General features: G+C 36.5%; 3 pseudogenes; 1 reads left to right on the top strand and 2 right to left on the bottom strand.

The window, feature by feature from the left end:
• Positions 1-7,363: 7,363 nt before the first annotated feature.
• LOC113609104 (DNA excision repair protein ERCC-6-like 2) lies at positions 7,364-8,438 on the bottom strand (annotated as a pseudogene).
• A 34,431-nt stretch (positions 8,439-42,869) lies between these two features.
• Positions 42,870-45,431, top strand: LOC113609088 (uncharacterized; annotated as a pseudogene).
• Positions 45,432-47,516: 2,085 nt separating this feature from the next.
• LOC113609087 (bromodomain testis-specific protein-like) lies at positions 47,517-48,299 on the bottom strand (annotated as a pseudogene).
• Positions 48,300-72,089: the final 23,790 nt, after the last annotated feature.

Genomic DNA, 72,089 nt, shown 5'->3' with positions numbered 1-72,089 from the left:
GCTTCTTGCTCCTGGGAATTCAACCTCTATAATATGAAGAAGTCTAGGATAGTTTATTGAAAGATGAAAACATGTGGACTCATTCCAAATGAGGTCCTCCTAGACCAATTGTGGCAAAATAATACCCTTCCACCTGACCAAAGATGTCCACATCCTAATCTATGAAATATGTGAATATGTCACCATACAAAGTAAAAGGGACTTTGCATTCAGATGTGACTAAGTTAAAGACCTTGAGATGGAGATATCCTGGATTATCTGGGTGAGCCTAATGTCATCACAAGGAACCTTAAAAGAGTCAGAGAAACAGGTAAGACAACAAAAGTGGAGATGAGAGAGAGAGAAAGAAAAAGAGAGAGAGAGAGATTTGAAGATCCTACACTGCTACATTTCTGGCTTTGAAGACAGAGGAAATGGCCACAAGCCAAGGAATGCAGGCAGCCTCTAGAAGCTGGAAAAGGTAAGGAAATAGATTCTTCCCTAGAGCCTCCTGAAGGACTGCATCTCTACCAACACATTGATTTTAACCCAGTAAGATCCATTTTGCATTTATTATGAGATAATAAATTGGGGTGATTTTAAATTACTGTTTGTATTAATTTTTACAACAACAGTGTGAAATTGATACATAAGTGTTTCTCAACCAGAGACAATTTTGCTTCCAAGGGAACATTTGTCTGGAGACATTTTTGGTTGTCACGACTCTGGAAGTTCCATCATCATCTCAAAGATAGAGGCAATGGATACTGCTAAATATCTCATAATATATAGGAAAACCCCATGAAACACAGAGTTATCCCATTCAAAACGTCAATACTGTTGAGGTTTGTTAACCTTACCCTAGACCAACAAGCTCATGCTGATCCACAAGCTGAATATAGTCACATGAATGAGCCCCAGACAGGACCAGTAGAAGAACCATCCAGTTGAACACAGACTAAATTGGAGACTCAAAGTCAACACCAAATAAAATAAATGGTGGGACTTCCCTGGCTGTCCAATGATTAAGACTTCACCTTCCAATGCAGGGGGTGCAGGTCCAATCCCTGGTCTGGGAGCTAAAATCCCACATGCCTCATGACCAAGAAATCAAAACATAAAACAGAATCAATATTGTAACAAATTCAATAAAGACTTTAAAAATGGTCCACATCAAAAACAAAATCTTAAAAAAAATGTTGTTTTTCTATATAGTAGTAGATAACTGATACACACCAGGAAATCAATATATGAAAAATTAGAGTAGAAAAAGACACTTTCAGATGAATAAAAAGTGAGACTACCAACAAGAGACCTGTACTAAATTAACTCCTCAAGAATGAACAAAAGATGTTAGAAGAATAGTCTGATATGCATAATAGTGAGCAAATAACTAAAATGTTAAACAGGTAAGTAAATCCAAAGTTTTCTTTACAAATTAATAAAAATAATTTATAATGTATGCTGTTAGAAAACAACAGAAAATTTCACTATTAGGATGAGTTTGGACTTGTTCCCTCCTCTTCCTTTTTTTTTTTTTTTGGAAGAGTTTAAGTAGGAATGGTGTTAATTCTTCTTTAAAAGTGTGTTAGAATTCACCAGTGAAACCATCTGATCCTGGCATTTTCTTTTTAGAGATGTTTTTGATTACTGATTCAGTAGCCCTGCTAGTTATAGGTTTGTTCAGATTTTCTGTGTTTTCATGATTCAGCCTTGGTAAGTTGTGTGTTCTTAGGAATTTTTCCATTTCATCAGTGCCCTTAAAAGAAGAGACCAGAGAGAGCTTGCTTCCTCTCTCTCTCTCTCTCTCTCTCTCTCTCTCTCTCTGCCATGTGAAGATACAAGAAGATGTTCCTTAGCAAACCAGGAAGAGGGCCCCTCCAGAAATCTCTGGAACCTTAATTTTGGACTTCCCAGCCTTCAGAAATGTGAGCAATAAATATTATTGTTTTAGCCACTCAGTCATTGGAATTTTTGTAGAGCAGCCCAAAATAACTAAGACATGGTTGTTCCTCAAAAAATTAAAGATAAAATTATCGTATGACCCAGCAATTCCACTTATGGGTATATACTCAGAAAAGCTTGAAAGCAAGATCTAGAAGAGATATTTGTACACCCATGACATTGGCAGCATTATTCACAGTAATCAAATGTGGAAGCAACCCAAGTGTCCATCTATGGATGAATGGATGAACAAGATATGACATATACATTCAGTTACAAATTGGATATATGTCCAAAAGAAAAATAAAGATCTAAATAAATGAAGATATAGTCATTGTTCATGGACAGGGAGATGCAGTTTTATTAAGATATCAATTGTTACTACTTCATCTATAGACTCAACGCAATCCCAAACAAAATCCCAGCTACTTATTTTGTTGATATCCACAAACTGATTCCAAAGTTTATATGGAGAGGCAAAAGACCCAAAATAGTCAATAAAATATTGAGGAATAACAAAGTCAGAGGCATGAAACTACTCAACTTCAGGATTTACTATAAAGCTATAGTAATCAAGACAGTGCAGTACTGGTGAAATAATAGACAAATAGATCAATGGAACAGAACAGACAGCCCAGGAATAGAGCAACCAAATATAGTCAACTGACTTTTGACAAAGTTGCAAAGGCAATAAAATGAAGAAAATTGTGTCTTTTCAACAAGTGGTATTGGAACAACTGGACACCCACATGCCAGAAATAATAATAATTATTATAAAAATTTATTCAAAATGGATCATAGGCCTAAATGTAAAATGTAAAATTATAAAACTCCTAAAAGGTAACATACAAATAAATTTAGATTACCTTGAGTTTGCCAGTGACTTTTTAGACACAAAAGCAACAGTACAATCCATTGAAAGAAATAACTGATAAGCTGGACTTCATTAAAATTAAAAACTTCTGCTCTGTGAAAGACAGTGTCAAGAGAATGAGAAGACAAGCCACAGTCTTGTCTTCACAAATCCGATAAGACAGATATTTTAATCCTTTAATAATTTATTGCTTGGTCCCATTCTATGTTTCTGACTTTCACAGATTTCTCGTCAGAATTAGTTTGGAGTATGGAAAACAAAAATTAATAATAAATTATAATAATTACTATTTAGTGAATCTTAAGTATTTTACTTTATTCTAAGAATAAGATATGTCAGTACTAATATAAATTTCTTTTGAAAATAAATTCATCAGATCTTTCTAAGCCTGGAAGATATACCATCTATACTAGTGACTCTACCAGTTAACCAGACACTGAGGGGCAGATTAGCTAGTCATATGACACTGAGAACCCATCTGTCACTCAAATATGACAATGTCTTTGGAGCCTATAGTAGATCTCACAGAGATTAGAGAGAAAGATTGAGTTAAACCTGAGAAAATTTTAGAAAAGCCACACTATCCCCAGAGATTCTGTAATGGTGGTTCCGGTGCTGATACAAAGGCCCCAATATGTCAGATGTGCCTGAAGTATTTGAATTTCCTTTGATAATTTTTATAGTGTGGACAGAATTCTTGATTTTATGATGACTTTATGAAGTCTAGAGCATTCTATACTTATGGAAGAGAGGATCAGTGTCTTTACAGGTATTGCATGTAACCCAGCACCAATTTACACCATGCAATAATGAATAATCATTTGAGGCAGTAATTCCAAGTAACACATTTTAATGCCTTTCAATACTTTATTATTATAATGTTCCTCTTGTGTCTTAAAGAAATAGTACTGTCCATGGATATTTCTATTTAAAATATCAATAAAAACAACAACTTTTGTTTTCTCATTTACCCACCTGAATTTGTTCTAAATGAGAATAACTGATTTTAGGTACATGTGAAAAATACTTAGATTGAAGCTGGATTTTATTAAAATTAAAAATTTCTGCTCTGTAAAATATAATGTCAAAAGGATTAGAAGACAAGCCACACATGGGGATAAAATAAAATAAAATAAAACATATAAAGGTATATGTTTGTATCCAAAGTATACAAACTCTTAAAAATTAACTAGAAAATGAACAACTCAATTAAAAATTGGGCAAAATATTAGAACAGACAAGTTACTACAGGAGATATACAGATGAAAAATATTAATGTGAAAAGATGTGCCACATCATCTCATCAAAGATTTGAAAATAAAATGAGATACCACTACACACCTATTAAAATGGCCAAAATCTAGAAAAATGACTCCACCAAATGCTGGTGAGGATGTGGAGTTACAGGAACTCTCATACCTTGCTGGTGGGAATGCAAAATGATACAAATACTTTGGAAGACAGTTTAGCAGATTCTTACAAAATTTAACATTCTCTTATCATATGATTCAGCAATCATGATCCTTGGTGTTTACCCAAATGATTGAAAACTTATGCCAATTTTAAAAACCTGTAAATGAATATTTGTAGCATCTTTATTCATAATTGCTAAAACGTGGAACCCATCAAGATGTGCTTCAGTGGGTAAATGGATAAATTGTGGTATATCTAAACAATGGAGTATTATTCAGCACTATAGAGAAATGAGCCATCAAGATATACAAAGACATGGAGGAAAATTAAATGCACAATACTAAGTTAAGAAAGTCAAATATAAAGGGCTAAATACTGTATGATTCCAACTATAAGACATCCTGGAAAAGAAAAATCTATGGGAAAATAAAAAATCAGTGGTTGCTAGGGGTGGGGAGAGGGATGAATGAATAAGCAAAGCAGAGAAATTTTTAAGGCAGTGAAACTTGTTTTGTATGATATTATAATGGTGGGTAATTATCGTTGTTCTTTTGTCCAAACTCATAGAAGGTACATCAAGTGTGAACACTAATGAAACTATGGACTTTGACTAATAATGGCATGTCAATGTAGACTCATTAATTGTAAGAAATATACCACTCTGGTATGGTATGTTGATAATAGGAGAGGCTATGTTTGTTGGGGGGGGGGGGAAGTGGTATATGCGAACTCTGTGTACTTTCTCTTTCTTAGTTTTGCTATTACCCTGAAGCTTATTCAAATCAAAGTATATTTAGGTGGAGCAAACACAAAATAACTCATGTGCCATTAATAAATATGTTGTTTAATGTCCAAATTTTTGAGGGTTTTCCAGCTCTGTTTACATTATTAGTTTTTAGTTTCATTCCTTTGTGGTATGAGAATGTACATGGTATGATTTTTATTTTTTTAAACTCATTAAAGTGTTTTTGGGCCAATAATGTCATCTATCTTGGTGAATTTTCTATATGACCTTCAGAAGAATATATATTCTGCCATTGTTGAATGGAATGTTCTAAGTGTCAACTTGATCAAGTTGATTGATAGTACTATACAAGTCAGCTATATCCTTACTGATATTCTGTCTGCTTGATATATCAATTACAAAAGGAGGTGTTGAAGTCTCCAACCATAATAGTGGATTTGTCTATATATCCTTTTATTTCTATCAGATTTGGGCTTATGTATTTGGACAGTTTTTCAGTGCATGCACATTTAAGATTTGTATGTTTTCTTGCATATGTGACCTACTTATTATTATGTAATATATCTCTTTATCTTTGGTAATTTTCATTGTACTGAAGTCTACTTTGTTTTAAATTACCATATCTATTCCAGCTTTCTTTTGCTTAGAATTAACATGGTTTACCTTTTCCCAATTCTTCCTTTTAATTTAAGTCTTTAAATTTAATGTATCTTTATGGTACATAACAGATAGCTGTGTTTTTTTATTTCACACTATCTGTGTATTTTAATAAGTGCATTTAGATCATTCACATTTAAAGTGATTATTAACATTAAATTAATATTTATCATGTTTATGGCTGTTTTCAATTAATGTATTTGCTTTTGTTTATTTTGTACCCTCTTTTTCTGCCTTTCCTAATTAATTTTTTTTAATTGAAGTAGAGTCAATTTACAATGTTTTATTAGTTTCAGGTATACAAACATAATGATTAAATATTTTATAGATTATACTTAATTTAAAGTTATTACAAAACAAGACCTACACTTCCCTGTGTTGTACAATATATTCTTGTTGCTTATCTATTTTATACATTGTAGTTTGTACCTCTCAATCCCATACTCTACCTTGCCCCTCTCTCCTTCCTTCTCCCCATTGGTAACGATTAGTTTGTTCTCTATATATGTGAGTCTGTTTATGTTTTGTTACATACATTTGTTTTATTTTTTAGATTCCACATATAAGTAATAACATAGAGTATTTACCTTTCTCTGTCTGATTTATTTCACTAATCGTAATACTCTAGGTCAATCCACATTGTTGCAAATGGCAGAATTTCATTCCTTTTTATGGCTGAATGTATATACATATATACATATGTATATATATACAAATATGTATATATGTATATCACATCTTCTTTATACATTCATATGTTGATAGACACTTAAGTTGCTTACATGTCTTGGCTATTGTAAATAATGCTGCTATGAACATTGGGGTGCATGTATCTTTTTGAATTACTGTTTTCATTTTCTTTGGGTATATACCCAGGAGTGGAATTGCCAGATAATTTGGTAGCTCTATTTTTAGTTTTTTAAGGAACTTCCATATTATTTTCCACAGTGGCTGCCCCACTTTACATTCCCACCAAAAGTGTACAAAGGTTCCCTTTTCTTCACATCCTCACCAATATGTGTTATTTGTAGACTTTTGATTAAAGTCATTCTGAGAGGTGAATTGATATCTCATTGTGGTTTTGATTTGCATTTCTCTAATGGTTAGAGATGCTAAGCATTTTTTCATGTGCCTGTTATCCATCTGTATGTCTTCTTTGGAAAAATGTTTATCAGGTCTTCTGCCCACTTTTTAATTGGGTTGTTTGTTTTTTGGATGTTGAGTTGGATGAGCTGTTTATATATTTTGGATATTAACCCCTTATCGGTCATGTCATTTGCAAATATTTTCTTCCATTCAGTAGGTTTTTCCTTTCATATTGTGGATGGTTTCCGTTGCTGTGAAAAAAAATTGTAAGTTTGAGTCCTATTTGTTTATTTCTGCTTTGATTTCTTTTGCTTTAGGACACATGTGCAAAATACTGCTATGATTTATGTCAAAGGGTGCTCTGTCTATGCTCTTTTCTAGTTTTATGGTTCAGAGCTTACATTTAGGTCTTTAATCCATTTTGAGTTTATTTTTGTATTTGGTGTGAGGAAGTATTCTAATCTCATATTTTACACATAACTATCTGGTTTTCACACCACCAATTATTGAAGAGACTGTCTTTTCCCCATTGTATATTCTTTCCTCTTTTGTCATAGATTAATTGACCATAAGTGGTTAGATTTATCTCTGTGTTCTCTATCCTGTTACATTGATTTCTGTTTTTGTGCCATCTTCTGTTTCTAATACTGTTTGATAGACAACTTTCAGCCAGTATCTAGTGCTCTTTTTGTTGCTGTGTGTCTCTGACCATGTTCTACTGGGTCAGAAAACTGCTTCTTGAAATGGATCCTGCTACCTAAAAGTCCTGGCACAACCCAGTCCAGGTTCCAGTGAGGCCAATGTGAACATTACATTTTAAAGCTTTTATAACCTTTGTTACTCTAGCCTTTGGATTCTTGATTCTATGAGCTTCATCTACAATAACAGCTGACCATTCCAAACTGCTAAGTTCATCCAGACACAAGTACAGTATTTCATAAGCCGTTACAGCAATTTCACATTTCCTCTGCTTTACACAAGTCGGTTCATTGTCTTTTTTGTTACCATGTAAAATAGTGATTCTGAAATATCCCCAGGTGTCCAATTCATCCTTCCAGTTGTAGAGGACAGAAAGAGGAGCAACTATTAAGAACATATTTTTTGCTATAAGAGAAGAGGTGCTCCTTTTTCATACTTTGTAGTAAAACCTCTGTCATTTTATTTTCAATATCTTCATGAGTAATCTATTTATGCAAAACTGCCACCAAAAATGAAATACCCTGTACTATTTTTCCAAGTTCCATATCATCACCAAGAATACTCCCTCTTCCTTGGATGAATTGTCCATAGATAAACCGGACTCCTTCCCTTTGGTAGTCTGTCAAATACCCATTAATTGTATAAGGAATAGAGTTTCAATCTTCAGATAAGAGAAAGCAATAGCAGAAGATGGAAATTTTCTGTCTAGGAAGTAAGGTTTTTCCAAATCTTCATCATCAAATATAAAATTCCTGAAGCAATCTTTAACAGTTCTTACTTCTTGAAATCTTTTGAGAAGTATTTTCCTTTCTTGAAAATCTGAATATAAGATGATGCAAATGACTTCCTATTTTCATCCACAGTGATAGATTTTATGAAGTTTTATGAAGTGATAGATTTTTATAAAGTTTTTCATTATCTGGAGAAGAGGAAAGACATCTTTCTCCTGGATGCCATGTATTTGCCAGTCGTTTCCACACCTGGTTTCTAGGCAGAAGGATCCGTCTGGCCAGGGGGAGGGGCCTGACAGTTTGGCTGCATTTAGCCCCAGGCCAGGCAGGAGGATGACAAGGAGGAGGCCAGTGGGAGGATGGTGGCCAATACCACTTCCTGCTGCCCTCTATACAGTGCCTCCCCCATGTGTCCCGTTAACATGTGACAGAGGGAACAAAGGAGGGGCCCAAGGCGATGAAGGGAGAAAGGACAGTGGCCAAAGTATGCTGTGGAAGCTGACAAGGCAGCACTCACTTAGTCCTCTAGAGCTCTGCCATGGTGGAGGACAACAGGTGGGCAAGTCAACCCCCTACCCTCCCTTCCAGTGTTGGGCCTCCCTTTACAGCACACTGCAACTTCCCAATTCTGAAATGTTTGTGAGAATTCATCAGTGAAGCCATTGAGCCATGAGCTTTTTGTTGGAAGGTTGTTAATTACTGATTCAATTTTTTACTGGTAATTTGTCTGTTCATATTTTTTATTTCTTCATGATTCAGTTTTTGATAGGTTTTATGTTTCTAGGTATTTATTCATTTCTTCCAGACTGTACAATTTGTTGGCATATAATTATTCATAGTAGTCTCCTACAGTCCTTTGTATTTATGTGGTATCAGTTGTAATGTCTCCTCTTTCATATATAATTTTATTTATTTGTCTTCCTTTTTTCTTGGTAATCCAGCTAATAGTTTGTCTATTTTGTTTATGCTTTCAAAAACTAATTCCTAGTGTCATTGATCTTTTCTATTCTCTTTTTGTCTCTAATTTATTTCCACTCTGATGTTTATTTCCTGCCTTCTGTTAATTTTGGACTTAGTTTGTTCCTTTTCTAGTTCCCTGATATGTAAAATTAGGTTTATTTTAGCTCTTTCTTGTTTTTTTTTTGTTTGTTTGTTTTTGGCTTTACAAGCTTTATTTCTCCTTCAATTCAGAGTTTATGATTTGTCTATCACTGATATCTTAAAATTAAGAAGGCACATTCTGTTTTATAATGTTACCAACAATTTAAAAAGAAGATTATTTTTTTTAAAGATTTTTAGAAGTTTCATGTAATGTCTGAAACATTTATATTAACATGTTTCCATTAAAATAACCCAAAGAGAGACTTCTGGGAAGATGGCGGAAGAATAAGTCATGGAGATCACCTTCCTTCCCACAGATACACCAGAAATACATCTACACGTGGAACAACTCCTACAGAACACCTACTGAATGCTGGCAGAAGACCTAAGACCTCCCAAAAGGCAAGAAACACCCCACATACATGGGTAGGGCAAAAGAAAAAAGAATAAACAGAGACAAAAGGATAGGGACGGGTCCTGCACCAGCGGGAGGGAGCTGTGAAGGAGGAAAAGTGTCCACACACTAGGAAGCCCCTTTGTGGGTGGAGACTGCAGGTGGCGGGGGGGGGGTGAGCTTCGGAGCCACGGAGGAGAGCACAGCAACAGGGGTGTGGAGGGCAAAGCGGAGAGATTCCAGCACAGAGGATCAGGGCCGACCGGCACTCACCAGCCCGAGAGACTTGTCTGCTACCCCGCCGGAGTGGGCGGGGCTTCGGTCAGAGCCCAGGGAGAGGACTGTGGTTGGCGGCCTGAACACAGCCTGCAGGGGTTTAGTGCGCCATGGATGGCTGGGAGGGAGTCCGGGGAAAAGTCTGGACCTGCCAAAGAGGCAAGAGACTTTTTCTTCCCTCTTTGTTTCCTGGTGCACAAGGAGAGGGGATTAAGAACGATGCTTAAAGGAGCTCCAGAGATGGACTGCGAGATGCGGCTAAAAGCACGGACCACAGAGACACACATGAGATGCTAAGGCTGCTGCTGCTGCCACCAAGAAGCCTGTGTGTGAGCACAGGTCACTATCCACACCCCCCTTCTGGGGAGCCTGTGCAGCCCGCCACTGCCAGGGTTCCGGGATCCAGGGACAACTCCCCCGGGAGAACACACGGCGCGCCTCAGGCTGGTGCAATGTCATGCTGGCCTCTGCCGCCGCAGGCTCACCCTGCGCTCCGTGACGCTCCCTACCCCTTGGCCTGAGTAAGCCAGAGCCTCCGAATCAGCGGCTCCTTTAACCCTGTCCTGTCTGAGCAAAGAACAGACGCCCTCCAGCAACCTACACGCACAGGTGGGGCCAAATCCAAAGCTGAGACCCTGGGAGCAGTGAGAACAAAGAAGAGAAAGGGAAATCTCTCCCAGCAGCCTCAGAAGCAGCAGATTAAAGCTCCACAATCAAGTTGATGTACCCTGCATCTGTGGAATACATGAATAGACAACGAATCATCCCAACTTAAGGAGGTGGACTTTGAGAGCAAGATTTATTATTCTTTCCCCTTTTCCTTTTTTTGTGTGTATGAGTATGCTTCTGTGTGAGATTTTGTCTGTATAGCTTTGCTTCGACCATTTGTCCGAGGGTCCTATCCATCTATCTTTTTTTTTCCCTTAATAATTACTTTTTTATTTTAATAACTTTATTTTATTGTAATTTATCTTCATTCTTTCTTTCCTTCTTTCCCTCCTCTGGACAACAAATCATCCCAAATTGAAGAGGTGGACTTTGAGAACAAGATTTATGATTTTATCCTCTTTTTCTGAGTGGGTATGTGTATGCTTCTGTGTGAGATTTTGTCTGTATAGCTTTGCTTCCACCATTTTTTCCAGGGTTCTATCCATCCATTTTTTCATTTTTTTTCCTCTTAATAATTATTTTTTATTTTAATAAATTTATTATATTTTATCTTACTTTATATTATTTTACTTTAGCTTTTTTCTTTCTATTTTCCTTCCTTCCCTCCTTCCCTCCTTGCACCCTCCCTCCCTCCCTCCTTTCTGTCCTTCTTTATACTTCTACTAATTCTTTCTTTCTACGTTTTCTCCCTTTTCTTCTGAGCCATGTGGATGCAAGGCTCTTGGTGCTAAAGCCAGGAGTGAGTACTGTGCCTCTGAGGTGGGAGAGCCAACTTCAGGACACTGGTCCACAAGAGGCCTCACAGCTGCACATAATATCAAAAGGTGAAAATCTCCCAGAGATCTCCATCTCAATGCCAGCACCCAGCTTCACTCAACGACCAGCAAGCTACAGTGCTGGACATCCTATGCCAAACAACTAGCAAGAGAGGAACACAACCACACCCATTAGCAGAGAGGCTGCCCAAAATCATAATAAGTCTACAGACACCCCAAAACACACCACCAGACATGGACATGTCCACCAGAAAGACAAGATCCAGACTCATCCACCAGAACACAAGCACTAGTCCCCTCCATAAGGAAGCCTACACAACCCACTGAACCAACCTTAGCCACTGGGGACAGACAGCAAAAACAACAGGAACTATGAACCTTCAGCCTGCAAAAAGGAGACCCCAAACACAGTAAGGTAAGCAAAATGAAAAGACAGAAAACACACAGCAGATGAAGGAGAAAGATAAAAACCCACGAGAACTAACAAATGAAGAGGAAATAGGCAGTCTACCTGAAAAAGAATTCAGAATAATGATTGTAAAGATGATACAAAATCTTGGAACTAGAACAGCAAAATGCAAGAAACATTTAACAAGGACCTAGAAGAACTAAAGATGAAACAAACAATGATGAACAACACAATAAATGAAATGAAAAATACTCTAGATGGGATCAATAGCAGAATAACCGAGGCAGAAGAATGGACAAGTGACCTGGAAGATAAAATAGTGGAAATAACTACTGCAGAGCAGAATAAAGAAAAAAGAATGAAAAGAACTGAGGACAGTCTTAGAGACCTCTGGGACAACATTAAATGCACCAACGTTCAAATTATAGTGGTTCCAGAAGAAGAAGAGAAAAAGAAAGGGACTGAGAAAATATTTGAAGAGATTATAGTTGAAAACTTCCTTAATATGGGAAAGGAAATAGTTAATCAAGTCCAGGAAGCACAGAGAGTCCCATACAGGATAAATCCAAGGAGAAATATGCCAAGACACATATTAATCAAACTGTCAAAAATTAAATACAAAGAAAACATATTAAAAGCAGCAAGGGAAAAACAAATAACACACAAGGGAATCCCCATAAGGTTAACAGCTGATCTTTCAGCAGAAACTCTGCAAGCCAGAAGGGAGTGGCAGGACATATTGAAAGTGATGAAGGAAAAAAACCTGCAACCAAGACGACTGTAACCAGCAAGGATCTCATTCAGATTTGATGGAGAAATTAAAACCTTTACATACAAGAAAAAGCTGACAGAGTTCAGCACCACCAAACCAGCTCTACAACAACTGCTAAAGGAACTTCTCTAGGCAAGAAACACAAGAGAAGGAAAAGACCTACAATAACGAACCCAAAACAATTAAGAAAATGGGAATAGGAACATATGTATCGATAATTACCTTAAATGTAAATGGACTAAATGCTCCGACCAAAAGACACAGACTGGCTGAATGGATACAAAAACAATATGCATATCTTTGCTGTCTACAAGAGACCAAATTCAGACCTAGAGACACATACAGACTGAAAGTGAGGGGATGTAAAAAGGTATTTCATGCAAAATGAAACCAAAAGAAAGCTGGACTAGCAATTCTCATATCAGACAAAATAGACTTTAAAATAAAGACTATTAGAAGAGACAAAGAAGGACACTACATAATGATCAAGGGATCAATCCAAGAAGAAGATATAACAATTGTAAATATTTATGCACCCAACATAGGAGCACCTCAATACATAAGGGAAATACTAACAGCCATAAAGGGGAAATCGACAGTAACACATTCATAGTAGGAGACTTTAACACCCCACTTTCACCAATGGACAGTTCATCCAAAATGAAAATAAATAAGGAAACCCAAGCTTTAAATAATACATTAAACAAGATGGACTTAATTGATATTTATAGGACATTCCATCCAAAAACAACAGAATACACATTTTTCTCAAGTGCTCATGGAACATTCTCCAGGATAGATGATATCTTGGGTCACAAATCAAGCCTTGGTAAATTTAAGAAAATTGAAATTGTATCAAGTATCTTTTCCGACCACAATGCTATGAGACTAGATATCAATTACAGGAAATGATTTGTAAAAAATACAAACACATGGAGGCTAAACAATACAGTACTTAATAAGAAGTGATTACTGAAGAAATCAAAGAGGAAATAAAAAAATACCTAGAAACAAATGACAATGGAGACATGACGACTCAAAATCTATGGGATGCAGCAAAAGCAGTTCTAAGAGGGAAGTTTATAGCAATAAAATCCTACCTTAAGAAACCGGAAACACCTCGAATAAACAACCTAATCTTGCACCTAAAGCAAATAGAGAAAGAAGAACAACAACAAAAAAAAAAAAGATAGCAGAAGGAAAGAAATCATAAAAATCAGATCAGAAATAAATGAAAAAGAAATGAAGGAAACAATAGTAAAGATCAATGAAACTAAAAGCTGGTTCTTTGAGAAGATAAACAAAATCGATAAACCATTAGCCAGACTCATCAAGAAAAAAAAGGAGAAGACTGAAATCAATAGAATTAGAAATGAAAAAGGAGAAGTAATAGCTGACACTGCAGAAATACGAAAGATCATGAGAGTTTACTACAGCACTCTATGCCAATAAAATGGACAACCTGGAAGAAATAGACAAATTCTTAGAAAGGCACAACCTGCCAAGACTGAATCAGGAAGAAATAGAAAATATGAACAGACCAATCACAAGCACTGAAATTGAAACTGTGATTAAAAATCTTCCAACAAACAAAAGCCCAGGACCAAATGGCTTCACAGGCGAATTCTATCAAACATTTAGAGAAGAGCTAACACCTATCCTTCTCAAACTCTTCCAAAATATAGCAGAGGGAGTAACCCTCCCCTACTCATTCTACGAGGCCACCATCACCCTAATAGCAAAACCAGACAAGGATGTCACCAAGAAACAAAACTACAGGCCAATATCACTGATGAACATAGATGCAAAAATCCTCAACAAAATACTAGCTAACAGAATCCAACAGCACATTAAACAGATCATACACCATGATCAAGTGGGGTTTATTCCAAGAATGCAACGATTCTTCAATATATGCAGATTAATCAGAGTGATACACCATATTAACAAATTGAAGGAGAAAAACCATATTATCATCTCAACAGATGCAGAGAAAACTTTTGACAAAATTCAACACCCATTTATGATAAAAACCCTGCAGAAAGTAGGCATAGAGGGAACTTTCCTCAACATAATAAAGGCCATATATGACAAACCCGCAGCCAACATTGTCCTCAATGGTGAAAAACTGACATCATTTCCACTAACATCAGGAAGAAGACAAGGTTGCCCACTCTCAACACTCTTATTCAACATAGTTTTGGAAGTTTTAGCCACAGCAATCAGAGAAGAAAAGGAAATAAAAGGAATACAAATCAGAAAAGAAGAAGTAAAGCTGTCACTATTTGCAGATGACATGATACTATATATAGGGAATCCTAAAGATCATACCAGAAAACTACTAGAGCTAATCAATTAATTTGGTAAAGTAGCAGGATACAAAATTAATGCACAGAAATCTCTGGCATTCCTATAAACTAATGATGAAAAATCTGAAAGTGAAATCAAGAAAACACTCCCATTTACCATTGCAACACAAAGAATAAAATATCTAGGAATAAACCTACCTAAGGAGACAAAAGACTTGTATGCAGAAAATTAAAAGACACTGATGAAAGAAATTAAACATGATACAAATAGATGGAGAGATATACCATGTTCTTGGATTGGAAGAATCAACATTGTGAAAATGACTCTACTACTCAAAGCAATGTATAGATTCAATGCAATCCCTATCAAACTACCACTGGCATTTTTCACAGAACTAGAAGAAAAAATTTCACAATTTGTATGGAAACACAAAAGACCCCGAATAGCCAAAGCAATCTTGAGAACGAAAAACAGAGCTGGAGGAATCGGGCTCCCTGACTTCAGACTATACTACAGAGCTGCAGTAATCAAGACGATATGGTACTGGCACAAAAACAGAAAGATAGATCAATGGAACAGGATAGAAAACCCAGAGATAAACCCACGGACATACGGTCACCTTATCTTTGATAAAGGAGGCAGGAATGCACAGTGGAGAAAAGACAGCCTCTTCAATAAGTGGTACTGGGAAAACTGGATAGGTACATGTACAAGTATGAGATTAGATCACACCCTAACACCATACACAAAAATAAGCTCAAAATGGATTAAAGAACTAAATATAAGGCCAGAAACTATCAAACTCTTAGAGGAAAACATAGGCAGGACACTCTAGGACATAAATCACAGCAAGATCCTTTTTGACCCACCTCCTAGAGAAATGGAAATAAAAATAAACAAATGGGACCTAATGAAACTTCAAAGCTTTTGCACAACAAAGGAAACCATAAACAAGACAAAAAGACAACCCTCAGAATGTGAGAAAATATTTGCAAATGAAGCAACTGAGGAAGGATTAATCTCCAAAATTTATAAGCAGCTCACACAGCTTAATAACAAAAAAGCAAACAACCCAATCCAAAAATGGGCAGAAGACTGAAATAGACATTCCTCCAAAGAGGATATACAGACTGCCAACAAACACATGAAAGAATGCTCAACATCACTAATCATTATAGAAATGCAAATCAAAACTACAATGAGATATCATCTCACACCAGTCAGAATGGCCATCATCAAAAAATCTAGAAACAATAAATGCTGGAGAGGGTGTGGAGAAAAGGGAACCATCTTACACTGTTGGTGGGAATGTAAATTGATACAGCCACTATGGAAAACAGTATGGAGCTTCCTTAAAAAACTACAAATAGAACTACCATATGACCCAGCAATCCCACTACTGGGCATATACCCTGAGAAAACCATAATTCTAAAAGAGTCATGTACCAAAATGTTCATTGCAGCTCTATTTACAATAGCCCAGAGATGGAAACAACCTAAGTGTCCATCATCGGATGAATGGATAAAGAAGATGTGGCACATATATACAATGGAATATTACTCAGCCATAAAAAGAGGCAAAATTGAGCTATTTTTAATGACGTGGATAGACCTAGAGTCTGTCATACAGAGTGAAGTAAGTCAGAAAGAAAGAGACAATTACCGTATGCTAACACATATATATGGAATTTAAGAAAAAAATATGTCATGAAGAACCTAGGGGTGAAACAGTCATAAAGACACAGACTTACTAGAGAATGGACTTGAGGATATGGGGAGGGGGAATGGTAAACTGTGCCAAAGTGAGAGAGGCATAGACATATATACACTACCAAAGATAATGTAGATAGCTAGTGGGAAGCAGCCACATAGCACAGGGAGATCGGCTCAGTGCTTTGTGACCGCCTGGAGGGGTGGGATAGGGAGCGTGGGAGGGAGGGAGATGCAAGGGGAAAGAGATATGGGAACATATGTATATATATATATAACTGATTCATTTTGTTGTTAAGCTGAAACTCACATATCATTGTAAAGCAATTATACTCCAAGAAAGATGTTAAAATGAAAAAAAAAAAAAAAAAGAAAAGGAAAACAAACCTGTTTATGTGATATAACTACCCAAGGGCAAAAAATAATAATAATAACCCAAAGAAAGTTTAGTATTAGTTGTTTTTTGTTTGTTTGTTTGTTTTTATACTGCAGGTTCTTATTAGTCATCAATTGTATACACATCAGTGTATACATGACAATCCCAATCGCCCAATTCATCACACCACCATCCCCACCCTACCGCAGTTTTCCCCCCTTGGTGTCCATACATTTGTTCTCTACATCTGTGTCTCAACTTCTGCCCAGCAAACCAGTTCATACGTAGCATTTTTCTAGGTTCCACATACATGCGTTAATATACAATATTTGTTTTCTCTTTCTTACTTCACTCTGTATGCTAGTCTCTAGATCCATCCAGGTCCCAACAAATGACCCACTTTCGTTCCTTTCTATGGCTGAGTAATATTCCATTGTATATATGTACCACAACTTCTTTATCCATTCCTCTGTCAATGGGCATTTAGGTTGCTTCCATGACCTGGCTATTGTAAACAGTGCTTCAATGAACATTGTGGTGCATGTGTCTTTTTGAATTATTGTTTTCTCTGGGTATATGCCCAGTAGTGGGATTGCTGGATCATATGGTAATTCTATTTTTAGTTTTTTAAGGAACCTCCATAGTGTTCTCCACAGGGGCTGTATCAATTTACATTCCCACCATGAGTGCAAAAGGACTGCCTTTTCTTCACACCCTCTCCAGCATTTGTTGTTTGTAGATTTTCTGATGATGCCCATTCTAAATGGTATGAGGAGATACCTCATTGTAGTTTTGTTTTGCATTTCTCTAATAATTAGTGATGTTGAGCAGCTTTTCATGTGCTTCTTGGCCATCTGTATGTCTTCTTTGGAGAGATGTCTATTTAAGTCTTCTGCCTATTTTTGGATTGGGTTGTTTGTTTCTTTAATATTGAGCTGTGTGAGCTTTTTATATATTTTGGAGATTAATCCTTTGTCTGTTGATTTATTTGCAAATATTTTCTCCCATTCTGAGTGTTGTCTTTTTGTCTTGTTTATGGTTTCCTTTGTTGTGCAAAAGCTTTGAAGTTTCATTAGGTCCCATTTATTTAGTTTTGTTTTTATTTCCATTACTCTAGGAGGTGGATATAAAAAGATCTTGCTGTGATTTATGTCAAAGAGTGTTCTTCCTATGTTTTCCTCTAAGAGTTTTATAATGTCTGGTCTTACATTTAGGTCTTTAATCCATTTTGAGTTTATTTTTATGTATGGTGTTAAGGAGTGTTCTAATTTCATTCTTTTACATGTAGCTGTCCAGTTTTCCCAGCACCACTTATTGAAGAGACTGGCTTTTCTCCATTGTAAATCTTTGCTTCCTTTGTCATAGATTAGTTGACCATAAGTGTGTGAGTTTATCTCTGGGCTTTCTATCTTTTTCCATTGATCTATGTTTCTGTTTTTGTGTCAGTACCATATTGTCTTGATTACTGTAGCTTTGTAGTATAGTCTGAAGTCAGGGAGTCTTATTCCTCCAGCTCAGTTTCTTTCCCTCAAGACTACTTTGGCTATTCGGGGTCTTTTGTGTCTCCATACAAATTTTAAGATGATTTGTTCTAGTTCTGTAAAAACTGCCATTGGCAATTTGGTAGGAATTGCATTGAATCTGTAGATTGTTTTGGGTAGTATAGTCATTTTCACAATATTGATTCTACCAATCCAAGAACATGGTATATCTCTCCATCTGTTGGTATCATCTTTAATTTCTTTTGTCAGTGTCTTATAGTCTTCTGCATACAGGTCTTTGTTTCCTTAGGTAGGTTTACATTTGTTTGTTTTTAATTTTGGCATTTATCACAATGAACTTGCCTCTTATAGCTGCTCTGTGGTGTTCCATATTTTTTGGTGTATTGTGTTTCATCTTCATTTCTCTCAAGATACATTTTTAAAATTTATTTAATTTTTATCTATTTATTTTTGGCTGTGTTGGGTCTTTGTTGCTGCACACAGGCTTTTTGTAGTTGCAGCGAGTGGGGACTACTCTTCATTGTGGTGTACGGGCTTCTCATTGCAGTGGCTTCTCTTGCTGTGGAGCATGGGCTCTAGGCACACGAGCTTCAGTAGTTTTGGCATGCAGGCTTCGTATTTGTGGCTCACGGGCTCTAGAGCTCAGGCTCAGTAGTTGTGGTGCACAGGCTTAGTTGCTCTGCAGCATGTGGTATCTTTTCATACCAGGGATCGAACTGGTGTCCCCTGCATTGGCAGGTGGATTCTTAACCACTGTGCCACCAGTGAAGTCTCTCAAGATATTTTAAATTTCTCTCTTGATTTATTATTTGACACATTTGTTGCTCAGGAGCATGTTTAATATACATATATGTTTATATGTATAAATGTTTATATGTTTACATATATGTAAATTTTCCAGTTCTTCCTATATATCTGGATGTCTGTTTTTTACCCCAGGTTAGGAAGTTTTAGCCATTATTTCTTCGATTAAGCTTTCTGCCGCTTTCTCTCTCTGTGTCTCTTACACTGCATATATTGGTTCCTTTCATGAGTCCTATAAATCCCTTAAGCTATCTTCACTACTTTTCCTCATCTACTTATTTACTTCATTTTTTCTCATTTCTTTCCCCATTTGAATGGATTCCACTGCCCTGTCTTCAATTTCACTGATCTTTGCCTCTGCCACATCTAGCCTGATGTTTAACCCCTCCACTGAATTTTTCAATTCAGTGATTTGTGTTTAGTACATTTTAATATTTTCTATCTGTTTGTTGAAACTCTCACTCTGTTTGTGCATTATTCTCCTGATCTTGGTTAGAAGCTTTATGACACTTATTGTGAACTTTCTATCAAGTAAATAAATTATCTCAATTTCATTGGGGCATGATTCTGGAGTTTTGTTGTTCTTTTATTTATTTTTATTTTTAATAATTTTTATTGGAGTATAGTTGCTTTACAATGTTGTGTTAGTTTCTACAGTACAGCAAAGTGAATCAGCTATACATATACATAAATCCCCTCTTTTTTGGATCTCCTTCCCATTTAAGTCACCACAGAGCACTGAGTAGGGTTCCCTGTGCTACACTGTAGGTTCTCATTAGCTATCTATTTTATACATATATCAATAGTGTATATATGTCAATCCCAATCTCCCAGTTCATCACGTCCCCCCTTTCCTCCTTGGTATCTATACATTTGTTCTCTACATCTGTGTCTCTATTTCTGTTTTGCAGATAAGATCATCTATACCATTTTTCTAGATTCCACATATGAGTTAATACATAATATTTGTTTTTCTCTTTCTGACTTACTTCACTCTGTATGATAGTCTCTAGGTCCATCCACGTCTCCACAAATGACCCAATTTCATTCCCTTTTATGGCCAAGTAATATTCCATTGTGTATATATATATATATATATATATATATATATATATATACACCACATCTTCTTTATCCATTCATCTGTTGATGGACATTTAGGTTGCTTCCATGTCCAGGCTATTGTAAATAGTGCTGCAATGAATATTGGGGTGCATGTGTCTTTTTGAATTATGGTTTTATCAGGGTATATGCCCAGTATTAGGATTGCTGGGTCATACAGTATTTCTATTTTTAGTTTCTAAGGAACCTCCATACTGGTCTCCATAGCAGCCATATCAATGAAAGAATTCAAAGATGACACAAACAGATGGAGAGATGTACCACGTTCTTGGATTGCAAGGGTTAATATTGTGAAAATGAGTATACTACCTAAAGTAATCTACAAACTCAATGCAATCCCTAACAAATTACCAATGGCATTTTTCACAGAACTAGAACAACACATTTTACAGTTTGTCTGGAAACACAAAAGACCCCGAATAGCCAAAGCAATCTTGAGAAAGAATAACCAAGCTGGAGGAATCAGGTTCCCTGACTTCAGACTATACTACTATAGTAATTAAGCTATAGTAATTAAGGCAGTATGGTACTTGCACAAAAACATAAATATAGATCAATGGAACAGGATAGAAAGCCCTGAGATTAACCATCGCACCTATGGTCACCTAATCTATGACAAAGGAGGCAAGAATATACAATGGATAAAGACAACTTCTTCGATAAGTGGTGCTGGGAAAACTGGACAGTTACATGTGAAAGAATGAAATTAGAACACTCCCTAAAACCATACATGAAAATAAACTCAAAATGGATTACTGACATAAATGTAAGGCCAGACACTATAAATCTCTTAGAGAAAAACATGGGAAGAACACACTTTGACATAAATCGCAGCAAGATCTTTTTTGACCCACCTCCTAAAGTAATGAAAATAAAAACAAAAAGAAACAAATGGAACCTAATGAAACTTAAGAGCTTTTGCACAACAAGGGAAACCATAAACAAGACGAAAAGACAGCCCTCAGAATGGGAGAAACTATTTGCAAATGAAACAAATGACAAAGTATTAATCTCCAAAATATAAAAACAGCTCATGCAGCTGAATATCAAAAAAACAAACAACCCAATTCAAAAATGGGCAGAAGACCTAAATAGACATTTCCCCAAAGAAGACATACAGATGGCCAAAAGGCACATGAAAAGATCCTCAATGTCACTAATTATTAGAGAAATGCCAATCAAAACTACAATGAGGTATGACCTCACCTCACACCTGTCAGAATGGCCATCATCAAAAAATATACAAGCAATAAATTCTGGAGAGGGTGTAGAGAAAAACGTACTCTCTTGCACTGTTGGTGGTGTTGTTCTTTTATTTGGAACATATTCTATTTCTTTATTTTTACTCTGTGTGTTGGTTTCTGTTCATTAGGTAAAACAGCCACCTCTCCCAGTATTGAGTGGTCTTGTGTAGGAGATGGACCTCCTCGATCAGCCTACCAAACTCCTGATTTTGTCTCAGACCTTTGATTGTTCAAGCCACCTTCTTTGTTCTTAGTGTCTACCAGTAGTTGAGGGTGGCCCGAGACCTGCTAGTGTTCCAAAGAGGAGGATCACATTCAACACCTAGATAGGAAGTTGGATCCTCAGGCAACAGCTGGGAAAGTATGTGGTTAAGCCCCTTCCAGGGAGAAATGGGGAGATGGACATCTTTGCTTATTGTTTGTATGCTAGACCTGGAAATACAACCATGGGGGAGGTGCTTCTGCATCCATTAAGAAATGCTTCTTTTTTGCTACAGTCCTGTGGGACTCATGAGTCCACGCTCCGTTGTCTATCTGAGCCAGATGATCCGAGGGCCAGTCCCTCAGGTAGCAGCCACAAAAATTGGGACACCATATGTGTCAGTTCCTTTCAGGGGGATACTGGCAACTTGGAAAGTGTTTGAGGGAGATGGTGAGAGAAATGTCCATCAGCTTACCCTGTCTCTGGGGAGGATCAATGCCAGACTTTAGATGTGTGCTAAATTAGAAGCTTGACCCTCAGGCAGCAGTTTTTAGAGTGTGAAGGTGGACCCCTTTCAAGAAAAGACTGGGAGATGGTCATTTTTGCCTGCTTCTTCTGTGCAGACCTCAGAGGGGAAATAGCTGGTTAAGAATTCCATTGTTTGCTACAGTTCTGTGGGACTCATGAATGGAAGCCTTCTTGGCTAACAGAGCCAGGTAATCCAGGGATTTGTCCTTAGGCAGCAGAGCAAAATCAGGGTGCATACATGCATACAAGCTTCTTTCTGGAAGATACTGGTGACTTGGAGTCGGCTACGTAGAGATGGCCTGGTGACTGCCAATTTCCCTGGTTTCTGGGGAAGAGTGCATCTAGTCCCTAGATGTGTGCTAAATTAGAAATCTGGCTTTCATTCAGCAGCTTTCAAAGTATGCAGATGGACCCCTTTCAAGGAAAGATTGGGAAAGGGGAATTTCTACTTGCTCCCTCTGCACTGCACCCTGAGGAGATAGCCATGGGGGTGCTTGCCACCCATTAACAACTACTGTTATAGTCTTGTGAGTTTCCTGAATACAAGCCTCATTGGCTTTCAGAGCTAGGTGTTTTGGGGGCTCATCCTTTAAGCAGGGGTCTAAAAATTTGGGACACTAGATGTGTGGTACAAACCCTTTTCTCCTCAGGGAGAAGCTAGGAGTTGGAGCTCCCTCTGGATTGTATGGAACCGTGCCAGTGTGGGGTTTATCTTGAGAGTGTTCCTCAATCTTTTCTACCCATTTTGATGTGAGTTTTTCTTTTGATGTGGGTTTTTCTGATTTGCCTGTTGTGTAGTAGTTGCTCAGTTCACTTCAGGATTTCTTTCAGAGGTAATTGTTGTGTGTAGATCTACAGTTGTTATGGCCATGGACGAGGGGAGTTCAGGAGCCTCCTGTGTTGCCATCTTGGTCTACTCCTCTCCTGTACCTTGTTTGATTTAAATTCAATTTTGTTTAATACTTGTTTAGCACTCCCCTTTCTATTTTCCTTACGATTTGCATGGAATATCTTTCTCCATCATTTCACTTTCAATCTATTTGTGTCTTTGGAACTACAGTGAGTTTTTTGTAGACAACATAGAGTTGGTTTATTTTATTTTTAATCCATTTTGTCAATCTCCATCTTTTGACTGGAAAGTTTAATTTATTTACCTGCAAAGTATTTACTCAAAAGTAGAGACTTCAGTAATTTTGCTATTTGTTTTGTATGTGCCTTATAATTTTTTTGTCCCTCATTTTCTGCATTATTGTCTTTTGTTGTTAGTTGACTTTTTTGTACTGAAACATTTAAATTTCCTTCCCATTTCGTTTTTGTGTATTCTGTAGCTGTTTTCTTTTTGGTTACCATGGTGATAACATTTAACATCCTTAAGTTATAAAACTGAACTTAATTTTTTAGCAGCTTAACTTCGATAACATACAAAAACACTGCTTCTACCTATATAGCTCCATCTCCACTCTCTTTTAACTATTAATGACACAAAATTATGTCTTCATACATTGTCCAAAATGTAGACTAGTAATTACTTTTATGCATTAGTCTCTTAAATCAAGTAGAAAACAAAAAGAGGGAGTTTCAAATCAAAGTACAATAATTGTAGTTTTTATAATTTTCTATGTATTTACCTTTACCAAATTTCTTCATGTCTTCATACATGTAGTCTCCTGTTACTTCAACTGGAAGGACTCCCTTAAGCATCTTTTGCAGGGTTGGTCCGGTGATAATGAACTCCTTCAGCTTTTGTTTATCTGAAACGTCTAATTGTTACCTCATTTTTGAAGGACAATCTTTCCAGATCAAAGATTCTTCTCTGATATCACTCTATTAGGGAGCTGTAGGAGTGCCTTTTTTCTGCATCTATTGGCATTTCTGAGTTCCAGCCTTCTTAAACTCCAAATCTTGGATATAAGAGGCAAAAAGAAATCCAAGAACTGACCACCATGTCTTTCTTTAGGTTTTAAAATCCCCAGCCAGTCTTTCTACTTCTCACCATTTTTTAAAGTTTCCTTATGTTTGTTTTATATAATGTCTGTAGTATATTTGTGCTTACCAAAATGACGAAGGTAAAGTATGTCTAGTGTATCTTCCTAGAAGCATTAAAAAACTCTATTGAGATTTTCATATGTTATTTGTCCTTTTATTCTATTAATCTGGTAAATGACATTTATTGATTTTTCCCCCCTTGCGGTACGCGGGCCTCTCACTGCCATGGCCTCTCCCATTGCGGATCACAGGCTCTGACGTGCAGGCTCAGTGGCCATGGCTAATGGGCCCAGCCGCTCTGTGGCATGTGGGATTCTTCTGGACCGGGGCACGAACCCGCGTCCCCCGCATCGACAGGCGGACTCTCAACCACTGTGCCACCAGGGAAGCCCCATTTATTGATTTTTTAAGTGTTAAACTATTTGGCATTACTTGAATAAACTTTATGTAGTTTTATATTAGTATCATTTTAATATATTTTGTATTCAATATTCTAATATTTTGTTATAGATGTTTTAATCTCTATTCTAGGCATACATTTCTTGTTTTCTGAAAATCTCCTTGGCATGTTTTGGTATCTGGGATATTTTGACCTCTTAAAAATTAGAAAAATGCTCTCTCCTTTTTACTATTTTGTGGAGGAATTTATATATGAATACTGTAATTTTGTTCTTAAAAAATCAAAATAATTTTATGATTTAGCCTCTGGATTTGAAATTTACAGTGTAAGAACGCTTTTAATAATGGAAATAATTACTTTTAGTAAATATGGGACTTTTGAGATTCTCTGTATTTTTATCAGCTTTAGTAAGTTTTATTTTTTTTAATTGTTCATAATATCTTATTGAAATTTGTAGGATCTGTGGTTATGTCTCATTTCATTTATTATATTTGTACAATAATTTGTAACTCTTTTAAAGAATATTTATGACTTTTAATTTTATATGCCTTGTGTTAGTGTTCTTTTGCTGTCTGTTATGTACTGAGTGTTTGATTTCCTGCCCCAAAATCATATGTTGAAGTATTAACCCCCAATGTGCCTGTCTTTGGAGATGGGGCTTCTAAGGAAGCAATTAAGATTAAATGAGATCATAAGAGTAGGGCCCTGATAAAATAAGATTAGTGCCCTTGTAAGAAGAGGCACCAGGGAGCTTGCTCTCTCTCTCACAAGCACAAAGAGGTCATGTGAGCACACAATGAGAAGGCAGCTATCTAGAAGCCAGAAAGAGCCCTCACAAGAAATTAAACCCTGCTGGACTTTGATCTTGGACTTTCTAGCCTTCAGAGCTGTGAGAAAAATAATTTCTTTTGTTTAAGCCATGCAGTCTGTGATATTTTGTTACAGTAGCCTGGACAGACTAAGACACTGTCATAAAATTAATACAAAGATAGCAGCTTAAAAAAGCATAAATTTATTATTTCACATTTCTTTAGATCTGAAGTCTGGGTGGATTTTAATGTTTTTTGTTTGTTTGTTTGTTTCTTTTTTTTACTCCTTATCTCACATGGCTAAAATCAGGGATAGAGGATCCTTTTCATATACCAGTAGCAATAAAAAAAATACTCATATATATCTTAGTGTAAAGAGGGTATTACACTGTAAAAAATACCTGAATAAGTGAGAACAGCTTTGTAATTAGGATTTGAGCAGGGGCTGGATGATTTTTAAGGACTATATTAAAAAATGTCTAAATTCCTTTGAGCAGATTGTCTGTCAGACTGTTTTTCAAGTTGGTTCTACTATTATACATTCTTACTAGAAATATATGAGGATTTTAATTGGCCCTCTATGATTTTCATGATATATTTAAAGTATGGCTCTGTAGTTTCTGAAACCTGCTGGATCTCATTGGCTCCTTCACTTTAAGGCTTTGTCTTAGAAGGGAGATTTTGTTGGTTAGTTTTGATTGTTCACATGGCCTTCCTGCTCCATTACCTAACTGCAGTTTCTTTGCAGTCACCTCTGTATTTCCTGTGTAATGAAGTTTCTATGTATGTGAAGAAGTAAAAACCAAACAAAAAAGAACTCCAAATTTTAAAAAGCGCACACACAATAAACTTTGTAAACACTAATCACTTATCAATTCTCTATAGGGGAACTAGGTTATGTTTCTGATATGTAATAATTGGGCATTATAGAAAGACCAATGAAATATACATTAAAGTATATATCTGAAAAATAGTTTTATTATCCATGTGACAATAAACATGCAACATTTATGCTACCTTTTTAAAAAAAAGGGAAATCCTTTATTCATTACATTTTAATAAAGTATGCATCATTATTAAAACATTGTGTGAACATGAGATGACATTTTTCAAGGCTTTGTCTTTTGACATAGTGCAATACATTTACTTAAACTTCTTTGGAAAAATTTAATTTGATACTGACCCTATAACAAAATATAAAATATGTGATATAGGCAATTTAAAGTTACACACAAAAGAGGAAAAGAGACTGCTCACTAAGATTTCAGAACAGTAGCCTTCAAGTTATTAAAATATTTATATTAATAAATGTGTAATGATATCTACAATTGTGAAGTAGGGAGTATGTCTTTTATCCATTTGGAAAGTTTTATTTAGAAAGATTTAGATGCATAGAGTATTAATGTTTGTGGTTGTGGAAGTAGTTAAGGATTTTATCATAGAGACTACTTTTCATAATCAGCTACATACGTATTCCAAATAATCAGGAACTTACTTTTCCATCAGATCAGTCAAAATTAGAAGACAGTTCTTATTTCATCTTATAAATAATAATTGCTATAGGTTACCACATATCCACCATTTAAACATAGAAAAATATGTGGCTATCATTAATGTTATTCACCAGAAAATGAATGGTATCAGCCACTTTCAATTCCTGAAGATAAGGAAAACACTAATGGTTGGATTCATTTTTATTTTCCAAAACTTTCTATGTGTTCCAAAACTCTGTAAATCCAGGAGCAGAGAATAGTCTAGAAAATGGTGATTCTCTTCCAAGTCTATCTTTTTATTACCTTGAAAAATATCGTTTCAGGGCTTCCCTGGTGGCGCAGTGGTTGAGAGCCTGCCTGCTGATGCAGGGGACACGGGTTCGTGCCCTGATCCAGGAAGATCCCACATGCTATGGAGCGGCTGGGCCTGTGAGCCATGGCCATTGAGCCTGTGCATCCGGAGTCTGTGTTCCGCAACGGGAGAGGCCACAACAGTGAGAGGCCCATATACCGCCAAAAAAAAAAAAAAAATATATATATATATATATATATATATATATAAATATAATTTCAAACATTTGGGACACTGTCTTAAACTGATAGTTAACATTTACTGTATATGTATCATATTTTTCTCCCAAAATTAAAACCTCTTGAGAACAGGAGCCATGTTATTTACTTGTTTTTCTTATTTAGCACTGGGGAAAAACACGAGGTTTATTAGTTCCTCAAAAAAAAAAAAAAGCATTGGACTTGCAATATACTAAAGAAAAAGAAATCCCTCTGTATTCATAAAAGCATACTCTGCTATGGATGCATAATCACATGTGTCCTAAAGATGCAGTACACTGTTGAAATGATTAAAAATTGTTTCCATATAATATAGGTATTATTATTATTTAAATCTGAGCATTGAATCTAAAAAGAGATACCTCTTGTATGCCAATGATAATGGTGAGCTAACATTTACTACTGCCAGGGAAAATGGTAAGCATTTTCAGGTATATTTCATTTAATCCCCTTAAATATTTATGAGACAGATGTAATTATCCCCATTTTACAATTTTAAAAAAATGAGGCAGAGAGGTTATGTAACTTTTACAAATCTTTCAGTTAGTAAGTGGTAGAACTAGGCTTCAAAGTGTACACTTTCAATGTCTATACTATATTGCCTTTTCAGTTATGTAATACACTGGATGAGAAGAACTCAGGTCATACAGTTGGACTGATTATAAAGAACTGAAATCTTGCACAATAGCACAATAACCTGATTCCTTAAGTACCAAATCTACTCAATATTTTGTCACACATCTAGCAGAAGAACCTTATTATACAGTTCTCTATCAAATAGTGACAGTAATTTAGTACGTTACTAAAATAATACCTGATACTAATTTAGTGTCTTACTAGAATAATATCTTTTTCAATAGAAAAAAAAGAATGCAGTTCTTCAAAACTCTATGATCCAAGGATCAACTTTAAACCTAAGCAAACATAACTCAGTAATATTCTTTGCTGGTTTCAATTACTTGTGTGCAGCTCTGCCACTTTCATTCCATTATTACTTGAGATTCCATCTGTAGAAACGACATCTGTTTCCCTGTAGCCACAAAGAAAATGTATCCACGTGTTCATATAAACACTTTGAAGCAGGGAATACATTATCACAGTGAATACAAGCTGCGATTGAAGCAGTGACATCCATAAGAATATGTGATACAAAAATTAACTCTGATTTCCCAATAGAATTTGATGATTTTATTGCTACCATTGATTTTCAAAGTATTTCATATAGATTAACTTAAGATATAGTCTTGGGCTTCCCTGGTGGCTCAGTGGTTGGGAGTCCGCCTGCCGATGCGGGGGGCACGGGTTCGTGCCCCGGTCCGGGAGGGTCCCACATGCCGCGGAGCGACTGGGCCCGTGAGCCATGGCCGCTGAGTCTGCGCGTCCAGAGCCTGTGCTCCGCAATGGAGAGGCCACAGCCGTGGGAGGCCTGCGTACAGCAAAAAAAAAAAAAAAAAAAGATATAGTCTTGACAAAACATTGCTGATGCTGATGAGTCAGCTCCAAAGAACATGAGAATCATTTCAAATTTGTGGCATTAAAATATAGTTTTCACAGTAAATTGAGGACTAAGTAAACATAAGTAAAATACTTTGGGCAAAGAGCTAACTAGGATTATCCTTTGGTTTAGGTCATATATCAACTGTATGCTTACCTTACATATCTATACTAATTCCATAAAATCTTTCATTTGATGAAAGTAGCAAGTGTGAGATTCACAAGTGACCAGTAGTAGAATCTTAAAATTCAGCTAACAAAAGAAGTAATTGAAATTAAAGATATAAAACTTAAAAGGGACAAATCTGAGTTCTCTTATATATGTCTAGGTAGATTCCATATAACATGTATTACTGAGAAGTAAAACTATTCCCCAGAAGGTTCTGGATTAACTAAGCACTGAAGGGCATTTGAAGAAAAAACCTGTTAGGGAAGGGATCAAGGTGACAATGGTGTATGAACCACAGAAAACATTAGGAATTCTGATATCATTTTTGAGGTTGCTATTTAGAACCATTATGAGAATAAGTATTATATAAGTGCACTGATGTATAAAAAAGTTAGACAAAAGTTGAAAGCAATCACTTTCTGGGACAGATTTCTTAAATATCATGACACCCAGCAGTAGTGCTACAGTACTTTAAGCCATGATTCCACACTGCCAGATATGCCATTATTGTAACATTGACATGGTATGTTAGATAGGGTAGGAAAAGTTTATTAAAATTATAAAAGTTGGTTGATATTTCCTCAGATTTAAAATATAGTCTATTTTTACTGGTTTAGCACAAATGCAAGGACACTTTATTGGACAGATGGAATAACAAGAATCTGAGGTTTTTGGCCTGCAAAGTCTTACAAATCATATTAAGTATGATGATCTAGAGTGTTTTAATTACAGAAATAATACCCATAGCCTGGGAGTCTTCAGATTCTTCAAGCATATTAGAATGCTCAGAGTGACTGGTGAGCAGAGCGAAATCTCCCATGGGCACTACCAGCTGGGTGGTGGTGAGGCTCAGTGGTATAGATCAGGAGAACAAGGTGAATGGGGAGAAGATATAAGGGGAGGATCATATGAATGATAGGGATGATACGAGATACAGGACCATTATCATGATAGTCAAAATTATAATAGTATAAACAATAAATGTGGTATAAAACTCCAATAAAATTTTTTAGAATAAAATCATATTTTCCAAGGTTGTTGGACAGAAGCATTCTGAAGTTTTTTATAAGGTAGAGCAAGCTTGGAAGTGGGGACAAGTGGATGGATGGAGCCTGCTTCATTGGTAGGTGGCAGAGAGTACACACTAAAATAATGTCACTCATTGGCTACTTTCCCCGTTTACATCATGTTTTGTTTTAATGGTGTCTTACCTAACGGTTTTTAAGCAAAATCTCAGGAGTCACTTATCGTATTTTAAAATTGTTTAAAATTCTAAAGTAGAAACTACCACACCACTGTAAAGCAATTATACTCCAATAAAGATGTTAAAATAATTCTAGATAACTTACTCAGTGGGAGGAAACATATTCCTCTTCCCCCCCAGCTACACATATGCTGCCACTGTTCTTCAAGTTCAAGCTATCCACACAGCCAAGAATTGTCCTCTTAGATAACTAAACCAGGCTGAAATGACAGGTGGGACTGTCACATGGATGGACTTGGAACTTACACCTGGAAATCCAGAACTCTATACCAGCTGAACAGTGTACCTAAGTAATTTATTTAACTGTGCAATAATGTGACCCCACCATCTTAGGTGACTATATACTTTGAATTTCATATAACATCATTGTAGAAGGTTTTTGCTCAAGTATTTTGTCTCTATCCCTAAACCACCAAAAGGCACACACACACACACACACACACACACACACACACACACACACACACACAGGAGTACGGGGATAAGAGGTTTTGTATGTGTTTAACTCTCCATGCAGAGATTGACAAAAATCAAATGCAGAATTGCATCCTATTAATGGCTGAATTACAACACAAGTTGAACTTCCAGCCTCTCATGGTGTCTGCTGTTAAAGGGAAAGAAGAGTATCCTGAAAATTGGAATGAGAGGTGTGTAAAGACCCTGATGGGAGACCTTCAAGATGGCGAGGATTAAGACATGGAGATAATCTTCCTTACCAGAAATACATCAGAAATACATCTACATGTGGAAAAACTCCTACAGAACACCTACTGAACACTGGCAGATGACCTCAGACTTCCCAAAAGGCAAGAAACTCCCCACGTACCTGGGTAGGGCAAAAGAAAAAAGAAAAAACAGAGACAAAAGAATAGGGACAGGACCTGCACCTCTAGGAGGGAGCTGTGAAGGAGGAAATGTTTCCACACACTAGGAAGCCCCTTCACTGGTGGAGACGGGGGTGGCAGGGGGGAAACTTCAGAGCCACAGAGGACAGCACAACAGCAGCGGTGCAGAGGGCAAAGCAGAGAGATCCTCCCACAGAGTAGAGGTGTTGACCAGCACTCACCAGCCTGAGAGGCTTGTCTGCTTACCCACCACGGTGGGAGGGGGCTGGGAGCTCAGGCTCTGGCTTCAGAGGTCAGATCCCAGGGAGAGGACTGGGGTTGGCTGTGTGCACACAGCCTGAAGGGGGCTAGTGCACCACAGCTAGCTGGGAGGGAGTCCAGGAAAAAGTCTGGAACTGCCTAAGAAGCAAGAGACCATTGTTTCGGGGTGCACGAGGAGAGGGGATTCAGAGCACCACCTAAATGAGCTCCAGAGACGGGTGTGAGCTGCAGCTATCAGCCCAGACACCAGAGATGGGTGTGAAATGCTAAGGCTGCTGCTGAAGCCAACAAAAAGCCTGTATGCAAGCACAGGTCACTATCCACACCTCCCATCCCAGGAGCCTGTGCAGCCTGCCACTGCCACTGCCAGGGTCCCGGGATCCAGGGACAACTTCCCTGGGAGAACACAGGGCCTGCCTCAGGCTGTTGCAATGTCACGCTGGCCTCTGCCATTGCAGGCTCACCCCACATTCCATACACCTCCTTCCCCCTGGCCTGAGTGAGCCAGAGCCCCCTAATCAGCTGCTACTTTAACCCTGTCCTGTCTGAATGAAGAAAAGATGCCCTCAGCCAACCTACACTAAGAGGTGGGGCCAAATCCAAAGCTAAACCCCAGGAGCTGTGCGAACAAAGAAGGGAAAGGGAAATTTCTCCCAGCAGCCTCAGGAGCAGTGGAATAAATCTCCACAATTAACTTGATGTACATTGTTGCATCTCTGGAATCCATGAATAGACAATGAATCACCTCAGAATTGAGGTGGTGGACTTTGGGAGCAACTGCAGACTTCAGGGTTGCTTTCTACATCTAATTTGTTTCTGGTCCTATGTTTATCTTAGCTTAATATTTAGAGTTTATTATCATTGGTAGATTTGTTTATTGATTTCATTGCTCTCTTCCTTTTTTTTAAATATATATATATATATATATATATATATATATTTTTTCTTTTTCTCTTTTGGTGAGTGTGTATGTGTATGCTTCTTGGTGTGATTTGGTGGTCTGCATAGCTTTGTTTTTACCATTTTCCTAGGGTTCTGTCTGTCCCATTTTTGTTTGTTTGTTTGTTTTTTTAGCATATATTTTAGCACTTGTTATCATTGATGGATTTGTTTTTGGTTTGGTTGCTCACTTCTTTCTTTTTAATTACTTTTAATTTTTTAAATTATTAATAGTTTTTTTTATTTTAATAAGTTTATTTTATTTTTTTCTTTCTTTCTTTCTTTCTTTCTTTCTTTCTTTCTTTCTTTCTTTCTTTCTTTCTTTCATTTTTTCTCCCATTTCTTCTCAGCTATGTGGCTGACAGGGTCTTCGTGCCTGGGTGTCAGGCCTGTGCCTCCGAGATGGGACAGCCAAGTCCAGGATGTTGGTCCACTAGAGACCTACCAGCTCCACATAATATCAAGCAGTGAAAGCTCTCCGAGAGATCTCCATCTTAACGCTAAGACCCAGTTCCACTCAACAATGACCAAGCTACAGTGCTGGACACCCTAGGACAAACAACAAGCAAGACAGGAACACAACCTCACCCATTAGCAGAGAGGCTGCCTAAAATCACAATAAGGTCACAGACACCCCAAAACACACCACCAGACACAGTCCTGTGCACCAGAAAGACAAGATCCAGCCTCATACAACAGAACACAAGCACTAGCCGTCTCCACCAGAAAGCCTACACAATGCACTGAACCATCCATAGCCACTGGGGGCAGACACGAAAAATAATGGGAACCACGAAGCTGCAGCCTGTGAAAAGGAGACCACAAACACAGTAAGTTAAGCAAAATGAGAAGACAGAGAAACACACAGCAGATGAAGGAGCAAAGTAAAAACCCACCAGACCAAACAAATGAAGAGGAAATAGGCAGTCTACCTGAAAAAGAGTTCAGAGTAATGACAGTAAAGATGATCCAAAATCTTGGAAAGAGAATGGAGAAAATACAATAAATGTTTAACAAAGACTGAGAAGAGCTAAAGAGCAAATAAACAATGATGAACAACACAATAAATGAAATGTAAAATTCTCTAGAAGGAATCAATAACAGAATAGCTGAGGCAGAAGAATGGATAAGAGACCTGGAAGATAAAATAATGGAAATAACTACCACAGAGCAGACTAAAGAAAAAAGAATGAAAAGAATTGAGGACAGTCTCAGAGACCTCTGGGACAACATTAAACACACCAACATTCGAATGATAGGGGTCCCAGAAGAAGAAGAGAAAAAAAAAAGGAACAGATAATATATTTGAAGAGACTGTAGTTGAAAACTTCCCTAATGTGGGAAAGGAAAGTGTCAATCAAATACAGGAAGTGCAGAGAGTCCCATACAGGATAAACCCAAGGAGAAACATGCCAAGACACATATTAATCAAACTATCAAAAATTAAATACAAAGAAAAAATATTAAAAGCACCAAGGTAAAAACAACAAATAACATATAAGTGAATCCCAGTAAGGTTAACAGCTGATCTTTCAGCAAACACTCTGCAAGCCAGAAGGGAGTGGCAGGACATATTTAAAGTAATGAAAGAGAAAAACCTACAACAAAGATTATACTAACCAGCAAGAAACTCATTCAGATTCAATGCAGAAATTAAAACCTTTACAGACAAGCAAAAGTTAAGAGTTCAGCACCACCAAAACAGCTTTACAACAAATGCTAAAGGAAAGAAACACAAGAGAAGGAAAAGACCTACAATAACAAACGCAAAACAATTAAGAAAATGGTAATAGGAACATACATATCAAAAATTGCCTTAAATGTAAATGGATTAAATGCTCCAACCAAAAGACATAGACTGGATGAATGGATACAAAAACAAGACCTACATATATGCTGTCTACAAGAGAACCACTTCAGACCTAGAGACACATACAGACTGAAAGTGAGGGGATGGAAAAAGATATTCCATGCAAATGGAAATCAAAAGAAAGCTGGAGTAGCTGTTCTCATCTCAGACAAAACAGACTTTAAAATAAAGACTCCAACAAGAGACAAAGAAGGACACTACATAATGATCAAGGGATCAATCCTAGAAGAAGATATAGCAATTGCAAATATTTATGCACCCAACATAGAAGCACCTCAATACAGAAGGCAAATGCTAACAGCCATCAAAGGGGAAATTGACAGCGACACAATCATAGTAGGGGACTTTAACACTCCACTTTCACCAATAGACAGATCATCCAAAATGAAGATAGATAAGGAAACAGAAGCTTTAAATAATACATTAACCAAGATGGACTTAATTGATATTTAAAGGATATTCCATCCAAAAACAGCAGAATACACATTCTTCTCAAGTGCTCATGGAACACTCTCCAGGATAGGTCATATCTTGGTTCACATATCAAGCCTTGGTAACTTTAAGAAAATTGAAATTGTATGAAGTATCTTTTCTGACCACAACATTATGAGACTAGATATCAATTACAGGAAAAAATCTGTAAAAAATACAAAACATAGAGGCTAAACAATATACTATTAAATAACCAAGATATCACTGAATAAATCAAAGAGGAAATCAAAATATACCTAGAAACAAATGACAATGAAAACATGATGGAGACTTCCAGGAAGATGGTGGAAGAGTAAGACGTGGAGATCACCTTCCTCCTCACAGATACACCAGAAATACAGTTACACGTGGAACATCTCCTAAAGAACACTTACTGAACGCTGTCAGAAGACCTCAGACCTCCCAAAAGGTAAGAAAGTCCCCATGTACCTGGGTAGGGCAAAAGAAAAAAGAATAAACAGAGACAGAAGGATAGGGACGGGACTTGCACCAGTGGGAGTGTGAAGGAGGAAAGTTTTCCACACACTAGGAAGCCCCTTCCCGGGCAGAGACTGCAGGTGGTGGAGAGGGAAAGCTTCGGAGCCATGGAGGAGAGCACAGCAACAGGGGTGCGGAGGGCAAAGCGGAGAGATTCCCGCACAGAGGATCGGTGCTGACTGGCACTCAGCAGCCCGAGAGGCTCGTCTGCTCACCTGCCAGGGTAGACGGGGCTGGAAGCTGAGGCTAGGGCTTCGGTCGGAGTACAGGGAGAGGACTGGGGTTGTCGGCTTGAACACAGCCTGGAGGGGGTTAGTGCACCATGGCTGGCGGGGAGTCTGGGTAAAATTCTGGACCTGCCAAAGAGGCAAGAGACTTTTTCTTCCCTCTTTGTTTCCTGGTGAGGGAGGAGAGGGGATTAAGAGCACTGCTTAAAGGAGCTCCAGAGATGGATGCGAGCTGCGGCTAAAAGCGCGGACCCCAGAGACAGGCATGAGACGTTAAGACTGCTGCTGCCGCCACCAAGAAGCCTGTGTGCGAGCACAAGTCACTATCAACACCCCCCTTCCGGACAGCCTGGGCAGCCCACTACTGCCAGGGTCCCAGGATACAGGGACAACTCCCCCGGGAGAACGCATGGCATGCGTCAGGCTGGTGCAACATCACGCTGGCCTCTGCCGCTGCAGGCTTGCCCTGCACTCCGTGCCCCTTTCTCCCTCTGGCCTGAGTGAGCCAGAGCCCCCGAATCAGCTGCTCCTTTGACACCATCCTGTCTGAGTGAAGAACAGATGCCCTCTGGTGACCTATACGAAGAGGCAGGGCCAAATCCAAAGCTGAGCCTCTGGGAGCTGTGAGAACAAAGAAGAAAAAGGGAAGTCTCTCCAAGCTGCCTCAGAAGTAACGGATTAAAGCTCCACAATCAACTTGATGTACCCTGCATCTGTGGAATACATGAATAGACAATGAATCATCCCAAATTAAGGAGGTGGACTTTGAGAGCAAGATTTATGATTTTTCCCCTTTTCCATTTTTTGTGAGTGTGTATGTGTATGCTTCTGTGTGAGATTTTGTCTGTATAGCTTTGCTTCCACCATTTGTCCTAGGGCTCTATCCATCCGTTTTTTTTTTTTTCTCTTAATAATTTTTTTTATTTTAATAACTTTATTATATTTCATCTTACTTTATTACATTTTACTTTATCTTCTTTCTTTCTTTTTCCCTTCCTTCCCTCCTCCCTTCCTTCCTCCCTCCCTCCCTCCCTCCCTTCTTTCTTTCTTTCTTTCTTTCATTCTTTCTTTCTTGTCTTCTACCTCTACTAATTCTTTCTTTCTACTTTTACTCCCTTTTATTCTGAGTGGTGTGGATGAAAGGCTCTTGGTGCTAAAGCCAGGAGTCTGTGCTGTGCCTCTGAGGTGGGAGAGCCAAATTCAGGACACTGGTCCACAAGAGACCTCCCAGCTCCACATAATATAAAATGGCAAAAATCTCCCAGAGAACTCCATCTCAATGCCAGCACCCAGCTTCATTCAACAACCAGCAAGGCACAGTGCTGAACATCCTATGTCAAACAACTAACAAGACAGGAACACAACCACACCCATTAGCAGAGAGGCTGCCTAAAATCATAATAAATGCCTAAATGCCTAAAATCATAACCCCAAAACACACCATCAGATGTGGACTTGCCCAACAGAAAGACAAGATCCAGCCACATACACCACAACACAGGCACTAGTCCCCTCCACAAGGAAGCCTACACAACCCACTGAACAAAACTTAGCTACTGGGGACAGACACCAAAAACAACAGGAACTATGAACCTGCAGCCTGTGAAAATGAGACCCCAAACACAGTAAGATAAGCAAAATGAGAAGACAGAAAAACACACAGCAGATGAAAGAACAAGATAAAAACCCACCAGAAAAAAACAAATGAAGAGGAAATAGGCAGTCTACCTGAAAAAGAATTCAGAATAATGATAGTAAAGATGATCCAAAATCTTGGAAATAGAATGGAGAAAATGCAAGAAACATTTAACAAGAACCTAGAAGAACTAAAGATGAAACAAACAATGATGAACAACACAATAAATGAAATGAAAAATACTCTAGATGGGATCAATAGCAGAATAACTGAGGCAGAAGAACGGATAAGTGACCTGGAAGGTAAAAGAGTGGAAATAACTACTGCAGAGCAGAATAAAGAAAAAAGAATGAAAAGAACTGAGGACAGTCTCAGAACCTCGGGAAAACATTAAAGACATGAACATTTGAATTATAGGGGTTCCAGAAGAAGAGAAAAAGAAAGGGACAGAGAAAATATTTGAACAGTTTATAGTTGAAAACTTCCCTAATATGGGAAAGGAAATAGTTAATCAAGTACAGGAAGCACAGAGAGTCCTATACAGGATAAATCCAAGGAGAAACATGCCAAGACACATATTAATCAAACTGTCAAAAATTAAATACAAAAAAAAAAAACATATTAAAAGCAGCAAGGGAAAAACAGCAAATAACATACAAGGAAATCCCCATAAGGTTAACAGCTGATCTTCCAGCAGAAACTCTGCAAGCCAGAAGGGAGTGGCAGGACATATTGAAAGTGATGAAGGAGAAAAACCTGCAACCAAGATGACTGTAACCAGCAAGGATCTCATTCAGATTTGATGGACAAATTAAAACCTTTACAGACAAGTAAAAGCTGAGAGAGCTCAGTACTGCCAAACCAGCTCTACAAAAACTGCTAAATGAACTTTTCTCTGCAAGAAACACAAGAGAAGGAAAAGACCTACAATAACGAACCCAAAACAATTAAGAAAATGGGAATAGGAACATACATATTGATAATTACCTTAAATGTAAAGGGACTAAATACTCCCACCAAAAGACACAGATTGGCTGAATGGATACAAAAAGAAGACCCATATATTTGCTGTCTACAAGAGACCCACTTCAGACCTAGAGACACATACAGACTGAAAGTAATGGGATGGAAAATATTATTTCATGCAAATGGAATCCAAAAGAAAGCTGGAGTAGAAATTCTCATATCAGACAACATGACTTTAAAATAAAGACTATTAGAAGAGACAAAGAAAGACACTACATAATGAGCAAGGGATTGATCCAAGAAGAAGATATAACAATTGTAAATATTTATGCACCCAACATAGGAGCACCTCAATACAGAAAGCAAATACTAACAGGCATAAAAGGGGAAATCGACAGTAACACATCCATAGTAGGGGACTTTAACACCCACTTTCACCAATGGACAGTTCATCCAAAATGAAAATAAATAAGGAAACACAAGCTTTAAATGATACATTAAACAACATGGACTTATTTGATATTTATAGGATAGTCCATCCAAAAACAACAGAATACACATTTTTCTCAAGTGCTCATGGAACATTCTCCCGGATAGATCATATCTTGGGTCACAAATCAAGCCTTGGTAAATTTCAGAAAATTGAAATTGAATCAAGTATCTTTTCCGACCACAAGGCTATGAGAATAGATATCAATTACAGGAAAAGGTCTGTAAAAAATACAAACATTTGTAGGTTGAACAATACACTACGTAATAACAAAGTGATCACTGAAGAAATCAAAGAGGAAATAAAAAAATACCTAGAAACAAATCACAATGGAGACACGATGATCCAAAATCTATGGGATGCAACAAAAGGAGTTCTAAGAGGGAAGTTGATAGCAATACAATCCTACCTCAAGAAACAGGAAACATCTCGAATAAACAACCTAACCTTGCACCTAAAGCAATTAGAGAAAGAAGAACAAAATACCCCAAAGTTAACAGAAGGAAAGGAATCATGAAAATCAGATCAGAAATAAATGAAAAAGAAATGAAGGAAATGATAGCAAAGATCAATAAAACTAAAACCTGATTCTTTGAGAAGACAAACAAAATTGATAAACCATTAGCCAGACTCATCAAGAAAAAAAGGGAGAAGAATCAAATCAATAGAATTAGAAATGAAAAAGGAGAAGTAACAACTGACACTGAAGAAATAGAAAAGATCATGAGAGATTACTACAAGCAACTCTATGCCAATAAAATGGACAACCTGGAAGAAATGGACAAATTCTTAGAAATGAACAACCTGCCAAGACTGAATCAGGAAGAAATAGAAAATATGAACAGACAAATCAGAAGCACTGAAATTGAAACTGTGATTAAAAATCTTCCGACAAACAAAAACCCAAGACCAGATGGTTTCACAGGCAAATTCTATCAGACATTTAGAGAAGAGCTGTCACCTATCCTTCTCAAACTCTTCCAAAATACAGCAGTTGGAGGAACACTCCCAAACTCATTCTATGAGTCCACCATCACCCTGATACCAAAACCAGACAAGGATGTCACAAAGAAACAAAACTACAGGCCAATATCACTGATGAACATAGATGCAAAAATCCTCAACAAAATACTAGCAAACAGAATCCAACAGCACATTAAAAGGATCATACACCATGATCAAGTGGGGTTTATTCCAGGAATGCAAGGATTCTTCAACATATGCAAATCAATCAATGTGATACACCATATTAACAAATTGAAGGAGAAAAAACATATGATCATCTCAATAGATGCAGATAAAGCTTTTGACAAAATTCAACACCCATTTATGATAAAAACCCTGCAGAAAGTAGGCATAGAGGGAACTTTCCTCAACATAATAAAGGCCATATATGACAAACCCACAGCCAACATCATCCTCAATGGTGAAAAACTGAAAGCATTTCCACTAAGATCAGGAAGAAGACAAGGTTGCCCACTCTCAACACTCTTATTCAACATAGTTTTGGAAGTTTGAGCCACAGCAATCAGAGAAGAAAAGCAAATAAAAGGAATCCAAATCAGAAAAGAAGAAGTAAAGCTGTCACTGTTTGCAGATGACATGATACTATACATAGAGAATCCTAAATATGCTACCAGAAAACTGCTAGAGCTAATCAATGAATTTGGTAAAGTAGCAGGATACAAAATTAATGCACAGAAATCTCTGGCATTCCTATACACTAATGATGAGAAATCTGAAAATGAAATCAAGGAAACACTCCCATTTATCATTGCAACAAAAAGAATAAAATATCTAGGAATAAACCTACCTAAGGAGACAAAAGACCTGTATGCAGAATATTATAAGACACTGATGAAAGAAATTAAATATGATCCAAATAGATTGAGAGATATACCATGTTCTTGGATTCGAAGAATCAACATTGTGAAAATGACGATACTACCTAAAGCAACCTACAGAGTCAATGAATTCCCTATCAAACTACCACTGGCATTTTTCACAGAACTAGAAGAAAAAATTTCACAATTTGTATGGAAACACAAAAGACCCCGAATAGCCAAAGCAATCTCGAGAATGCAAAATGGAGCCAGAGGAATCAGCCTCCCTAACTTCAGACTATACTACAAAGCTACAGAAATCAAGACAGTATGGTACTGGCATAAAAACAGAAAGATAGATCAATGGAACAGGATAGAAAGCCCAGAGATAAACCCATGCACATATGATCACTTTATCTTTGATAAAGGATGCAGGAATGTACAGTGGAGAAAGGACAGCCTCTTCAAAGAGTGGTGCTGGGAAAACTGGGCAGGTACATGTACAAGTATGAAATTAGATCACTCCCTAACACCATACAAAAAATAAGCTCAAAATGGATTAAAGACTTAAATATAAGGCCAGAAACTATCAAACTCTTAGAGGAAAACATAGGCAGGACACTCTAGGACATAAATCACAGCAAGATCCTTTTTGACCCACCTCCTAGAGAAATGGAAATAAAAACAAAAATAAACAAATGGGACCTAATGAAACTTCAAAGCTTTTGCACAACAAAGGAAACCATAAACAAGACCAAAAGACAACCCTCAGAATGGGAGAAAGTGTTTGCAAATGAAGCAACTGACAAAAGATTAATCTCCAATATTTACAAGCAGCTCATGCAGTTTAATAACAAAAAACAAACAACCTAATCCAGAAATGGGCAGAAGACCTAAATAGACATTTCTCCAAAGAAGATATACAGACTGCCAACAAAAACATGAAAGAATGCTCAAAATCACTAATCATTATAGAAATGCAAATCAAAACTACAATGAGATATCATCTCACACTGGTCAGAATGGCCATCATCAAAAAATCTAGAAACAATAAATGCTGGAGAGAGTGTGGAGGAAAGGGAACCCTCTAGCACTGTTGGTGGGAATGTAAATTGATATAACCACTGTGGAGAACAGTATGGAAGTTCTTTAAAAAACTACAAGTAGACCTACCATATGACCCAGCAATCCCACTACTGGGTATATACCCTGAGAAAACCATACTTCAAAAAGAGTCATGAACCAAATTTTTCATTGCAGCTCTATTTACAATAGCCCAGAGATGGAATCAACCTAAATGTCTACCATAGGATGAATGGATAAAGAAGATGTGGCACATATATACAATGGAATATTACTCAGCCATAAAAAGAAACGAAATTGAGATATTTGTAGTGAGGTGGATAGACTTAGAGTATGTCATACAGAGTGAAGTAAGTCAGAAAGAGAGAGATGAATACCGTATGCTAACACATATATATGGAATTTAAGAAAAAGAAATGTCATGAAGAACCTAGGGGTAAGACAGGCATAAAGACACAGACCTACTAGAGAATGGACTTGAGGATATGGGGAGGGGGAATGGTAAGCTGTGACAAAGCAAGAGAGAGGCATGGACATATATACACTAACAAACGTAAGGTAGATAGCTAGTGGGAAGCAGCCGCATAGCACAGGGAGATTAGCTCGGTGCTTTGTGATCGCCTGGAGCGGTGGGATAGGGAGGGTTGGAGGGAGGGAGACGCAAGAGGGAATAGATATTGGAACATATGTATATATGTGTATGTATATATATATATATATATATATATATATATATATATAACCGATTTATTTTGTTGTAAAGCAGAAACTAACACCCCTTTGTAAAGCAATTTTATTCCAATAAATATGTTTAAAAAAAATTATGACCCAAATCCTATGGGATGCAGGAAAAGCAGTTTTAAGAGGGAAGTTTATAGCAATACAAACTTACCTCAAGAAACAAGAGTCATCTCAAATAAACAACCTAACTTACATCTAAAGCCTTTAGAGAAAGATCACAGAACCCCAAAGTTAGCAGAAGGAAATAAATCATAAAAGTCAGAGCAGAAATAAATGAAAAAGAAATGAAGGAAACAATAGCAAAGATCAATAAAAATAAAGCTGGTTCTTTGAGAGGATAAACAAAATTGATAAACCATTAGCCAGACTCAACAAGAAAAATAGGGAGAAGACTCAAATTATTAGAGTTAGAAATGAAAAAGAAGTAACTACTGACATTGCAGAAATACAAAGGATCATGAGAGATTACTACAAGCACCTATATGCCAATAAAATGGACAACCTGGAAGAAATGGACAAATGCTTTTTCTCCATACCTGTTAATAAAGATGACCAGAAGCAGTTTTCTTTCAGCTGGCAAGGTGAGAAATATACTTTTACTGTCCTATTTCAGAGGTATGTCTACTATCTGGCCCTATGTCATTATTTAGTTCATGTGGATCTTAGTCGCCTTTTCCTTCTGCAAGTTTTCACACTGATCCATTACATTGATAAATTTATGCTGATTGAACCTAGTAAACCAGAAGTAACAGCCTACTTATTGGCAAGACATTTGCTTATCAGAGGATGGGGAATAAATCTAACAAACTCTTATAGGTTGTCTACTTCAGTGAAATATCTACGTGTCTAGTGTTATGGGGTATGTTGAGCTATCCCTTCAAAGGTGAAGAACAAATTGTTGCATCTAGCCCCTCCAACAACTAAAGGAGAAACACAATGCTGAGTGGACCTCTTTGGATTTTGGAGGCAATATATTCCTCATTTGGGTGTGTTACTTTTGCCCATGTACTGGGTAACCCAAAAAGCTGCTAGTTTTAAGTGGGGCACAGAAGAAGGGAAAGTTCCGCAGCAGGTCCAAGCTATTGTGCAAGCAATTACATCACTTGGACCATATGATCCAGCAGATCCAATGGTACTTGAAATGTCGGTGGCAGATCGGGATGCTCTGTGGAGCCTTTGGAAGGTCCCTATAGGTGAATCTTAGTGCATGCCTTTAGGATTTTGCAACAAAACTGTGCCATCCTCTTAAGGTAGCTACTCTCCTTTTGAGACACTTTTTTTTTTTTTTTTTGCCTGCAACTGGGCCTTAATAAAGACTGAATGCAACAGTAGGCCACCAAGTTACCATGTGCTGTGAGCTTTCCATCCTGAACTTGGTGTTATCTGATCCACCAAGTTATACAATTGCACATACACAGAAGCATTCCATCATCAAATGGAAGTGGTTTATAACTAACTGGGCCAGAGCAGGCCTTGAAGGTATAAGTTACATGAAGAAGTGGCCAAAATGTCCATGGTCCCCATTCCTGCTACATTGCTGTCTCTCTCACAGCCTACACCTATGGTTTCATGGGGAGTTCCCTACCATCAGTTGACAGAGGAAGACAAGAATCAGGCCTGGTTTACTGATGGTTTTGTGTGAAATTCAGGTACCATCTACAGGTGGAGAGCTGCAGCACTGCAGCTCCTTTCTGGGACATAGTTGAAGGATAGTGGTGAAGGGAGATCATCCCAGTAGACAGACCTTTCAGTAGTGCACCTAATTGCTTACTTTCTTTTTGAAGGAGAAATGGCTGGATGTGCAATTATATACTGATTCATGGGCTGAGGCCAATGATTTGGCTAGATGGTCAGGGACTTGGAAGAAACATGGGTGACATAGAAATTTGAGAAAGGTATATGGATAGATGTCTCTGAATGGGCAAACCATATGAAGATAATTGTGTCCTTTGTGAATGGTCATCAAAAGGTGATCTCAGTAGAGAAGAATTTTAATAATCAAGTGGATAGAATGACCTGTTCTGTGAGTACCAGTCAGCCTCTCCCTAACCACTCCTATCATCACTCAATGGACTCATGAACATTGTGGTCATGGTGGCAGAAATGGAGGTTATGCATAGGCTCAGCGACATGAACTTCAACTCAGCAATGCTGACTTGGGCACAGCCACTGCTGAGTGTCCAATCTGCCAGCAGCAGAGACCAACAATGAGTCTCCTGAATGACAGCAATCCCTGGGTAGTCACTCAGCCAGCTACCTGGGCCATATTGATTACACTGGACCATGTACATGATGAAAGGGGCAGTGTTTTGTTTTTACTGGAGTAGACACTCAATATGGATTTGCCTTCCTTGCACACAATACTTTTGCCAAAACTACCATCTGTGGACTTACAGAATGCCTTGTCCACTATTAGGGCATTCTACACAGCATCACTTCTGATCAAGGAGCTCACTTCACAGCAAATAGTGTGTGACAGTGGGCCCATGCTTATGGAATTCACTGGTTTTACCACGTTCTTCACTACCATGCAGGATATAGCTTGATACGATGGAAGGTGGAATGGCCTTTTGAAGACTCAGTTACAGTGCCAGCTAAGTGGAAACACCTTGCAGGGCTGGTGCAAGGTTCTCTAGAACACTCTATGTGCTATAAATTGCATCCAATATATAGTACTGTTTCTCTCACAGCCAGGATTCATGGGTCCAGGAATAAAGGGGTGGAAATGGCCCCACTCACTGTTACCCCAAATAACCTACTAGCAAAATTTTGGCTTCCTATGCCTGTGAGCTTATGTTTTTCAGGTCTAGTGATCTTAGAGAGAAATGCTTCCATCATGAAATACACCAATGATTCCACTGAAGTAAAAATTAAAACTGGCTCCAGCCACTTTGGGCTCCTTATTCCTCTGAATCAACAGATAAAGCAGGAAGTTATGGTGTTGTCTGCAGTGATTGATCCTGATTACCAAAGGGAAATTGGACTACTACTCCACATGGAGGAAAGGAGATTGTGTTTCCAATACAGGAGACCACTTAACACATCTCTTAGTATTACTATGCCCTTTGATTAAGATCAATTCAAAACTACAACATTTCAATCTAGGCCGAGACCCTAGGGACTTGTCTGCCTCCATAATTGTGTGGGATTATTCCTTATTAATATATAAGGATATATTGAGTGTTTTGTTTCTCTGGAAAATTCTGACTAATACATGGACCGTTTTTGTTTTGTGACTATCCATTTTCTATTTTATCTTATTTTTCTAATGGAATTTAAAATTTCCTTTCAATGATCATCTTTCCCCTTCTCTCATTTATATGGTTGTGGTCAAGACAACATCATCTCTCACTGAAGAACTGGGCACCAATCCATGATCAGCTAATCAGACACTCACAGTAATTGGTTCAGGGATGAGAACATGACCTAGTTTGGACTGGTTATAGTCATGCCTGGGACTTTTTTAGAAAGAGTGAAAAAAAGTGGCTCTCTTTCCACTGAGGTGTTAATTTCTAGTTGCTGTGGTTACCTTTCAACTATAAGAGCAAAGTCTTTCTGAGAATGATGCAAACACAGAACCAAAATATGGAGATAATGAAATTCTTAATGAAAATTTTGACCTTATCAATCTAGCTATTCTTCAAGTCTACCTTTGGATTTTTCAGTTATATAAACTATTCTTGATGGTTTTCTGTCACTCATAACTAAGAAAGTCCTGTTTAATACAACTCGTACAGCTGAAAATATTTCATTTTATCTTCCCATATGAATGCTATCTTGCTTGAGCATGTGTTTCTTGCCTTACGATCATTTTCTTTCCATTCTTGAGATATTCTCCTACAGTATAACTTACACTTATACAAATGAGAAATTCAGTGACAGTATGATTCTCTTTCATAGCTATTGTGCTTTTTCTCTTTATGGGAGATTAACAGAGTTTCCTTTTTTTCCCTGTAATTTAAAAATTTTTCCATCACTTGTCTAAATGTTGTTCTTCTTTAATACTACTTCCTGAAATTTTGCATGTGCTTGGGTATAAAAATTCAATTTTTTAATTACTTTGGTTCAAAATTCAGTGAAGTTTTCTTTTTAATTACTCTATCTTTGAGCATAGATTTCCTTTCATCTTTTCCTTCCTTCCTTTTTTCTCGCTCCCTCCCTCCCTCCCTAAATCCATATTCTATTTTAGTTACTTATTTTGTCATTATTAGTAATGTTAATAGAAATGATAAAATATCTCAGCCTTTATTCATTGTAATACAGCCATGATATTAATTTTATTAGAAGACTACATTTCTTGATCAGGTAGAGATATGATTCTGTGTTATATTCAAAGGACATCCTACTTTTTAAATGAAATTTTGAAATTGCATACTGTGACTAATGAGAAATTATGTTATATAGTTTCATCTTTTATTTCAGTCCCATATTACTGAGTCACAAATGTCACTTCATGTGTTTCTGAGGCAAGAAGGAAGCTTGACATTATGGTATCTAAACATTCATATAACCTTTTCAAAAATATCCATTTAATATGAGAAGTTATGCTACTCTTAGAAATAAGTTATAGCATAATAATAGACTTATATCTTAAATGTTGACTTGAGATTTATTGTAGGGATTTTTAAGGAAAATTTAGGGGAGAAATAACACTATTGCATAGTAATATTTTAAATCTTAAGAAATTATCTTTAAATATCACACAATTTTCAAATTCCCAGATGTTATTTATTTATCATATATGCATATGGATTTGAAGATACTTAAATTATCAAGACTTCAGGAAACAATTACTACTGAAATTTTCTTTTGTTAATTCAAATGCTTTAAGTTACACAATGAAGTTGTTTCACCATACTACATCTAGATTATATTTCCAAACAATTGAAGAATTTACTGCATGTTTTTAGTATTCAGTTATTTGAAATTATATACATAGTCATAGTAATGCTCTGACTTAGAATGCATTCATCTATTTTTATTATAAATTATTTTTTATTTATTATTTTTTTTAAGTGAAAATTGTTTAATCATCTTAGAGCAGTCGAAATACAATATAAGATTGGTATCTTGGTGTCTGAAAGCAATCATTTTACCATTTGCATTTTAATCTTTTGTATTATTCATTTAAGTTGATGGTTAATTAAAAAACCTAGTTTTAATCAAAGTTGTTTTCAAACATTGTCATAATGTCACTTTGAAGAGTCATATCAATGGTACCAGCCATTGCTTCTCTTCTCCTCCGCTCTTGCTCTTTCCCCCTTGCTAAATTACAGTCTTTGAGAAGCCAGAGTTTGCCTCCATCTTGAGCTTACAGTGACTGCTGACGTTCTTTCTGCTCTTCTCCAAGACACTTGTTTGCATTTTATTTGGAAAAGATTCTAGAGTGAAGCCATGGTCCCTTTGATTTTCTTGAAATACTTTTGGTTCCTTTGTATTCTGTTCCAGATGTTTCTGTATTAGTTCCTGTGTTTGAGCTCTCACTTCCTTTTCTATCACTGCTTTTCTAAATTGGTTGAAGAGTTCATCTGATGATTTCATTACCCCTGATGTTTTGACTGGTTTGCCTAAACTTTTCCAAGAATCTGCATTCTTGATCTTTATATCCTTTTGCACTGGAACTTGGCATTCTGATTCTAACACCACTGTGTCATTATCACCAGACTGATGCATCACAGTTAGGCCATTCAAGCATTGTTCAGGATTATCTGAAAGAGGCAGAATTTGTAAAAGTGAAATATTTTCCACACTCTGTAAACATTCTGATTCTTGATAACTTGATAACTAACTGGTGGTGATTTGGTGGTGTTCCACCTGAACATGTAGTCTGATGAACCAGGCTAGTTTTCCCAGAGGTTGTATCTTGCACAGAAGATTGTATCTTTACTTTCTCTTTAGAAGAAGAATCATTCTGTTTTACTCCAGTAAATTTAGGAAACATTTCTAATTCGGAATCACTGCGTCTGAAGAACTTGAATCACTGCTACTACTTTCAGACTCTGATGAGCTACTGATGCTGCTACTGCTGCTGTTTTCATTCATTCGGGAACCACTTCCAATGGCCTATTTTTATTATAAATTATATTTTAAAAAGAATCAAGTTTTACAAGTGTTCTCTTAAGTAAAGTTTGCAATCCAGATTACTGTATAAACATGTTATGAATGTGCAGTTGGTGAGGATAACAAGAATAAATGTTTATTAATAGATCACTTCAGTCACTATTGTAATCTTGGATTATATTCACTGTCATTACTATGACTGTAATACCTTCTTTCCCACATTTCTTTTTAGGCAGTTTCCCCTCCTTCCAGTTTAGCCATATAGACTGAGTAGGAACTGCCATTCTCTCATGTGACCCTACCACAATGGGCACCATTGATAGTCAAGGGATAGACACTTAAACCAACCTGAGACAGCCATTTTTTGAGATTTTTCTAACTAGAGATATCAGTTAACAGCCTTTTCCTTTCCAGTCACAAAGACATAAGGATAGAAGTCTAGAGTTGTTGGGTATATACCTCCTTTTATAGGGAAAACAAGTCATAAAATAAAGTGTAGTAAAGAAAGAAGAAAAGATGAAAGATGAAGAGACAGTTCTGACAGCATCAGAGACCATAGTTCTAGATTTTCTTGGCTTTCTTAAGATTATTTGTTGTTCAGCCATTATTTGAGCCTGGGAACTGAGCCACTGTAGTTTCTTAGTAATTAATTTCTTTTTTTTCTTCTTATTCTACCTTTTTTTTTTTGCTTAAGTTATTCCAGTTAGTTTTCTGTTACTTGAAAACTAAATAGCCTGCCTAACTAATATACAAAGTCTTGCTCTTGCACATATATTGAAATTATCCCTAAGAAGAGCAAATCTGAAGAGTATTTCTCAAGTCAGTTCCTACCAATAACACAGCCCCCTCTGAAGGAGTATATTCTTACTCTACATCCAGCCTTTTTCTGAGGTTTGTGATGGTTTATAAATGTGTCCAACATGAAAAGTTCTATCAAAACAGAGGTGATGAACTAGACAGTAAATATGGGGAAATTCTATCATTTGCTAGCAACAAGAGAAGCTGAGAGTGACTCATACGTCAAATTGTGAGTAAGCAGAAGCAAGAAATAAAAAGAAACCATAAAAAAAGAAAGAAAATATAAAGAGAAGGTGCACAATGTAAAGACTGAGGCAGTTTGTTGGTAGTAACACGTACAGGAGAAGTAAAGTCAAGAGGCATGGTATTGCCACAATGGAGAAAGCTTAATGAATCCATAATGCTAACAGACTAATATGATAATCTGGATCCCAGAGGACTGGGCTTGTATCTTCTAAACTGCATTTTATCTCCAATTGTAGAGTTATACAGCTGTTTCTGCAATCCTGTAAAATTGCTATTTCCTTTACTTCCATATATGGCATTCATTATTTATCGTTTGAGGTAACGAGTGACTAAACCTTTTGACTAAAATAAACTAAATATCACAGTTCTGCACTTTCTATCTCACACCATTGTAAATTACTTACAAATATATATATATAGTTTTATAATGTCTCACAGACAAATTACAAGAAATCAGGTAATCATAAACACTTCACCCATGCAACAGTTAAAACATTAAGTCTATTAGAACAAAAAAATTAGTATGGTAAGAAAAATTGGGTAGCTTCCTTTTTAAATATTATTTTTCCTTCTGAAATCTTCAAATATTGATTTCAGGTTTTCTATTTTGTTTTTATTTCTTAATACATTATTTTAAAAGTTTTATGCTCCATTGGAACATTGAATCTGAGTCCCTACCCACCTTGGCAAAATATATGAGAATATATATCTATGGGACTTCCTTGTTATTATTTATTTTTAATACACACTTTAATTAAAATTTTGGTAGAATAAATATGATATCACTAATGGGATAACACTTTCTATCAATATATATACACACACACATACATATATATATATATATTCATATATATATATATGTATTGTAAGTATACATATAAGATCTTGACAAAAATAAGTCTAAATGGACATTAAATTTATTAAGAGTAAAGGGAAACTAAGAAAGGCAATCACTAATAAGTAAACAACATGCATTACTGTGAGTGATTGTTTTACTTACAACATATAGACAACATAAATTTAGTATATTAAAAAAGGAAGATAAAATGTTCTTCTTGCTTTGATAGAATAACTAGTAGTGGACTTACCTCCCCCTTCCAGAAAAAATTAGAAAACTTGGGGGAAAAACGGATACTGTTTTCAGACATTGGTCAACATGCAACTTAGCACTGTGATCAATAAAAGGCTATAACAAGGTAAATAGTGCAATATCCTAGACAGAGGAACAGGGAAGATGAACCCAGGGGAGGAACTGTGGTCTCCCTAAATTTAAGGTATAGAAATTGGAATTTAGGGAGGTTTAGATGACTGGAATTTGTAGGGCAGAGTACCAGAGAAGAAGGTACAATACAGAGGAAGAACTCCAGAAATTTGCAGAGAAAACAGTTTGAGATTTTTGTGCAGTAAAAAACTGAACATAAAAAAAAAAACTGAACATCCATGAGACTATACAGAGAACAATAACTGGGAATTTGCAACCTGAATGATTCCCAGATATCAAACAGGGCTGGGAAGCATTCAAATTCTAACCAAACAGCTTAGGGAAACCTCACTATACCTACCACAGAGCACTCAGTAGAGATCTCAGAAGCTTCACACCTTAGTAGTAGAACATAATTATCTCTATGGTTAAAGCTACTCCACACATACCCTAACAAAGCTTAAAAGCAAGTCCCAAACGAATCAAGCTTATCTGTAAGTTAATGCAATGGTAAAAGTTATGCCATGCAAACATTAGTATAAACAAAGCAACAGTAGCTATATTAATGCTAGATAAAGTAGACTTCAAAACAAAGATTACTAGGGAAAGAGATAACAATAAAAGGTTGGATTGAGTATATTAATATCAGACTAGGGAAAGTTTAGGACAAGTAATAGTAGCAGAAATATCTCATTCCATGAGAAGAAGGTGTAGTTATATAGTCTCCTTTACCTAGGGTCACACACCAGTTACCCATCTGGACTTAAAATAAGAAGAGGACCCAGATAAAATTTTCTAATCCAAGAATCAAGACATTTGAGAAAGAAAACGTTTCTTATGGAATATCAATTTTTCTTTGAATATCAGTGACCAAGCCTGGAGAACCCAAGGCATAGTTTATACCATTAAAAAAAAGTGTAAAATAATTCATGGCTACATAAAAACAAGTTTCCAACCACATACAGAGGAAATAAAAGCATCTCTGTTCTGACTAGAGTAGGATGGAGAAAACTAAAAGAAACGACCAAGACAATAATCTTGATCTAACAACCTGAGAAAAGTGACTCAATTCTATTAGAGTATTGTAAACCTGGAAGTGGATGATAGTAACTCAGAGAGAGGTCTAAGGAACTAAATGGTGAGGTGACTTACTCTGAATCCTGATTGAAAATTTGAGGGGTAACAACTTTGTGGAATGTCACTGTAGAGTAAGAATAAGCATAAGATTAGTTTCCTTTGGAGGAGAGTAACTGAGTTGGGATAAAACCCTCACTGTTCATCATTAAGTATACCATAAAATTTGAACAATGTGAATGAATTACATCTTCAATTTTATTTATGTATATATATATGAAAAAGGATTAAGTTTTTCTGAAGTTAATTGATTCATTGGCTCTGATTTTTTTGCACTCTGCTAAAATTGTAAACCCAAGGAACATAACACATGGAGCATTAAGGTAAGTACATAATTTATATTAATATACAGTAAACATAAATGCCTATTATAAATGGCACATATATAATTTGTGTTTCTCTATTAAAAAGTGTCAGTTGTCAGCCAAAAGAGGAGTAAAGCTGAGAGGATGTGCAAGAGAGGAAAGAACAGGTAAAGCCAATTTACAATACATTTCCTTAAAATAGAAAAACAAAATAAATAAAGAGGATATAGTGTTTTTTATTATTATTATTGTCTGGCTACTGAATATCTCTAGACCTTCCTATTCAGGGAAAGAGGGTCATGATGGGAAGTGGAGCTCTACTTCCTACCCTGAGAATCAAAGGTGATACTTGTGCAAGTCTGGGTCCACTGGATACACTTGACAAGAAATTTGAAAATTGAAAGGATAACATAAAGATACAGAGATATTTAAAAATTATGTTGCAGACTTGAGATTCTAGACATGGCATCAGGAGTGTCCAGGAGTGGCCAGAAACGGCAGCTCCAGGGATGTTATGCTAACCAAACTTCAATGAACTTCATTTTGTAGATTCTTATCTTCCTTTGGTTTCTCCTTCATTTTCATACCTGGTTATCCATTTTCCTGTTGATTTTGTGACTTATACCTTTTCCTTTTAATAAGCTCGTTTTCTGTATAAGTTATCCACAGCAAGTTTCTACATTTTACAACTAACAAGCCATGCTTATAAAGTGGATTTTGGGTTGTAGGATACAGGTGATGTTTATTCTGATAGGTGTAAGTGTTTAAATGACTTATGGAGTTTTTTGTATGTTATGTGTGATTAAGTGAAAGAGCAACACTAATCTTGCCTCTGCCATAAACTTGTTATGTATCCTTGAACAAGTCATTCAGTTCTCTGGTACTCAGTGTCCATATATATAAAATCAAGTGACTAGGAGTGACATCATGGAAAATGGCAGTGTAGGGAGCTCAAGAATCAGTCTCTCCACTGAAGGAACCATTATACTCACAAAAACTGTCTGAATCTTTTTTTTTTTTTTTTGGAATTCTGGAATCTAGTTTAAAATTTATATTAACAAGGAGAATGCTAAGTAAAGAGAGAGGCTGCTACATTTTAGTAATAAAATATAGTGGTATTTTTGCTTACCCGCCTGCCATCTCTTAATTCCCCAGCTCAGTTAGCTGTAGGGACAGAAGCCCACATTCCTGGTACAGCTTTCTGGTGTCAAGGGGAAAGCCAATACAGACCTCTTTCTCAAAAAATTTGTGGTTCTGTGTTCAAATTGGTCTTGTATGTAAAACAACAATTATAAATCTAAGTTAGTGTGCACAAGATGTATAAAAGATGTGTTTGTGGTGGCATTATCAACATAAAGGGAATGTATTAGCCTGCTCAGGGTGCCATAACAAAAAACACAGACTGTGTGACTTAAACAACAAAAATTTATTTCCCAAAGTTACGGAGGCTGGAATTCCAAGACGGTCAGGTAGGCTTTGGTTTCAGATGAGGGCTCTCTTTCTTGTTGGCTGGGGACACCTTCTCACTGCAGTCTTCACACAATCTTCTGAGTTAATCAGAGAGAAAAAGAAATGGGGGGAAGAGAGATATCTGTTTTTTTCTTACATGCTTATAAGGTCATCAATCCTACTGGATTAGGACCCCACCCTTATGACCTCATTAACCTTAATTACCCTCTCAAGGCTCTATCTCCACATACAGTCTCATTTGGAGATTAAGATTTCAACACATGAATTTTTGAGTAACACAATTCAGTCTATAGCAGATGGGTGCTGAACTGTATAGGACCAGAGTTTTTGTATGTTATTGAAGCTAAATTGGTATCTATTCAAACTAGACATTTATAAATTTACAGTGTTGATTGTAAACCCCAGGATGAAACAGAACCCTAAGATATTTGAAGCAAATAGTGACAAAAGTAAAGAAAGAAATAGACAGCTCTACAGTAATGGTTAGTGACTTGAATACCCCAGTTTAAAAATGGACAGATCAATAAGGAAATAGAGGCTTCAGAACAACGTTATAAAGAAGCTATATCTAATAGACATCTATAAAACATTTCAGCCAATAAGAGCAAAATACATATTCTTCTCAAGTGCACATGAAGCATTGTCCAGATAGACTATAAGTTAGAATAAAAAAAAATAAATTTTCTAAGATTGCAAATATACAAAGTACCTTGTTGACCACAATGTACTGAAGCTAAAATCCATAAAAGAAAGAAAATTAGAGAATTCAAAAATTAAGAGTGAGAAACATGCTCTTAAACAACAACATGGTCAAAGAAGAAATCACAAGGCAAATTAGAAAATTATTTGACATTAATGAAAACAAAAACACAGTGTACTGAAGACTTATGGTTTCTAGTCCAACATGTAAGGAGAGTGTCACTCAGACAGTAGTCACTCCTGTCCTCATGACAAAAAATTGTGGAAAACTGAAAATTGACAACTATTCTTAGATCAATGAAAATGTTGAGGTATCAGGGTAAATTGTCTCCCCTCAAACTGGAGAGAATGCAAATACAGAGAATCACAGCTTATCAGGAGCATAAACCTCTACTGAAGCCTACAAAGAATATTTTAAAATATCCTTCAAATTACAGGAGAAATAAAGACATCCTCAGACAAATAAAAATTGAAGGAATTGTCACCAGTAGACATAGCCTGCAAGAAAGGTTAAAAGTTCTGCAGAGGAAAGAAAAATTATATAAGTCAGAAACTCAGATCTAAATAAACAAAGGAAGAGCATTAAAAAAGGAGAAAATGAAAGTAAATAAGATCTTTCATTTTTCTTGTTCTTAATTGATTTAAGAGTTAATAGCTTGTTCAAAATGAAAAGAGCAAAAAACTATTAGGTGATTATAGCTTATGGAAGAGTGAAATGAATTAAACCAATGTAGTAAGAGATAATAAGGAAGAATTGAGAATAATTTGTTATAAAGGACCTGAATTACCCATGTTATTTGAAAGTGGATTTAGATTAGTTGTATATTACAAACTCTAGGGCAACCACTAAAAAATCTTTTAAAGGAAGTATAGAGAGGGCAGACAGCAGAAGCAAGAAGAACTACAATCCTGCAGCCTGTGGAACAAAAACTACATTCACAGAAAGATAGACAAGATGAAAAGGCAGAGGGCTATGTACCAGATGAAGGAACAAGATAAAACCCCAGAAAAACAACTAAATGAAGTGGAAATACGCAACCTTCCAGAAAAATAATTCAGAATAATGATAGTGCAGATGATCCAGTACCTCAGAAAAAGAATGGAGGCAAAGATCAAGAAGATGCAAGAAATGTTTAATAAACACCTAGAAGAATTAAAGAACAAACAGAGATGAACAATACAATAACTGAAATGAAAACTACATGAGAAGGAATCAACAACAGAATAACTGAGGCAGAAGAACGGATAAGTGACCTGGAAGACAGAATGGTGGAATTCACTGTTGCTGAACAGAATAAAGAAAAAAGAATGAAAAGAAATGAAGACAGCCTAAGAGACCTCTGGGACAACATTAAATGCAACAACATTCACATTATAGGGGTCCCAGAAGGAGAAGAGAGAGAGAAAGGAACAGAGAAAATATTTGAAGAGATTATAGTTGAAAACTTCCCTATCATGGGAAAGGAAATAGCCACCCAAGTCCAGGAAGCACACAGAGTCCCATACAGGATAAACCCAAGGAGAACCATGCTGAGACACATAGTAATCAAATTGGCAAAAATTAAAGACAAAGAAAAATTATTGAAAGCAGCAAGGGAAAAATGACAAATAACATACAAGGGAACTCCCATAAGGTTAACAGCTGATTTCTCAGCAGAAACTCTACAAGCCAGAAGGGAATGGCATGATATAATTACAGTGATGAAAGGGAAGAACTTACAACCAAGATTATTCTACCCGGCAAGGATCTCATTCAGATTCAATGGAGAAATCAAAAGTTTTACAGACAAGTAAAAGCTAAGAGAATTCAGCACCACCAAACCAGCTCTACAACAAATGCTAAAGGCACTTCTCTAAGTGGGATACACAAGAAAAGAAAAAGACCTACAAAAACAAACCCAAAATAATTAAGAAAATGGTCATAGGAATATACATATCGATAATTACCTTAAATATGAATGGATTAAATGCTCCAACCAAAAGACACAAGCTTGCTGAATATACAAAAACAAGACCAATCTATATGCTATCTACAAGACACCCACGTCAGACCTAGGGACACATACAGACTGAAAGTGAAGAGATGGAAAAAGATATTCCATGCAAATGGAAATCAAAAGAAAACTGGAGTAGCAATACTCATATCAGATAAAATAGACTTTAAAATAAAGAATGTTACAAGAGACAAGGAAGGATACTACATAATGATCAAGGGATCAATCCAAGAAGAAGATATAACAATAATAAATATATATGCACCCAACAAAGGAGCACCTCAATACATAAGGCAAATGCTAACAGCCATCAAAGGGGAAATTGACAGCAGCACAATCATAGTAGGGGACTTTAACACTCCATTTTCACGAATAGACAGATCATCCAAAATGAAAATAAATAAGGAAACAGAAGCTTTACATGTCACAATAGACCAGATAGATTTCATTGATATTTATAGGACATTCCATCCAAAAACAGCAGATTAAAATTTCTTCTCAAGTGCTCACAGAACATTCTCCAGGAGAGATCACATCCTGGGTCACAAATCAAGCCTCAGTAAATTTAAGAAAATTGAAATCATATCAAGCATTTTTTTCTGACTATTATGCTATGAGATTAAAAATGAATTACAAGAAAAAAAAAAACGTAAAAAGCACAAACACATGGAGGCTAAACAATACGTTACTAAATAACCAAGAGATTACTGAAGAAATCAAAGAGGAAATCAAAAAATACCTAGAGACAAATGACAATGAAAACACAACAATCCAAATCCTATGGGATGCAGCAAAAGCAGTTCTAAGAGGGAAGTTTAGAGCTACACAAGCCTACCTCAAGAAACAAGAAAAATCTCAAATAAACAATCTAACCTTACACCTAAAGGAACTAGAGAAAGAAGAACAAAGAAAACCCAAAGTTAGCAGAAGGAAAGATATCAGAAAGATCAGAGCAGAAATAAATGAAATAGAAACAAAGAAAACAATAGCAAAGATCAATAAACCTAAAAGCTGGTTCTTTGAGAAGATAAACAAAAATGATAAACCACTAGCCAGACTCATCAACAAAAAGAGGGAGCACTCAAATTAATACAATTAGGAATGAAAAAGGAGAAGTTACAACAGACACTGCAGAAATACAAAGCATCCTAAGAGACTACTACAAGCAATTCTATGCCAATAAAATGGACAATGTGGAAGAAATGGACAAATTCTTAGAAAGGAATAACCTTCCAAGGAAGAAATAGAAAATATGAACAGACCAATCACAAGTAATGAAATTGAAACTGTGATTCAAAATCTTCCAGCAAACATAAGTCAAGGACCAGATGGCTTCACAGGTGAATTCTATCAAATATTTAGAGAAGAGCTAACACCCATCCTTCTCAAACTCTTCCAAAAATTTGCAGAGTAAGGAACACTCCCAAACTTATTCTATGAAGCCACCATCACCCTGATACCAAAAGCAGACAAAGATACTACAAAAAAAGAAAATTACAGACCAATATCACTGATGAATATAGGCAAAAATCCTCGACAAAATACTAACAAACAGAATCCAACAATGCATTAAAAGGTTCATATACCATGATCAAGTGGGATTTATCCCAAGGCTGCAAGGATTCTTCAACATATGAAAATCAATCAATGTGATACACCATATTAACAAATTGAAGAATAAAAACCTTATAATCATCTCAATAGATGCAGAAAAAGCTCTTGACAAAATTCAACACCCATTTATGATAAAAACTTTCCAGAGTGTGGGCATAGAGGGAGCCTACCTCAACATAATAAAGACCATATATGAGAAACACACAGCCACCATCATTCTCAAAGGTGAAAAACTGAAAGCATTTCCTCTAAGATCAGGAAAAGACAAGGATGTCCACTCTCACCACTATTATTCAACAAAGTTTGGAAGTCCTAGCCATGGCAATCAGAGAAGAAAAAGAAATTAAAGGAATACAAATTGGAAAAGAAGAAGTAAAACTGTCACTGTTTGCAGATGACTTGATATTATACATAGAGAATTCTAGAAATGCCACCAGAAAACTTCTAGAGCTAATCAATGAATTTGGTAAAGTTGCAGGATACAAAATTAATGCACAAAAATCTCTTGCATTCCTATACACTAATGATGAAAAATCTGAAAGAGAAATTAAGGAAAGACTCCCATTTACCACTGCAACAAAAAGAATAAAATACCTAGGAATAAACCTACCTAGGGAGACAAAAGACTTGTATGCAGAAAACTATAAGACACTGAAGAAAGAAATTAAAGATGATACCAACCAATGGAGTGTTATACCATGTTCTTGGATTGGAAGAATCACCATTGTGAAAATGGCTATACTACCCAAAGCAATCTACAGATTCAATGCAATTACTATAAAATTACCAATGGCATTTTTTATGGAACTAGAACAAAAAATCTTAAAATTTGTATGGGGACACAAAAGAACTTGAATAGCGAAAGCAGTTTTGAGGGGAAAAAAATAATGGAACTGGAGGAATCAGACTCCTTGACTTCAGACTATACTAGAAAGCTACAGTAGTCAAGAGAATATGGTACTGGGTCAAAAACAGAAACATAGATCAATAGAATAAGATAGAAAACCCAGAGATAAACCCACACACCTATGGTCAACTAATCTTTGACAAAGGAGACAAGGATATACAATGGAGAAAAGAGAGCCACTTCAGTAAGTGGTGCTGAGAAAACTAGATAGCTACATGTAAAAGAATGAATTTAGAACACTCCCTAACACCATACACAAAAATAAACTCAGAATGGATTTGAGACATAAATGTAAGACCGGACACTATAAAACTCTTAGAGGAAAATAAAGGAAGAACACTCTTTGACATAAATCACAGCAAGATCTTTTTTGAACCACACCTTAGAGTAATGGAAATAAAAACAAAAGTAAACAAATGGGACCTAATGAAACTTAAAAGCTTTTGCACAGCAAAGGAAACCATAAACAAGATGCAAAGACAACCCTCAGAATGGAAGAATATATTTGCAAATCAATCAACAGAACAAGGATTAATCTCCAAAATATATAAACAGCTCATGCAGCTCAATATTAAAGAAACAAACAGCCCAAACCAAAAATGGGCAGAAGACCTAAGTAGACATCTCTCCAAAGAAGACATACAGATGGCCAAGAAGCATATGAAAAGCTGCTCAGCATCACTAATTACTAGAGAAATGAAAAACAAAACTACAATGATATATCACCTCACACCAGTTAGAATGGGCATCATCAGAAAATCTACAAACAACAAATGCTGGAGAGGGTGTGAAGAAAAGGGAACCATCTTGCACTATTGGTTTGAAAGTTAACTGATACAGCCACTATGGAGAACAGTGTGGAGGTTCCTTAAAAAATTAAAAATAGAATTACCATATGATCCAGAAATCCCACTACTGGGCATATACCCAGAGAAGAACATAATTCAAAAAGACACATGCACCACAATGTTCATTGCAGCACTATTTACAGTATCCAGGTCATGGAATCAACCTAAATGCCTATCAACAGAGGAATGGATAAAGAAGATGTGGTACATATATACAATGGAATATTACTCTTCCATAAAAAGGAACGAAATTGGGTCAGTTGTTGAGACCTGGATGGATCTAGAGACTGTCATACAGAGTGAAGTAAGTCAGAAAGAGAAAAACAAATATCATATATTAATGCATGTATGTGGAACCTAGAAAAATGGTGCAGATGAACCAGTTTGCAGGGCAGAAGCTGAGACACAGATCTAGAGAACAAATGTATGGACACCAAGGCAGGAAACCCGCGGTGGAGTGGGGACGGTGGTGTGATGAATTGGGCGATTGGGATTGACATGTATGCACTGATATGTTTAAAATTGATGACTAATAAGAGCCTGCTGTATATAGAAATAAATAAATTAAATTTTTAAAAAAGAAGTATAATTGATATGCTAAGTAAAGAGAGAAAAAAGATCACAGAAAATTATCAGTAAAATATAGACAAGACCAAAATATAGTGGAACATAAAAAGAAAGAACAAGGGCAATGAATGGAAAAGATTTATAAATATTGTTGATATTAATCCAATTATATAAATAATCATATTAAATGCGAATGGTCTGGGGGTTGGCGGTGTGAACAAAGCCTGAAGGGGGCTAGTGCACCACAGCTAGCTGGGAGAGAGTCCGGGAAAAATTCTCATGCTGCCGAAGAGGCAAGAGACATTTTCTTCCCTCTTTGCTCCCTGGTGTGATGGGAGAGGGGATTAAGAGAGTTGCTTAATGGAGCTCCAGAGACAGGCGTGGGCCACGGCTATCACCGTGGACCCCAGAGTCAGGCATGAGATGCTAAGACTGCTGTTGCAGCCACCAAGAAGCCTGTGTGCAAGCACAGGTCACTACCCACACCTCCCCTCCTGGGAGCCTGTGCAGCCTGCCAATGTCAGGGTCCCGTGATCCAGGGACAACTTCCACAGGAGAATGCACGCATGCATCAGGCTGGTGCAACGTCACCCTGGCCTCTGCCACTGCAGGCTCACCCCACATCTGTACCCCTCCCTACCCCTGGCCTGAGGGTGCCAGAGACACCGAATCAGCTGCTCCTTTAACCCTGTCTGGTCTGATCAAAGAACAGATGCCCTCAGGCGACCTACAAGCAGAGGTGGGGCCAAATCCAAAGCTGAACACTGGGAGCTGTGAGAACAAAGAAGAGAAAGGGAAATCTCTCCCAACAGCCTCAGGAGCAGTGGATTAAATCTCCACAATCAATTTGATGTACCCTGCATCTGTGGAATACCTGAAGAGACAACGAATCATCTCAAATTGAGGAGGTGGACTTTGGAAGCAAGATATATTATTTTTTCCCTTTTTCCTCTTTTTGTGAGTATGTATGTGTATGCTTCTGTGTGATTTTGTCTGTAGAGCTTTGCTTTCACCATTTGTCCTAGGGTTCTACTGTCTGTTTTGTTTTGTTTTGGTTTTTTTACTTTAAAAATTTTTCTTTTTAATAATTATTTTTTACTTTTTATTTTAATGATTTTATTTCATTTTATCTTACGCTATTTTATTTTACCCTATTTCTTTCTTTCTATTTTTTCTCCCATTTATTCTGAACCGTGTGGATAAAAGGCTCTTGGTGCTCCAGCCTGGACTCAGTGCTGTGCCTCTGAGGTGGGAGAGCCAACTTCAGGACACTGATCCACAAGAGACCTCCCAGCTCAATGTAATATCAAATGGCAAAAATCACCCAGAGATCTGCATCTCAACATCAAGACCCAGCTTCACTCAACGACCAGCAAGTTACAGTGCTGGACACCCTAGGCCAAACAACTAACAAGACAGGAATACAACACTATTCATTAGCAGAGAGGCTGCCTAAAATCATAATAAGGCCACAGACACCCCAAGACACACCACCAGACAAGGACCTGCCCACCAGAAAGACAAGACCCAGCCTCATCTACCAGAACACAGGAACAAGGCCCCTCCACCAGGAAGCCTAAACAACCCACAGAACCAACCTTAGCCACTGGGGAGAGACACCAAAAACAACGGGAACTACGAACTGCAGCCTGCAATAAGGAGACCACAAATACAGTAAGATAAGCAAAATGAGAAGACAGAAAAACACACAGCAGATGAAGGAGCAAGATAAAAATGCACCAGAAAAAACAAATGAAGAGGAAATAGGCAGTCTACCAGAAAAAGAATTCAGAATAATGACAGTAAAGATGATCCAAAATTTTGGAAATAAAATGGAGAAAATGCGAGACACATTTAACAAGGACCTAGAAGAACTAAAGAGGAAACAAGCAATGATGAATAACACAATAAATGAAATTAAAAATACTCTAAAAGGGATCAATAGCAGAATAACTGAGGCAGAAGAATGCATAAGTGACCAGGAAGATAAAATAGTGGAAATAACTACTGCAGAGAAGAATAAAGAAAAAAGAATGAAAAGAACTGAGAACAGTCTCAGAGACCTCTGGGACAACATTAAACACACCAACATTCGAATTATAGAGGTCCCAGAAGAAGAAGAGAAAAAGAAAGGGACTGAGAAAATATTTGAAGAGATTATAGTTGAAAACTTCCCTAATATGGGACAGGAAATAGTTAATCCAGTCCAGGAAGCACAGAGAGTCTCATACAGGATAAATCTAAGGAGAAACACGCCAAGACACATATAAATCAAACTGTCAAAAATTAAATACAAAGAAAACATATTAAAAGCAGCAAGGGGAAAACAACAAATAACACACAAGGGAATCCCCATAAGGTTAACAGCTGATCTTTCAGCAGAAACTCTGCAAGCCATAAGGGAGTGGCAGGACATATTTAAATTGATGAAGGAGAAAAACCTACAACCAAGATTACTCTATCAAGCAAGGATCTCATTCAGATTTGATGAAGAAATCAAAACCTATACAGACAAGCAAAAACAGAGAGAGTTCAGCACCACCAAACCAGCTTTACAACAAATGCTGAAGGAACTTCTCTAGGCAGGAAACACAAGAGAAGAAAAAGACGTAAAATAACAAGCCCAAAACAATTAAGAAAATGAGAATAGGAACATAAAGATCGATAATTACCTTAAATGTAAATGGATTAAATACTCCCACCAAAAGACATAGACTGGATGAATGAATACAAAAACAAGACCCGTATATATGCTGTCTACAAGAGACCCACTTCAGACCTAGGAACACATACAGACTGAAAGTGAGGGGATGGAAAAAGATATTCCATGCAAATGGAAATGAAAAGAAATGAGTAGTATCAATTCTCATATCACACAAAATAGACTTTAAAATAAAGATTATTAGAGGAGACAAAGAAGGACACTACCTAATGATCAATGTATTGAACCAAGAAGAAGATTTAACAATTGTAAAAATTTATGCACCTAACATAGGAGTAACTCAATACATAAGGCAAATGCTAACAGCAATAAAAGGGGAAACTGACAGTAACACATTCATAGTAGGGGACTTTAACACCCCACTTTCACCAATGGACAGTTCATCCAAAATGAAAATAAATAAGGAAACACAAGCTTTAAATGATACATTAAACAAGATGGACTTAATTGATATTTATAGGACATTCCATCCAAAAACAACAGAATACACATTTTTCTCAAGTGCTCATGGAACATTCTCCAAGATAGATCATATCTTGGGTCACAAACCAAGCATTCGTAAATTTAAGAAAATTGAAATCGTTTCAAGTATCTTTTCTGATCACAATGCTATGAGACTAGATATCGATTACAGGAAGAGATCTGTAAAAAATAAAAACACATGGAGGCTAAACAATACACTACTCAATAACGAAGTGATCACTGAAGAAATCAAAGAGCAAATCAAAAAAATACCTAGAAACAAATGACAATGGAGACAGGACAACCCAAAACCTTTGGGATGGAGCAAAAGCAGTTCTAAGAGGGAAGTTTATAGCAATACAATCCTACCTTAAGAAACAGGAAACATCTCAAATAAACAAACTAACCTTGCACCTAAAGCAATTAGGGAAAGAAGAACAAAAAAACCTCAAAGTTAGGAGAAGGAAAGAAAGCATAAAAATCAGATCAGAAAGAAATGAAGGAAATTATAGCAAAGATCAATAAAACTAAAAGCTGGTTCTTTGAGAAAATAAACAAAATTGATAAACCTTTAGCCAGACTCATCAAGAAAAAAGGGAGAAGACTCAAATCAATAGAATTAGAAATGAAAAAGGAGAAGTAACAACTGACACTGTGGAAATACAAAAGATCATGAGAGAAACTACAAGCAACACTATGCCAATATAATGGACAACCTGGAAGAAATGGACAAATCCTTAGAAATCACAACCTACCGAGACTGTACAGGAAGAAGTAGAAAATATGAACAGACCAATCACAAGCACTGAAATTGAAACTGTGATTTAAATTCTTCCAACAAACAAAAGCCCAGGACCAGATGGCTTCACAATTGAATTTTAGAAAACATTTAGAAAAGGCTTACACCTATCCTTCTCAAACTCTTCCAAAACATAGCAGAGGGAGGAACACTCCCAAACTCATTCTATGAGGCCACCATCACCCTGATACCAAACCAGACAAAGATGTCACAAAGAAAGAAAATTACAGGCCAATATTACTGATGAACATAGATGTAAAAGTCCTCAACAAAATACTAGCAAACAGAATCCAACAGCACAATAAAAGGATCATGCACCATGATCAAGTGGGGTTTATTACAGGAATGCAAGGATTCTTCAATATATGCAAATCAATAAATGTGATACACCATGATAACAAATTGAAGGAGAAAATCCATATGATCATCTCAACAGATGCTGGGCAAGCTTTTGACAAAATGTAACACCCATTTATGATAAAAAAAAACTCTACAGAAAGTAGGCATAGAGGGAACTTTCCTCAACATAATAAAGGCCATATATGACAAACCCACAGACAACATTTTCCTCAATGGTGAAAAACTGAAACCATTTCCACGCAGATCAGGAACAAGACAAAGTTGCCCACTTTCACCACTATTATACAAAATAGTTTTGGAAGTTTTAGCCACAGCAATCAGAGAAGAAATGGAAAAAAAAAGGAATCCAAATCAGAAAAGAAGAAGTAAAGCTGTCTCCGTTTGCAGATGACATGATACTATACATAGAAAATCCTAAAGATGCTACCAGAAAACTACTAGAGCTCATCAATTAATTTGGTAAAGTAGCAGGATACAAAATTAATGCACAGAAATCTCTGGCATTCCTATACACTAATGATGAAAAATCTGAAAGTGAAATTAAGAAAACACTCCCACATACCACTGCAACACAAAGAATAAAATATCTCAGAATAAACCTACCTAAGGAGACAAAAAACCTGTATGCAGAAAATTATAAGACACTGATGAAAGAAATTAAAGATGATACAATAGATGGAGAGAGATACCAAGTTCTTGGATTGGAAGAATCAACATTGTGAAAATGACTCTACTACCGAAAGGAATCTACAGATTCAATGCAATCCGTATCAAACTATCACTGACATTTTTCACAGAACTAGAACAAAAAATTTCACAATTTGTATGGAACCACAAATGACCCGACCCTGAATAGCCAAAGCAATCTTGGGAGCACAAAATGGAGGTGGAGGAATCAGGCTCCCTGACTTCAGACTATACTACAAAGCTACAGTAAAAAAGACAGTATGGTACTGGCACAAAAACAGACATATAGATTAATGGAACAGGATGGAAACCCAAGATAAACCCACACATATATGGTCACTTTATCTTTGATAAAGGAGGCAAGAATATACAGTGAAGAAAAGACAGCATCTTCAATAAGTGGTGCTGGGAAAACTGGAAAGGTATATGGAAAAGTATGAAATTAGAACACTCCCTAACACCATACACAATGATAATCTCAAAATGGATTAAAGACCTAAATATAAGGCCAGACACTATAAAACTCTTAGAGGAAAATATAGGCAGAACACTCTATGACATATATCACAGCAAGATCCTTTTTCACCCACCTCATAGAGAAATGGAAATTAAAACAAAAATAAACAAATGGGACCTAATGAAACTTAAAAGCTTTCACACAGCAAAGGAAACCATAAACAAGACCAAAAGACAACCCTCAGAAGGGAGAAAATATTTGCAAATGATGCAACTGATAAAGGATTAATCTCCAATATTTACAAGCAGCTCATGCTGCTCAACATCAAAAAAAAAAAATCCAAAAATGGGCAGAAGACCTAAATAGGCATTTCTCCAAAGAAGATGTACAGATTGCCAACAAACACATGAAAGAATGCTCAACATCATTAATCCTTAGGGAAATGCAAATCAAAACTACAATGAGATATCATCTCACACTTGTCAGAATGGCCATCACCAGAAAATCTACAAACAATAAATGCTGAAGAGTGTGAAGAGAAAAGGGAATCCTTTTGCACTGTTGGTGGCAATATGAATTGATACAGCCACTATGGAGAACAGTATGGAGGTTCCTTAAAAAACTACAAATAGAACTTCCATATGACCCAGTAATCCCACTACTGGGCATATACCCTGAGAAAACCATAATTCAAAAGGAGTCATGTACCAAAATGTTCATTGCAGCTCTATTTATGATAGCCAGGTCATGGAATCAACCTAAGTGTCCCTCATTGGATAAATGGATAAAGAAGATGTGGCATATTTATACAATGGAATATTACTCAGCCATAAAAAAATGAAATTGAGATATTTGTAGTGAGGTGGATGGACCTAGAATCTGTCACACAGAGTGAAGTCAGAAAGAGAAAAACAAATACTGTATGTTAACACATATATATGGAATCTAAGAAAAAGAAAAAAAAGGCATGAAGAACCTAGGGCGGACAATAATAAAGACACAGACCTACTAGAGAATGGGCTTGGAAGGTTTAGCTGGGACAAAGTGAGAGAGTGGTATGGACATATATACACTACCAAAAGTAAAATAGATAGCTAGTGGGAAGCAGTTGCATAGCACAGGGAGATCAGCTTGGTGGTTTGTGACCACCTAGAGGGGTGGGATAGGGAGGCTGGGAGGGAGGGAGATGCAACAGGGAAGAGATATTGGGACATATGTATATATGTAATTTATTTACTTTGTTATAAAGCAGAAACTAACACACCATCGTAAAGCAATTATAATCCAATAAAGATGTTAAAATGTAAATAAATAAATAAATAAATAAATGAATAAAATAAAACAAAATAAAATAAAATAGCCATGTAAATATCCGTAATGTAACAAAGGATGATAATGGCAACTTTAAGCTCAACTAAGCCTCAGTAAAGAAGAACCAAGCAGAAAAACTGGATATGAAAGCCTAATAGTTAAAAAAAAAGAACTCAGTCAATGAGTTGATGAGCAGAATAGATTCAGACAGAAGAGAAATTAGTGAGCTAGATGAGGTTGGAAAATTTACCCAGGATGCATCATGAGAAATTTCTGGAGGAAAAAAAAAAGACAAGAGAACAACTCTTACAAATGAACTAAAGCCAGGTAGACATAAGACCTCTAATGTGCATCACTGTATGCAAGAAGACAGTGCATAAAATTTTAAAGTTTCAGAAAATTAAAACAATGTAAATTTAATCACAAAATTCCTTTAAAATTACTATTAAAATGAGAAGGTGAAGTAAACGTATGTTTACTTTCTTGGATAAATATCTTGGCTATTGTAAATAATGTTGCAATCAATATGGGGGTGCATATAAATTTACAGTTAGGGTTTTCATTTTCTTCAGGTAAAAACCCAGAAGTGAAATTGCTGGATCACATGGTAGTTCTATTTTTAATTTTTTGAGGATACTCCATACTCTTTTTCCATAGAGGCTGCAACAAATTACAAGGATGGCAGTCATCTCTGTATGCATAGGCTACTACCTGAGTGAGAAGTGGTTTGTTTTCACTTCCTTTGAATCTTGGCTGGTCCTGTGATTGCTTTAACCAATAGAAAACAGCAGAAAGGATATGCTGAAACAACTGAGCCTAGACTTAAATAGGATTGGCAGTTCCCATTTCCTTCCTTAGGCAAGTCTTGTGTTGGATTCCCTCTTAGAATCCAAACACCATGCTATGAGAAGTCCAAGCTTAATGGAGATACCACACCAAGTAGAACAAAGCTGGTCATCAGCCACAACTCAGATCATAGTCAGCATCTAGCCCCAACTCCCAATCATACAAGTGAACAAGCTTTGATTTTCAAGCACAGCAAAGCCCCCAAATATCTGCAACCCCATTTGATATCTGAGAGAATAGAGGAACCCCCAGCTGAGCCTGGTTAACTCATAAAATCATGACATATAATAAAATGTTGCTTTAAGTCACTAGGCCATGGGGTAATGTATTACCCAACCATAGATAAATGAAACAGCTGGAAGGCTGGGGATTGGAATAATCTGATGGTTCATTCACTCACATGTCTGGAAGTTCATGCTGTCTCACAGCTGAAACCTTAGCTGAGGTCATTGTACAGAATTACTTCATATGACGTCTCCATGTGTTGACCAGGTTCCAAAAACAAGTGTGCTGGGAGAAAGAAAAAGATATAAATGAAGTGAAGTGAAAACTGTAAATTTTCAATGACCTAGTCTCAGAAGTCAAATAGCATCACTTCTGCCATATTCTACTGGTTGGAGCAGTCACAAGCTCTCTAAGTTCACAGTAGGTAGGAGAATAAATCCACCACTTTGTGGGGACTGGCAAAATTCTGGAAAATAATGCAAGACAGAAAATACTCATGTGGTTATTCTTGTAAAATAAAATCTACCACAAATATTTCTTAAAAGGAAAAGTGTGGTCACAAACTTAGTGAAATTTATCAAACCTGTTTTTTTTTTAAATCTTGCTTCTCTATTTTAAAGAAAAAGCAACTGAAATACCATGCCTTATCATAAGTTGCAGATTAACCTTCTGAATATAAGGATTACAGTACAAATTTACTAAGAAAAAATTCTATATAAAGGAAATATTTTCAGTGCCTGGATACAAGCAGTACAGAAGCTCATAGAAATGTTTTGCTTCAAAAACATGTAAAATGTACTTTCTCTTTTAAAATGATGTTTTCACTTAGAAATAAATATAGCATGAATAAAATGAATAATTGCAATTAACAAAATATCCGTTAAACAGCCTCCTGTTAGCTCTTGCTGTATTGCTTTACAATAATTGACTAAAATGAGTAAGTGAATGCCATTTTAGAATTATTTCATAATAATAATATGCCTCAGGATATTAGAAAACCTGTTTTAAAGACAATGAATTTGATTAGCTTCAAAGTATAATTTTAATAACTTTCCAAAATACATTCACCTTAATCTCTACCTTGCTAAGAGATAAAACAGAACCATTTTGCGCTTAGAATTTTATTTGTTTGAAATTCATTGCTTAAGAGAAGACACACTTTAATGTTTCGTGAAAATGCATTTGCTAATTCACATTCTTAACATATTTACTGTTTAATCTTCTCAAGACCCCAGATGGCACTATCTTGTCTCTTTCTTCTGATGATAGAAAAGATGTCACATTTCTGATACTATATCCTGTCCTATGTCAGATCACTTTTAAAGCCATTGGAAGAGAAAAATATCTCAATGACCTTGAGTTTGGCAATGACTTTTTAGAAGAAACACCAAAGACATGGTCCTTGAAAGAAATAATTAATAATAAGGACTTTATTAAAAATACAATTTTTTTGCTCTGCAAATGACACTGTCAGGAAGATAAAAAGATAAGTTGTAGATGGAGAAAATATTTGCAAAATACATATGTGAAAAGGACTTCTATACAAGATATCCAAAGAACCCTCAAAAGTCAACAATAAGAAAACAAACAACCTCATTAAGAAATAAGTCAAAGGTCTTAACAGACACCTCACAAAAGAGGATATTCAGGTGGCGAATAAACATTAAAAAATGCATATGTCATCAAAGAAATGCAAATAAAAACGAGATAACACTACACACATTAGAATGGTCAAAATCCAGACGGCTGACACCACCAAATGATGATGACTGGTGGAAATGCAAAATGATTCAGCAACTTGTGAAGACAGTTTGACAGTTTCTTACAAAAATATACATACTCTTACCATCCATCATCACACTTCTTTGGTATTTACCAAAGAATATGAAAACATGTCCATACAAAACCATGCACACAGATGTTTACAGTAGTTTTATTCATCATTGCCAAAACTTGGAAGCAAACAATATGTACTTCAGTAGGTTAATGGATAAATAAGTTGTGGTACATCTAGACAATGGAATATTATTCAACTCTAAAAAGAAATGGGCTATCAAGTCATGAAAAGACATGGAGGAAACGTAAATGCATATTACTAAGTAAAAGAAGCCAATTTGCAAGGACTATGTACTATTAAATTCCATATGCTTTTTTTTTGAAAAAAGCAAAACTGTGGTGATAATAATAATAAAAAAGTGGTTGCCAGAGGTTTGGAGGAAAGGAGGGAAGAACAGATAAAGCACAGAGGATTTTTAGGGCAGTGAAACTACTCTCTATGATACCATAATGGTGGTATTTGTCATTATACATTTGTCCAAACCCATAAAAGTTACAATATCAAGAATGAAACCTATTGTAAACTATAGGTTCATCGATTGTAATAAGTGTACCACTCTGGTGGGAGATGTTGATAATGGTAGATGCTATGCATGTGTGGGAGCAGGGGCTTATGTAAAATCTTTGTACTTCATGTTCAATTTTGCTGTGAATCTAAAACTGCCCTAAGAAATAAAGTCTATTTTTGAAAAAAGAATAATTTTCAAGCTGTTAAATTAAAAAGTGAACTTGGCATTTTATCACCTTAGATCTTCTATTTCCTCCCATATCAATAGTGACACAATCTACTCATGTTTCCCAAATTGGAACCCTGTGATTCATCCTAGACATTTCCATTTTCCTCATCACCTGCATCCATTCTGTCATGAAATCCTGTGAAATCTAATTCCTAAAAATTCCTCAGACCTCATTTTTGCCATCTTAATTGCCACTGCATTAAATCAATGTTCATCACTTTTTTTCATGAATTGATTACTTTCTGATAATTCTGCTTCCAGTCCTATCCCTGGCCTGCTATTAAATTACTCTCTTTAGAAAATCACAAATTACTTTTTTCATCCTTTACTTTATACCATCCAATAGCTAATCTTACTCCTCAGGATAATGGTTCAACAGAGTATAAAATGTACACTGGGGTAGTTCCTGTTTGCTTTACCACTCTCATCTCTGGCTACCTACCCATAACAATTGGCATTTTGTTATGTATATCATATTCTTTCTTGCCTGTATGTCTTTGCCAATGATATATCCTTTGTCTGTTATTCTTCTCTTTTCCCACTCTCATATTATTTCTATTTGTTGCTCAATACTCAGTTGAAGTGTCATGTTCTTGAGGAAGAATTTCCTGATTTCTTCACACTCACATCCCCATCCCAATCAAGTCATGGTTATATACTCCTCCTCTGTTTTCTTTATAATATTGTTTTTAACACCATGATAGCATGTGTGAAAATGCATTTCAATTTTCTACTAGTTGTCTTCCACCCTAGACTCTGGTCTCCTTGAGGACAGAAATCCTCTCTTGCTTATTGTTGTTTCCTCAGCATTTAGGCCTGTGCTAACATAAAATAGGTATTTAATAAGCATGTGTTAATGACTAGTTGAGTGAATTAAGTACAGTAAAATGGAACAGGCCATGGACTAATTGCCAGAAATCTAGCTCCCAATCCCATTCTTTTACCTAATAATTGTGTAAGTAGGGACAAGTGACCTAACCTCTCTGAACCTCAGTTGTCTCACCTTTAAAATAAAAGAGGCCAAAAATAAATAAATAAATAAAACTATAAAATAAAAGAGGCCTACCCATTTTACCAAAAAAAAATGTTAAAGCACCTTACAACATAGATATACTATCATTATTTCCAATTTTTTCTAAGATTTAATTTATTATAACTAACCCATTGAAATAAGTCAGGGTTGAAACTTCAGTTGTTTTACCCAGAATCAAGGCTTCTATATCAGCTAAGATAATTTTAGCTACAAGTAATGAAAAACCTGAAATTGGAATGCTTTATACAATGAGCAATATTGATTATTTTCAGCCAGTGAATGAAAAGCTATGGACTCTTTGTTTACTATAGCCCTCCCCACTTCATTTTTCCTCTCTATAAAAACTTTCTCCTTCCCTTGCTGTGCAGGATCTTGCACATGGCTTGCCATGGTTGCAGACTCTGAATTGC

The sequence above is a fragment of the Aethalodelphis obliquidens genome, unplaced genomic scaffold (genome assembly GCF_003676395.1).
Source record: "Aethalodelphis obliquidens isolate GAN/ISIS:26980383/991018 unplaced genomic scaffold, ASM367639v1 scaffold54, whole genome shotgun sequence".
In the NCBI taxonomy this organism is placed as follows: domain Eukaryota; kingdom Metazoa; phylum Chordata; class Mammalia; order Artiodactyla; family Delphinidae; genus Aethalodelphis; species Aethalodelphis obliquidens.
Note: the sequence above shows the minus strand (reverse complement) of the source record. Positions and strands in the feature narration are given on the sequence as shown.